The sequence below is a fragment of the Diceros bicornis genome (assembly GCF_020826845.1).
Source record: "Diceros bicornis minor isolate mBicDic1 chromosome 30 unlocalized genomic scaffold, mDicBic1.mat.cur SUPER_30_unloc_5, whole genome shotgun sequence".
Classification (NCBI taxonomy): Eukaryota; Metazoa; Chordata; class Mammalia; order Perissodactyla; family Rhinocerotidae; genus Diceros; species Diceros bicornis.
This window is the reverse complement of record NW_026690903.1, coordinates 602,547-674,635: the sequence shown is the minus strand read 5'-3', so window position 1 is coordinate 674,635 and position 72,089 is coordinate 602,547. Positions and strand designations below refer to the sequence as shown.

Below are 72,089 nucleotides of genomic sequence, written 5' to 3'. Positions count from 1 at the left end.
AACCCTGAGATCCAAATACTCATCTGCGCACTCACCACATCAGTGATAACTCGATGACTCAGCTCACAGTTAGCAGGTCCCAATTGAACCAACCAGTTTTCCAAATAATCACCCATATCTCAGGGTCCCCTAATCTCACTTGTTTGTATTGATATCCTGTCTTCACCTGAGTGTCATTCTGGACACCCTGCCACCCCACACTCATATATCAGTTAACCATCCATCTACCCTCCTGAATCCACCTAAAGATTCTCCACTTTTGAATAATTGTTGAGCACCATTCAGATTTCCTACAAAATACCATTTCCACAGAGTGACCTTTCCTTATCCCGCCATCAAAATTAATGTCATTTTCTCTGTTAAATTTAAAGCTCTTAATTGTGTGTATTATCATCTATTTCTCTCATAGTGTTTTTCTCACTAAATTCGATACTCCAAGAAGTGAAGACTGATGTGGACTTAATATTTTACACTGCCGTATTCACTCACTGCTTTGCCCTTAGAAGGTGCACAACATATTTATTGAAAGAAATTATTCAAACTCCAAAAAGTACTTTCTAAAGCTTTCAAACAAATTCACTCAACTACAGTTATACAAGGATAGAATCTCTTTGGTGGTATACGGCAATAAATTATCACTAAGATTGCAAATCCTTTCTGTCTGTAATTCATTTTAAGACTCTAGCCACAATAATCTATTTAAAATGTAAACTTAATCAGTGCACCTTTCCTTTACAATCTCTCATTTCTGTTTTCAGATCCTTTTTAAAAGTGAAGTCATACATCTGACTTCATCCCTGTTGTCCTGCCATAATCATTTATACCATCCCTTTCACTCTCCAACATGTCCCAGTTTGGAGGGAAAATTGTTTGATCCTCCCATTTATAGAGCACCTATTATAAGCCAAGTTATGTACTAAAACCCATGATCCAGAATTTAACTTAAAAATTCATTTCCCCTGTTTATTTTAAGATTTGTGAGAGGAATGAGTTAATAAAGAGATGGATGAATGTCTAATATAGTGTTAGGTATAATTAGATCCTGTAATAAACAGTAAGGGCTACACAGAGATAGAGAGACAGAGGGAGGGATGGAGGAAGAAGAGTAAGGAGGGATAAAGGGGAAAGAAATTACCTACAATTATTTCATTTATTTATTTATCTTGGGAGGAAGATTAGCCCTGAGCTAACATCCATGCCAATCCTCCTCTTTTTTGTTTTGCTGAGGAAGACTTGCCCTGTGTTATCATCTGTGCCCATCTTCCTCAACTTCATATGAGAAGCCGACACAGCATGGGCTGACAAGTGGTGCGTTGATGCTTTCCCAGGACCTGAACCTGGGCCACGGGCAGCAGAGCGTGAGCACTTAACTGCTACGCCAGGGGGGCCGGCCCACCTATAATTAGATGATGCAGAGATTAGGGAAGGACTAACTGATGAGGTGATATTTGAGCACAGAACTGAATTTTTTTTAAAAAGACCAATCACATTGTGGGTAAAAGATTTTCCAGAGATGAGAACAATGTCAACAGTGTAGAGATGAATACTACGTCCACTTCCTAGTGATGTTTTTGGTTAAAAACAAAACTAAACAAATGTCTGGCTTATTATCCCAAGGAAGCTCCCTATACAGAAAAGTACAACACCTTGATCATTACTTAACAAATATTAACACATAAGAAAAAACTTTGAATAAGGCATCTTCTTGTTTTAAGAGCTACTGCCTGTTCACTTAAAGAAGTTTCACAGAAGGACAAAGTGTACAAATGGACACTCTTGCTGTCCATATGGATTCCACGCTCACCAGAATAGGCTGGCTTGGAAAACAGGCCCATGCAGGTTCCTCCATGGCTTCAGAGTTGTCCTGCTCACACAACTCCTGATGTGCAGACAGCCCGTGGAATGCTGGAAAATGCAAGGACTTCTGCCTCTGATTCCCCTTTTATTGAGGAAGGGAGTGGATAATCCAATCTGTGGATAATCCAGGGGAGACATCTGTCTCTTATCAATGGGATTTGAGAGATTCCTAAAGATTTATACCTAAAAAAAAAAAGTTGGGTTATTGATACTGTCAGATACTGTTGGTATGAAAACATTTGATACAATTGTGTGGGGAGGTGGTATTTACAGTTTCTATCAACATTTTAATGTTTCCTTTTTCTTCCACTAATGATACCTTCTCTAAAAATAAGAATGGAAGTTTATATGTACAAAAATGTCCATACCACTTATGTTTTCATAGGAAAAAATAGAGACTGTGTAAACGTTTATCAATGAAAGAATGTCCAAAATATTTATTAACAATACTCTAGAATATATCACACAGCCGTTAACAAGAAATTAGTATTTTGTGCATTTACATCTCATGTAATTACCAGTAAACTTGTAATTATTTCAACCGTCTTACTCTTTTCCTTCCCTTTGACCTGAATAATTAATATTCCTTTACTTTCTTTACTTCACTGAGGTTGATTTAACTCTTTTGTTATTCTATTTCCTCTATAAACTTATTACTTGGAATCATATAGAAATCTTTAATTGCACTAATGGTTAAATTCTGAATCCTTAATACAGTCTAATATGAATAATTACTTTTACCATCTCCCCCAAATACTAATACCTTCAACACTTTCAATTATATTTTTAAACTTCCTGACATTTGTATTACTGTTTTCATGCATTTCATTCTACATATATTTTAATCTGCATGAGAGATTTCTAGAATTATATCCCGAAATAAAATTCATTTATATTTATTTATAAATTATCCTTTCCTTTCCTCTTCAGTCCTTCCTGCATTCCTGGTTTTCAAGCTGGGTTAATTTTCCTTTGAATGTGATAACTCACTGCAGTATTTTGTCTAATTCCAGGCTGCTAACAATGAAAAGTTTCACTTTAACTTTTTCTAGGACATCTTTATTTGGGACACTATTGTTGCTGGGTGTAGAATTCTGGTTTGACATGAGATTTCTTTTAGCATTTTAAAAATGCTGCTCTGTGGATGTCTATCTTATTTTCTTTATGGTTAGAAATCACCAATTGGCCTTTTTCTTACTTATTTGGCCTCTCTTGTCCCTAAAATCCTTTACATTAACTTTGGTTTTTAGACCATAGTTTAGTTCATTAATATTTCCTGTGTAGTCACTCTGCTTAGGGAATGTTGAATTAATTGAATCTGTGGATTGATGTCTCTCATCAACTTGGAACGTGCTTGTGTATTTTCACTTCTGATATCAATTTCTCCCCACATTCTCTCTACTCTCCTTTTAATCACACCCCATGTGTCTTTTAATTCTACCCTGAAATTTCCAATGCCATTGGCCCTATGATTTTCTTGGGAGATTTGCTCTTGAACTGTCTTCCATTTTAGTAAACCAGCCTTTGCTGGAATCAATTCCTTCTTAATAACTTAAATTCTTAATTTCACTTCTAACATAAACACAATATATCGTTTTAATTTATAAAAAAAAGAGATAGCAGAGCACTTTGACAATGAGAAAATGATTTCCTTTTGATCCAATAAAGCTCAAATAGATGGGAGAAAATTATACATTGGATTATATTAAGATATATGAGGAGCCAGTATTCATTAAAATTCACCAGCAAGACAGAGGGGGCAGAAAACTTGAGTATCTTCTTCTTTGTACTGATGTGGACTGCATTTTGAAATGATAATATTTATATTTCTTGAGTTAAAGAAAATGTTATAAAATCCGTTTTCATCTGTTTGTATTTACTTACTTTAACATGTGTTCTGGAAAATTTAAATGACATAGGTCACGTTGTGATATCTCTGTTAATCTTGTTTGGATAGAGCCATGATGTGATGGTTAATTTTAGCTGTCAACTTGACTAGACACACGGGTGCCCAGATAGACTGTGAAGCATTATTGCTGGATGTGTCTGTGAGAATGTTTCTGGAAGATATTGTCATTTGATTCCATGGTCTACATAAACAAACCCACCCACAGTGGTGTGGATGGGCATCATCTAATCTGTTGAGGGCTCAATAGAACAAAAAACAAAGAAAGGCTGAATCCATTGTCTCTTCCTGAGCTGGGATGTCGACCTTTTCCTCCACTTGGACCTCAGAGGTCTTGGTTCTCAGGCCTTCAGAACTTGACTGAATTATATCACTGGTTTTTCTGGTTCTCCAGCTTGCAGATGGCATATTGTGGGACTTCTCAACCTCCATAACCTTGTGAGCCAATTCTTAAAATAAATTTCCACTTCTATATGTTTATATATATTCTATGGTTGTATTTCTCTAGAGAATCCTGACTAATACACATGGAAAACAAAGTGCGTACTAAGTGCACATGGAGGAACATTCCCGAGGCATAGGAGGCTCCCCCAATCCCAAGGAGGAAGCAACTCATCCCATCCAGGAAGCAGGCATGAGCACGTGCAAACACACACACACACACACACACACACACAAAAGTAATTTGAAAATGCGCTCAAGCTCAAACTCTCACTCTCTGCCTTATTGTTCATCACAGCAGTGATTTCTACATGGCATGTTATACGTCCTTTGCCATTTATGATCTTTTTCCTCCCACTAAGACTAAATCAAACAGGGGCAGTAAGTCTGTTTAGTTATTTTGTAGATCACAGGTTTTACACCAGAGCTTTGCATGTAGTAAGTGCTCTAAAAATAGAATGACCAAATAGTTTTCCCTCCAAACTGGAACATATCAGGGAATGAAAAGGGTAATATTAATAATTATGATAAGACAACAGGAGAAATATGTGCTGAAGACAGAAATGGAGGATTTAAAAGTTAAGATGGACTGATCACTTTTGCATTTTAAACAGATCATTGTGACTAGAATCTCATGATTGCATTACCAGGAGAAAGGATTTAGAATCTTAAGCTACTCCTGCTAATTTATTGCAGTGTACCACCTAAAGGTGGTATATTTGCACAAGAGTAGTTAAGTGGAGTGGCCGGTCCCGTGGCTTAGTGGTTAAGTGTGTGTGCTCCGCTGCTGGCGACTGTCGTTCGGAACCCCAGGTGGGCTTCTCCAGCCATGCTGAGGCCGAGTCCCACATAGAAGAACTAGAAGGATGTGCAACTATGACATACAACTATCTGCTGGGGCTTTGGGGAAAAAAAGGAGGAGGTCTGGCAATAGATGTTAGCTCAGAGCCAGTCTTCCTCAGCAAAAACAGGAGAATTAGCATGGATGTTAGCTCAGGGATGATCTCCCTCGGGGAAAAAAAAGAGAATAGTTAAGTGGATGGATTTAAAATATTTCATGAAGCAATGATTTAGTGTTTGAATTTTATATGTATATGAATATAAATTGTATATTGTACACATAATATATGTGAGCTCTCTTTGTGTGCAAAGCCATATGTGAACACTATTGTGGGAAAATTTGGAAAATCCACATTAGTCTTGTCTTCATGGGATATCTAATTTAGTGAGAAAGAACTAAATCTTGAAAGAAATAGATAATAATGCACATATAACTAAAATAAAAAAAAATCAACAAAGAGGAAAAATGGAGTTTTGTAATTTAGGTTACTGGAGCAGGAGTGTTCACTGTGTGGAAGTGATATTTTGTATGAGGTCTGAAAGGTGATTAGAAATAAATCAGAAGTGGATAATCTGTAGGTAGATTCAGAAGGGTGGATGGATGGTTCATTAATATGTGAGTGTGGGGTGGCAAGGTGTCCAGAGTGACACCCAGGGGTAGACAGTTTATTACCAAAAATAAGTGAGTTTGGGGACACTGAGAGATAAGCCAATTATTTGGGTAAGTGACTTGTTCGACTTGGGACATGATCATTGTGAGTTATCACTTATGTGGTGAATGTGCAGGTAGATAAATGGGTCTGGGTTTCAGAATTAGGTCTCTGCTGATTCTTTGGACATATTTGGCTCATTAGTGGTATTTGAAACCAGGGAAATGGATGGGGTTGTCCCAGAAGGAGGGTGCAGATTGGGAAAGAGGTGTCAGAGCATGGCTGACTTCTGGAAGCATCAGTCATTGTGGGGTGGTAAAAAGAGAAGCCTGGAACTTACTCAGGAAGTTTAGACAGGCAAGAGCAGGACAGTGTAGGGTAGTGGATCCCAAGGACAAATGGTCTCTTAAAATGACATTGGAGTCCGCAATGTCACGTGCTACTGCAGAGCATGTCAGAAAAATCATGAAAAGTCCCCAGTGGATTAGTGAGAGACATGGCTTGTGAGGTTAGCAAGAGAAGCATCCACAGAATGGGGATGGGATTGGGTGGGCACCCTGGAAACAGAGGCATTGGGATATATGTGAACTTTTCACAATGGATCCCTGGCAGGAGGAGGAGAGGAGGGGCGTGGAGGGTGAGGACTATTAGGAACGCTGGCTGAGAGATTAGTTTGTAGATGGTAGAGATTTGTGCATATTTGAAACTTGAGGGATGATTCCAGTAGGGAAGTTATGGAAAGCACAACAAATATTGAGGGCATAATGTCACTAAAATGGAAGAATAAGATAAAAATCAGACTGGTTTCAGCCAAAAAATCAATTTCTTTGGATATAACAACAGAAAAGGTGTGATAAATGTATTCCTTATGAGAAATATATGTAGATCTGATGACTAGAGAGTGAAATAGTTCTTGTCTCGTGGTTAACAATTTATCTGTGAAATATGGAGGAGGTCGGAATATAGAGATTTATGGAACTCAAGAAATGGAAAAAATGAGCAGAGCATTCAGGAAGCATTAGAGAAATGCATATAGGTCCATTGGTTGCTGTTGATTCTCTGATCCACAGGCTCCTGGTGCATTCTCTGTTCATGGCAAGTGTCAACATGACATGGCAGATATTTGAAATCATCTGAAGTGTGCAGGGTGGATATGATGGCAATAAAGTATCTGGGAGTATGGTCAGTGGATGATTGAAATGATGGACTGTGAATCTGAGATTACTAGAAAAGATTAGGAGAAGAAAAGAAAGAAGTTTGTGAAGATATTCCTACTGGAGTAATCTAGTTTATTGAAGAACGGTTATTTCGAGTGGATTTCTTTGTGTAAAAACTGGAAATGTGGAAATTTGTGGTGGGAATATGGTGTTTGTGAATTACTGACTGGGGAGCAGGAGAACTTTGGGTGAAGATAGGATCGGTGTGTGGAAGTGAATGACTAAGGATGAAGTAGTGAATAATGTCATTAGAGATGAGGCAGTGAAAGGAGCTCTGGAGTGCTTGGAACTCTGTGTCCCAATAACAGTGGGCTGTGGGGCACCAGCATGTGTGTACTTGACCATGACAGAGAGAGGCGGAGAGGAACATCCTGAAGCAAGATGGCGGAGGGAAGTTGGTCTGGATTTGACACTGGATAAGGACCTTGAGCTTTCTGTCCTTGTCTCACATCAGCTTGATGATGTCACTGAATCCTGTTCTCCATGTGTGGTCCCTGTACCAGCAGCTCAACATCACCTCTTAGAAATGAAAATTCTCTATTCCTTCCCCAGACCTACTTGGGTTGAGTTCCAGCAATCTGAGTTTTAAAAACCCTCCAATGATTGTGATGTACAGTGTGATTTGAGACACATGTGTCCAGGGAGAGAAGGAGGGTGGAATATCCATGTGAACAGAGAAAGTTCTCCATGGATGGTAGTCTTCATCCTCCATTTTGTTGAAATTTCACATTTTATTTTGTTTTGAAAGAGAAAGCTCCAAAAATATTCCCCGACTTTATAGTGGAAACAGTAAGATCATGAAACTAAACCCATTCAGAAAACTGAAGATCTATGCACCCTGAAGCCTAAGCAGCTGCATATTCCAGAGGCCAGTTGCTGGAATAACTTCCCATCCTGGTGGTGAGGTCAGGTGCAGTCAGTGGGAGCAGACCCTGGAGAAGCCGCAGCAAGTCTGTGGATACAGTAGACTGCAGGGACTCCAGGCCTGCAGCAGTAAAGGAGAACTCTTAAGTTCATTCGAGTCGCAAATACCTTCGAAATAGTCACACAGGCTGGTCCATGTGAATCCCTGGAGCATGCAGGGGCCGATGGATCTGCACACCAGCCCTGAGCCCACCCTGGCTCACTGTCCATATTGGGCAGAGATGAGTCCAGGAATGGGTCTGGGTCGCTCACAGACCCTCTGCAGGCAACAGGTATCATCTAGAGATATCAGGAGACAGACACAGAAAGTGAAGAAAAGCATGGGAGAGACTGACTGTGGTCTCGAGGACAGACGAGATTGCCGGGGAGGCAGAGAGAGCAAGGAGCCAAGAAAGGCATCCTGAAAGCACAGTGAGGAAAGCAACATCAGTGCTGAAGAAAAGCTGAGTGGTGCCGTTGAGAAATTCCCCATGAGACAGGCTTGACTCTCACAGCATCTCTTTGTAACGTCCATCATGATCTTGACCTTTCATGGTAAACCTCAATTTTTCTTTACCATGAGTTTTCTCCTTTTTATATTAAAATTGATAGGATAATTGAAGCTGAGGAATTAGTGTTTTGAACTTACACTTGGTTTTTCTAGAACTTACACTCAATGAAGTGATGATACCTACTAGAATGAGATTTGTCTTTGAATGTATATTAAATCCGATTCCATAAATTTTTATTATGATTTTGCATCTAATTTTTTTTTTTTTTGCAGAGAAAGATTCACCCTGAGCTAACATTTGTTGCCAATCTTCCTCTACTTTTTGTGTGGGTCACCATCATGGCATGGCTGCTAATGAGTATTGTAGGTCCATGCCTAGTAACTGAACCTGGGCCAGCAAAGCAGAACATGCCAAAATTAACCATTCAGCCAGGGGCCAGCACGATGATTTTGCATCTAATTATAACATAAAATCCATCAGTCTTTCTCTTCATGGTCACATGGTAATTCAGACATATGTGATTTCTATATCATGAATTAAGTATCTCTTATCTGTTACGTGGCAAATTTGTGTAGCTTTGATTTTGGAATCTCCAGGATGAGCATACACCCTGTGGGCATTATTTTCCACTTACAGAACCTTGGCAACAGGCTCATTGCCTTCCTTCCCACACTAGATCCAGAGTCGTGGAAATGTGTTTGCCTTGCACACAGCACAGAGCACATAGGAATTACTCAACAAACATGTGATAAGTGAATAATTGGTGGCATCATCAGGTCATTCACAGAGGCCAGACTGAGAGAGAGCTTCCTTAGGTCAGGAAGGAGAAGCATTCCTTTATATTTGTGATGTTTTAGTTTGTAACATTGTAATGTGAACACCAAGTATACTGTTTTTATCAAAATTGTGTTCTGAAGTGTTTCAAAAATCTCTAAAACTCAGAGTAGAGAAAAATCAATCTTTGTGAACCTGTTACTTGCTTCAAAGATTGTCAACTCGTATACCATCTGGCTTTCATTATCTTCACACCAAGACCCCAAGAATTAACCAGAGGAGATGGCTGAGAGCACATCATTTCAGCTGTAAATATTTCAGTTTCTCTTACAGATGAGGAATTTTTGGAACACAAACAGAATAACGTTATCACACACAAAAATAAAAATGTCATTCTTATAATCAACTATCTAGTCAATATCCAAAGTCTCCCAGTTTTGTCAAGGTTATTTCTTGGTTTTACATTTTATTTGAGTCAGGATCTTAATGAAACCCTTCTTTTGCAATTGGTTGATCTGTTTCTGAAGTCACTTTTAATCTCTTAGTAGTTCATGCATCTTGGGATTTGGGTGGGATATGAGTGTGTGTGTTTGTGTTGTCTACACGGATGTGTGAATTCTTTCTTTCCTGGATAGCAGTGCCCTGAAAGGAAGGACCTGGATTGTGGGAACCAGGATTTCTACTCTGCTTCTGGCTGAACTGAAAAGGCCTCCCTGGGTGACACTTGCAGCCTTCAGAAAGGAGGAGGAAGAAGTACTAAGGAATTCAAGACAATGGCCCTTGTCTTACAGGGTGTTTCCAGGGCATGATGTTCAAAATGCCGGGTGGTAACCCTTTAGCTCCAGGTCGTCGGGTGGGTTCTCGGCATGAGCTCTGAGCAGTGTCTGTTAACCACCCACTTGGGAAGCATTTCAGAATTTTAATTGGTAAGGTTGTGTCTAAGATTGGTGGCATTCCCCTGCTGGACCAACTTCTATACCTGCCCCTCTCCTGCCTCATCTTTCAAAACTCCCAACAGGAAAGTTTCACAGCCCTGTAACACAAATCCACATAACCAGAGCACAGACTGGGGAAAAGAACACAGCCATCCCAGGGGCTATGTGCTCTATGCCCTCAGGCCCAGCAGCCCCTTTGGGACAAGTCAGTAACAACACGAGTGAATGTGTAAACTAGTGATTGTCTGAGACCAGGGACCTCAGAACCACATGCGCCCAGATGTCACCCAGGGCAGCAAGGGATAGTGTGGGTCATTCAGTGGACAGGATTAAGGTCTACTGTACTGGCAAACCAGAGCTTACCCCTGATCCATCAGGCCCAGCCGGGGAGGAACGGCCATGATGTTTCTGACAGAGAGGCTGGGGGCCATCTAGGGAATTTCTGCCCAAAAAGACTCATACAAGGAAGTGCAGGGATGTTGGAAATCCTAGTTCACTGGGAGCAGTTAGGTTTATGGAACAAAGTCCTGTTGTAGATTTAAAAGGTGCATCATGAATCTTTCCCTCTGGATATGAAACAAGTGGGAAAAGGACTTCCAAGAGCATGGGCCAGGATCCCAGGAGGATTCCAATCTAGGCGAAGGGTGAATAGGGAGCCCTAGAGACGGCCTGATGGGGATGTCCTGTGGGGCCTTAGTCCATCTGCACATGGTCTTCCTCTGTCCTTGTCCGTTACACATGCAAACTTTTATCTTTTTACATTTTTTTTCTCATTTAGTGTTGACGCAAATCCAGAGACTGGTAAGAAAATGGCAAGTTCCAATATCTGATCAAAGAAACCTCAACAAGAGAAGCAAAAAACATTCCTTCTTCCTGGAAAGCTGTAGAAAGACAGCCACTGTCCTGGGGAAGGACATGGTCCTGGTAGGTGCTATTTGAAAGACACCCACATTTCAGTGGTTATTGCTCTGCTTGGGAAAGTCCCTCCAACCTCTAAATCCAGGGAGATCTGAGGGGCTGTCTCTGCTCCTGGCCCAGGTGACCCACACAGAAATGCACCTGTCCTCTGAGGAAGGGAGACTTGAGGGTTTCATTCAGTAGCCAGGGAGGAGGTTGGCCCTCATCCCTTCTGCCACATACAATAAGCTGTGACCAAACACAAGTTCTTAATTCAAGGAGGAAAGTGAGATTCTGTGTCTCATTTACATGAGCATAAGAAGTGAAAGAACCACACCACAACACCCAGGCTGTGACAGAAACAGGATATAATGTAAGAGTCAAATCTACCATTTACTAGTAAAGAAATAATATCACTCCTCCCCAATGGGTTAACAGTCGCTGGGGTGCAGATTTCAGGGAGTTGGAGGGGGTGGTGCCCTCCCTCTGGGGCTTTAGGGGAAACCAGGGAAAGTCTTAGGATGTCCTCGTTCACTCAGGGTGGGAAGAGCTGACCCAGTACACCCCGAGGGCGCCAGTGTCCCTGCTGGTCAGGAGGAGCTGCATTTGAGGTCTCCAGAGTGTGACGGCTCATCGCCAAATGCATGGCGGCTGAAGAGAAGAAACAGACTATTTTGGGGTACCTCCCCGAGATTCATGGCACACCTCCCTGCCCCCCTGCACTCTGATCCAAACCCTGTGCCGTGTGCTGAGGCCATCAACAGCATCCCGTTTGTCCCTGATGCAGGAGGCATCATTTAGCATCACCCATTTCAGAGGATGCAACTGAATCCCAGAGAGGAGAGGGGAGCGGCCCGTCCCAGGCCTGGTCAGCAGTGGAGCTGGGATCCAGGCCCATGCTTAGCCTGAAGCTGTACTGAGCCCCTGGATTCAGTCGCTGCTGGTCCCAACACTCACTCGGCCCTAAGCTGGATGATGTCCGGTTCCTCTTTCTCTTGAAGAGCCGCATTTTACTCGCCTTCTGGTGTGCAGGCTCCAGCTGGCAGGAGACCCAGTAGCTACAGGACAGAGTGGACCTGTGAGCTACCAGGAGCCACACCTCAGGTGCCCCTCCCAGAGCCTGCCAGCAGCTGAGTCCCAGTGCCCCATGGGTCACCACGCTACGAGTTCTGAGGCTGATTAGCGAGCCAGGCCACAGGCTCTGGAGCTGGCCATCAGAGAGAGTCTACCCTGCCCTCACCCACCTCCTGTCCCCCCCACCTCTCATGGACACTGATGGGCTCCATGGCCTGGAACCAGGCCCCAAATCGCTCTTCTCGCTGCAGGTCATACGCATTTGCAGCCTGCTGGAGCAGCTGGATCCTCCTGATGACTTTGAATTTCTGGGAGGAAGGACAGGATTCAGACAGGGCTTGGGTGGGGAACCCTGCCAGGGACTTGTGGGGAGTGAGGATCTGGTCTGGGGTCTGTGCTCACTCGGGAACCCTCTTTCCTTCCCACTCCATTCAGGACTTGCCTGTTCTCACAGTTGGCTTGAATTAGTTCCTCATCCAGGAAGATGTCCTTGATGCCAGCCCCCCCTACACTCACCAACGTGATGGGATTCCCAGCTTTGTGGATCTGACCCAAGGGATGAGGCCAGAGAATGTCTTGCTAGGGGAGCTCTGTGATATCCACTTCCCCACCCTCCCCACCCCTGCTCACCTCACATCCTTTCTGGAAGTTGGCCTGATTTCCCTGGAAGGGAGACAGCCAATGTCCATCAGAAACAGCCCCCTAAGCCCATAACTAACCCCCATCCCACCCCTTCTCAGGCTGCATGAACGTCAGGGCCCAGCAGAGGGCAGACCTTCCACAAAGAGAACTTGACACTGGGCCAGGCTCTGGGCTCCAGAGCAGGAGGGACAGGGGAGCTGAGGCCAGAGACCTTATGTAGCACACCCTCTCTGATGACAGATGGGGAGACTGGGGCCTCAGGGAGGAAGGGACAGCTGGACCACAGAAGTTCTTCCTCACTTGCAGGGGCTGATGACACTCCCCCAGGGGCAGGGCCTGAGGGGGAGGCTGAGTACAGCTCAGACACAGCCTCCTGCAGCTCTGCAGACAGGCAGCTCTGAGCTTCACCAGCCCAGGGAGCCTGGTGGGGGGCTTACGTGGGCCGTCTATTCATGCATTGCTAAGATGGGCCTGACTCTCCAGCTCCCAGGGGTGGCCATGGGGCTCTCATGAGAGAAGGTTTGTCAGGTACTGAGAGCTCAGGGCCCAGTGCAGGGCTATCGCCTCCCAAACCTCAGGATACTTCTCCCTGGCCCCACCTCCAGGCTCACTCACTTCCAGATCATCCTCCATCCCAATGTCCAGCAGCTTCAGGTGATAGAGGAACGTGCCCAGGAAGGGGACGACACCCTGTGAAATCAGGGTGGGAGTGGTGAGATGAGTCCCACATCTCAGGTGTCCCCATTGACCCTCCCCCAAATCCCTTCACCCCAGCCTCCTGCCCACCACAGACTCCCACAGAGAGCAGCCTAGGACCCTCAGCGGCCTCCCCTCAGTTGCCCCCTCCAGGACCACCCAACTTCCCCAGTCACCTCCTAGGGGCGGCTTTTGTCAAATCCCAGAGTATGTGCTCCCTGCCCCTCCCCTCTCTATTTCATCCTGGGCCCAGCCCTCCCAGGCCTCCTCCTGGTCACTTCCAGGGCAGGCATAGCAGGCTCTGGGGCTCCAGGAGCTGGGCTGGAGGAGGAGGGACCCCTCTCTTAGGGAGGCCTCAAGCCGTGAGGAGAGAGACCTCCTCCTCTGACACCCTCCCCCTCAGGCCCCCTCACCTGCTGCTGCTGTCTCTCCTGGGCTCCCTGGGGATCCATCTCTAAGGTGGCCCACACAGAGGTCACGTCCTCCAGGGTCAAGGACAGGCTCAGGGAGGCCATGCTCCCTTCCCCGTGTCTCCCAGGCCCCTGATCCTGGACCTCGGACATCTGGTGTCTATGGCTGCTCCCATTCCAGAGTGCTCTGATTCTAGATCACTCGCATTTCCAACACTCCCTCCTCTGCTCCCTCAGGCCTGCCCAGGCCCCTAAGCCTCTCTCCTTATCAGGAAAGTGTGAGGAGGACTCCCAGGCCTCCCAGGGTCCCCTGAGGACTCAGTGTCATCTGACTGTCACCAGTACTCTCCCCTCCCCCCTCAAGGAGGAGGAGCGCAAATCTCCTGCACATTCCTCTCCCCCTTGTACCTCATCACCCTTGTGAGGCCTGCACCACAGATCATCTCCCTCCATTTCCCAGATGAGGAGACCGAGGCCCACAGAGGGGCAGTGACTTGCTCAGGGGCCCACAGAGGAGACCGTCCCCACCTCCCAGCCAAAGGGCCTGGCCCCTGGCCTTCACTCCTCCTCCAGACACACCTCTGACCAAGGTCCTGTTCTCCTGACTCTCGGGGTGTGTTGAGGCCCTCAGTCAGCCTGAGCCATGGATCGGGTGGCACAAGGTGTCTCGGAGTCTTATCCAAGTGGATTCTGTGTTTTCCAGCCCCCTGAGATTCTCTGACACCAGGCTGGACCTGAGGCCATGCCAAAGGCCTCAGCTCCCTAGAATCCCCTCAGGATGAACCCTGCACAGAACTCCTCCAAGGGGGAAGGGGACCCCTTTGTGCCACATCTGAGTGACAGTGGAGGGGGTGACCATGGCGCTGTGTAATGGTGACATTTGCATCCTTTTTCACTTGGAAACTTCTAATGTCCTGTCAGGAAGGTCCATTAAGGATCTGTAGGTTCCCCGATAATTCTCATTGCCATCTGGGGTGTATCTTTGTCAACAAGCCACCGGGCGAGACTCACTGGTTTGTCAGCAGAGACCACTATAGGGCTAGATCACACAGTCCCAGAGAGCACACAGTTCTGTCCCAGATCCACCATTTGGCCCAAGGCTGGGCAGCCCCTGTGTCCACAAGACCTGTGTGACCTCACAGTGCCCATCCCTGGGGCAGGCAGAGTGCCCTCCCCTGCGACGTGCAGTGAAGACAGAAGGAGCAGCAGGGGCCTGGCTTCCTGAGGACAGGCTGGGCTGCTTTAGGAAGAAAGGAACCCCCACCCACTCCATCCACCCACCAGCCTGGAGGAAGAGGGCCAGCTGATGGGTCCGCATGGAAGCCAGAGACCTGCTCATTCTGCCAGCTCCTCACCTCCTGGAACAGTCCAGGCGACACCTCTGTATCCCGTGACCAAGGCGTCCTGCCCCAAACAGTCCCCACCAGCCCCTGCAGATCATACCCCCTGCTTCCTGTCAAGCTGGACAAGACAGACCGTTATTTCTCATGGAACCTTAAATGAAAAACTTCCCAAAGCACATCCTGCCTGGTCTCTCCCTCCCTCACCTCCCCTCCTTCCAGATCTCCAGCCTCCACTCACCTCCTTGAGCAGCTTCCTGCTCTCCCGCTGGCTAGTTTTCATCAACTTTTTAAGTTTTGTCCAGTTCTTCCTGAGGAGGGAAAAAAGGAAAGAAACACTATGGAGTGGTTTGAGGGTAAATTCCTTTTGTTTGAAAACCCAGAAGATCCAGACAGCCTGGATGAGCGTTTTCACTGTGTCCTCTGAGCCCTGAGGTGTCTGGGACTGGGGAGGGGGCTCTCCTATTGTCACCTGGGGCCTCCATTCTCTTATCTTCTCAGCAGATGTGTTTTAAACAGTCTTAATTTCATGTGGACAGAGAGTTCTGTTGTTGAAAATACTTGAAAACCTTCAATTTGGCTCAAGCCAGGATCTGTCACTTAGGGAAACTGATTCCTGAAGCAGAACCACTGGCCTAAGTTTTCAGAAAGACTCCAAGCCTTCCAACCATGTCAGACTCTATCGCCAGGGTTTGCTGTCTCCCAGGAGGTCCCAACTGACTGAAGGGCAATGCCAGCCCTGTGCGGGGTCTGGTCCACCCAGGTGGTACAAGCATGGAGAGAGGCCTACCCACCTGGACACCCATCTCCATGTCTCTTTTAAATGCTGAATGGAGGGGCCCTGCAGAGCCCAGAGGATCACATGGAGTGAGAAAAAGTTCCTCAGGCCTTGGCATTCCTGGGGAAGGGAAGAGAATGAGCTGTGAGAGGGAGCTGGAGCCCTGCTTCCTCTGGCTTCTGTCGCCTCATTGACGTCTCTTGTCCTGGAGGAAACAGCGGCTCAGGGAACCCAGGAAAGGCACAGCTGGAACCTGATGAGGAATACTTCCAGGAGGAGGATTTTAGCTCAAGCCAAGGAAGGAGCCCAGGAAGGGGTGAGCTTCCCACCACTGGGACCAGGAGTCAGGTCATCGAGGCACTGGCAGGAGGGGCCTAAGGATTGTGCAAGTGCTCAGAACACAGACTTCAAACACGAGAGCTGAGAAAGGAGAAGGGGCAGTTCCCCCGACTCCAGAGAGGGGCTCTCAGGGCCTCCCACATCTTACCTTGGTTACCTGGATTCAGAGTTCCACCACCCTGGCCCTGTCCTGGACCATCATGCTCGGGTCCCCAATGCAGGTGGTGACGACACATTCGACCATTCTGTTAAAGTGGGTCGTGTTGGCATGGATGGTGGGTGCCAGGTGTTCATTGCCCCTGTTGTCACACTGGGACCAGATGGAGTCCAGGAAGTCGTGGGGCATCACTTTCTTGAAGAGCTCCTGGGGAGGACAGGGCATGTCACCCAGCCCTGGCACAGCCCAGCTCAGCGTCCGCAGCCCCCAGTCTCAGGCTGAGTCAGAGGTGAGAGCCTGAGTTCAGGAAGCTGATAATGCGGCCTGAGGCTTGTGTGAGTCCCTGGGTGTTGCCTGTGTCCCCTGAGGACACCCAGAACAGGATGACCTAGGACATGATACTGTGGCACAGGGAAGTGGCATTTGCTCGCTGCACAGTCTCACTTCCTCCAAGCACCAGAACTCGGCTCCTGCTTGACCGTCTCTAGGGGCATCTCCCACCCATTCTGACCATCCTAGGGTCTGTTGCCTCTTTCAGTGGCACATTTCCACAAGGCAGCAACAACCACGGGCTTTGTTTTTCTGCCTTGTAGTCATGTACACATGAGGTGCTTAATTAGTGCTGAGGCTGTTGAGGCTTCCTGGGCAAATGAGTGAACTACCCAGGACAAGACAGCACTTCAGTGTGCTCCGCTCCACCAAAGCGCAGACTCTGCCCAACGTCCTCTCTGCTCCACCTCGTCCATCTGCACAGCCAGTCTGCATGGCAGCTGCTCTCAGTGTCCATCTCTACTGTCCACATGAGGACAGCAAAAGCTTGGGAATTAAGAAGTCTGCTCAGGTCACATGAGGGTAAGCAGGGAAGCTGGACCGAGATCATGGGATTCTGGATCAGGAAATGGCAGGTGTGGGGCAGCTCAAGGCACAGCAAAGGCCGACCCCACCTGCCCTGAGAGCCCCGCTGCTCACCACATCCATCAGTGTCCACTGCTCTGCCACAAGCCGGGGAGGGAACTCCAAGAAGTCAGGCTTCTCCTCCCTCAGCAGGTTCTTGCTGGTCACATCCCAGGGGCAGGCGGGCTCTGGGGCTGGATCTGGCTCTGCTGTTATCTCTCCAGGTGGAGTGAGGATTCTCCCTGGAGCCAATGGTCCAGCTGGCTCCAGCTCAGGAGCTGGCACTGGGGCTGGAGCTGATGTTGGTGGTGGCTCTGGCCCTGGAGGGACTGATGGAGGTGACACTGGCTCCAGCTCTAGCACAGGTGGTGAAACTAGTGCTGGAGCTGGATCTAGCCGTGGAGCTGGCCCTTGCTCTGGCTCTGGAGCTGGAGGGAGCTCTGGAGATGGTACTGCAGCAGGAGAAAGAAACAGTGTCACTCAAGTAGCTGACTTCCACGGTCCCTGTCAAAGTCAGGAAAGACCCCACTGCCTTTAAGGGAAACTAGACTTTGAAGATCCTTCAAATCATCTTCCCAGACTGCAGTCTTCTCACCTTCCATATCTGCCTCAATGTGCCTTGGATACTCCAGCTGGAGCTGGAGAAAGTAGGCGTGGCTCCCCAGCTCCGAGCCAGGCAAGCTGAGATGCAGAGATGTCAGCTTCATCCTGAAGCAGGGAAAGTGCAGGGGTTCCCAGAAATCCTGCCCTGGGTCCAGGCAGGTTCCCACCAGAGAAGAGATGGCACTGGGGGAGGCAATTTGGCAACAGAGTCAGAGGCCTGTCCTTTCCCTGCACACTTCTCATGCAAGGCACCAATGCCTGCCCGTTCCCATCCTGGGGATGAGCCCCTGCTCATCCAGCAAGTTGAACACAGAGCCTGTCATGACTCTCTTCCTGCTGACTCTCTTCTCCTGAAGGGCCGGGACACAGCCCAGCCCAACCCTCCATGTACTTGTGCAACTGGATTGAGCACAGGCCGGTTTTTGAGCGGGTTGCTCACAGACCTCCTGTCTTGGGCCTGGAGGTGGTGGTCAGAAGAGGTGGATATGGAGAAGAGACAGATTAACATGGGTCTGTGATGGAATGTGTCTCTTGGAGACAACTCAGCCTAGCCACCCCTCTGCTTCCCAGGGGTCCTGGCACCCATCCATAGCTCTTTGACTCCTGTCTTCCTGGAGTGGAAGCCACCAGACCTCAGCCTTCCCTTGGGAATCAAAAGATGTGTGAGACGCAAGGTTCTGACAGGCCCGCCCCAGCCACAGCCCCCATCTCTCCCTCCACACCTTGTTCTGTAGGGACAGGGAGCCCTTATTCTGGACCCAAAGACCACTCAATTTTTTAGATGGTCCTGTGCTCTGCCCTCCTGGCTGGAAAAAGGGAAGATGGCTCCAGCTATAAAGGAGGCTATCAGGGCATCACTTGGGATGTACCATGGAAGACAGGACCTGCGAAAGATGTCTAATGTCACTGTCTGACTCTCAGACGACAATTGAGGCACAGCGATTGTCTCCTTCATTCACTGACTTTACTAAGTGTCTCCAAAAGTCCTGCATGTAGTAGGTGCTTAATCTACACACTTGAATGGATGAGGATCAACCAGACCATCCCAGACACTTGAGTGGGCCTAGGGCCTCTCTGCTGCCCCAGAGATCCTTAATTGGCTAGCCCAAGGAAAAGGATCAGGACCAGCTGCATGGAATCTCAACTCCTTGACAGGGTGCTTTCCATGTGTTTTTCCACACTCAGAAAGGCCACATCCTAGAGATCAGTGAGGCAGACTACTTTTCACGGCGAAGAGAAAAATAAACACCATGGACTACCACAGCACGTCCACAGCCCTCTCTGCAGATCCAGGCACCAGGTAAGCACCTGTCATTGCTGATCCCATTAGTCCCTACAAGATCACCATGAAATTTATCCCCCTCCACTACTTTTCAGAAGAGCAAACTGAGGCTCAGAGAGATGTGGGGATTTGCCCAAGGTACACAGCTGGCAGTGGGCAGAGTCACCACTGTGCTGAGGAGGGTGTGGCTACTCAGCTAGTAAACAGCTGGTCCAGGACCCGTTGGGATGTGTCTAAGGCCGAGTAGTTGACCATGAAGGTGGTGAAGCTGGACGTGTTCCTACTCAGGAAAGCCGGTGACATGGACTTTGTCAGCTTCTCCATCATGCCTGCCTGGAGGGCACGCATCCTGCAGGCCTCATTTAAATTCACAGTGAACTCATCCTCACACTGGGGGAGAGGAGGAGGGACATACAGTAAGTGATATCACAGTGAACCACCAGGAGGACTGAGGTGACTTTCTATCCTCCTGTGTAGCTGGTGTGGAAGATTGGAGGTCCAGATTCTTTTGAGAGTTGGACTGTGGGGTACTCTAGTGAAAAAATTCTGGTGGCGGGGAGTCCAGGGGGTTGTCAGATTTGAGTCTTCATTCTAGTACTGCCTTGGTCATCTCAGAGTCCTGTGTGTGAAGACACCTCTGCACCCACACTCACCTCAGGGAAGCCCTGGTCATTAATGGACTGGTGCACTTGTGTTCCTTCCAGGGAGAGGGTGAACTGGAACCATCCACCAGCTCCTCGACCATCTCTTGGGTGCAGCTCTGCAGTGACAGTGCCCAGCAGTCAGGCCAGGAGGGATCAGGGGCCTGCCTGGACTTTGCCACAGGGGGAAACACCCCCACAGATCAGGCACAGAGGGGAATCTGCATAGACTCCACCAGGGAAGGAATGCCAGGACACTTTGAGGGCCCAGGATTCACATGCAGATACAGGAGGTTGGTCCCCAGCACTCACCGTCATCTCCTGCAGCCAAGATCTTGAGTATGAACATGACACACTGCTCGACTCCCACCATCTAGCTTCCTGCTCCTGCCCAGGCTGGGTTCTCCTCATCCCCAGCTTCCCTAACTCCATCTCCCACACACACACACACAATGAGTGTCAAGTGGTGTGGGGCTGTCCTTTTGGGATCACAGTTCTGACCTGACCTAGAGTGGCCTGCCCTGGTCCACACTGTTACCTGATGGTTCCTCCTGCCAAAAGGCCACGGACATTCGAGGTGAGGGCTGAGCCAATGCCTAAAACGACTTAACATGCTCTCATTCTGGGCTTTCCGGGGGCCAGAGGCTCGGAAAGTCACGGGACAACATGAGAACATCCTGCTGTGTCGAGTGTCTCCACTCAAATGAACTGGACATGAGGCTGTGATTACAGTGTGGGTGCCTGGTAACCAGAGTTCTAAGTTCTGTTGGGGGCTGTCACCAAGGAAGTGAGGTCACTTGTTCAAGGTTCTAATACTTGGCCCCTTTATTCAATCAGACACACCCAAAGCCCCCTCTAGGCTGTTGGCTGCTCTCCCTCTTTGCTCGTGTCATCTCCATCACTGTGCACAAATACCCATCACCACCCTCCCCACTGCTCCTTGGGAGTGGATCCAGGGGCCCAGCTTTGAGGAGACAGAGCTGAAGTCAGACCTCTTTTTTCCTACCAGTTCTGTGTCCTGGAAAAGCTGCTGTGCCTCTCAAGATCTCCCCAGTCTCCCAAGCTGCACAATGAGGATTGGGCTAAAAACAGCTTCCTAGGGACCTTGTCAGGGTACATGTGATAATACGTACAACACCTGTGGGCTGGTGTCACATGTGTCTAATGTACACACTTAGAGATGGAGGAAGTACAAGAAGGAGTAGGACATCACATAGACTACCAGTCAGATCTTCTCTGGGTTCCAGATGTGTGATCTTGGGAAACTGACTGCCCCTCTGGGCCTCATTTTCAGGTCTGCATCCTTAAGGAGTTGAAATTAGAGGAAATTCAGACATTGTGATCCACTGGCATTAACCCTTCCACGGCCCCCTGTTTTACTCAGAATCAGTCCCAAGTGCCTCACATTGGCCTATGTGGTGGGCAGCCTCCACAATGGCCCCAATGTTCCCTGCCTCCTGAAGTGCACATCCTTGTGTCACCACTAAGTGGTCAGTATCTGGCTTCTGAACAACAGAACACAGCCAAGGTGATGGGATGTCACTTCCAAGTTTTAATTACAAAATGTCTTTCACTTCCTGCTTTCTGGCTTACTTGGGTTCCCTACTTACCTCCCTCCTTCTGTTTCCATCTCTCTCTCTCTCTCGCTCGTTCGCTCTCTCTCTCTATCAAATCACCAGAACTGGGAATGCAAGTGCTGATGTTTTCAGTTGCACTATGTAGAGGCTCCATAGGAGAGAACTGAGGGAGTGTCCAGACAACAGACAGACAGGAGCTCAGACTCTCAGTCAGAATGGATCCTGCCAAAACCCATGTGCGTGATCTTGGGTGGGAATCCTCCCCCATTTGAGCCCTGTTCAGACCACAAACCTGCTTCACAGAGACTTTGAGACAGAGGCACCCAGTTAAGCCATGCCAGATGCTTGGCTCACAGAAATTATGAGATGTTATATATTTGTACTGTATAGGTGATAGGTTTTGGAGTAATTTTGTCACAGAGGAACAGAAAGTAACAGTCTACCATGTCCCAGGATCCAGCCTGATCACCCTCTTATCTCCCCTCAATCTCTTTTGTCAGGTTTCCTCCAGCCACACTGGCCACATTTCTGATCTTCCCTAGTCAAACTCGCTTCTTCATGTGAGTCTCTGCACAAGGGAGCCTTCTCCTTGACACACTAACTCTTCCCAGACATACGCAGGGGTGCTTACACTTGTCATTCTGGTCACAGCAAAGGTCTGAAATGCCTCAGAGAGGCCTTTCAGATCCTCCTAGCACAGTCACTACCATCACAAATCTTACATCCAGAAGAGCATTACATGATTTCCTCCTCCTTCCTCCCATTGAGATCAAATAAGTGCACGGGGAAGGGCTGTCTGCTTTGGCTGATGCAGAGGCAACTCCTTCTGGTTATACCAGGAACACGACTGTCTCTTCCAGGCCGAATTTTTCCCACCACGAGTCTATTGTTTAAGGAAACCGTCATTCCCTCTCTTTCATGGGTCTGGTTTCCCCAAGAACACAGTGAACCATCCCCTCTCCCTGTGCTGCATCACCATAAACACGCAGCCAGAAAATAAGCACCAGGTTAAAACACCACCAGACCCTGAATTCAGTCACTGCTGAGACACTCCCATCAATGTTGTCATTCAATCGTGACTCCTGAGGACAACTTTCCCCTGAGATCCAGTCACAGCCTGTCCTCAGCTTCTTACAGTAACACTGGGATTTCCTCAGAGTCCTCCCAACCCGCTCAAGAAACACTCTGAAATGTTCTCTGTATTAATTTTCAGGGACTGGGGACATTGGTAGATGTAATTTGAGTGTGTATGTGCAGTAGTTTCTACGCAGGTATTCTATTTTTCAGACACAGATAAAATAGTGTGGCTACTCAATGCACCAAGAAAATTAATAACTTATCAAATTTTTTCATGATGTGCAGTCTTTAGAGAGTAGATGTCGTGGTTAAGAGCACAGAGTATGGAGCTAACTCCTCATGTCCAAATTCCAGCTCAATCCCTTACTAGATATTTGTATTGACTGAGTTATTTACTTGATTGGTGCCTCAGTTTCTTCATCACTCAGTTGGCAAAAATGATCAGCATACCTACTTTGTAGGTTTATGGAGAGTATTAAAGGAGTTAATATTTGAAAAATGCTTGGAACGCCTAGTGTATTGCCAGTGCTGTACCTATATATTAGAAATAAAATTTAGAAATTCTTCTGACACTGCCTGTGAGCCCCAGAGTGTGAGACTGTTGCCTGGATGTATGTAGAATGCACTCCACGACATACGATGAATAAATGAGTGAACAACATTGGCGAATGCATTACCAATGTCACCTATGTCACCCTACAGGCATTCCCAAGCCAAACCACAGGCAGACATTCCTGCTCTGTCCTGCATCACATTCCCTGGAGGAATCACTGGGGCTTCTTGGACCCTGGTAACCGTGCCCACTAAAGGTTCTTTTCTGTCAGCAAACCCCAGTCTTTGTCCAATTGCTGCAGCTCACAGAGTCTGCGCTCTGATCCTTGTCTTCACTCGAGGGAGAAGTGCCATCCCCAGAGCTGGACACACGCAGAGCCTGAGCCTTGGAGAAAATGATTCCCTGGCCCTGGGGCAGGTAGAAGAGTACAGGGACAGAGTGGGATTTGGGGAAAATCCTCCAGGTGTTGTCAGAAGAGATTGAGGCAGGGGATGTGTCAGCAAGGACTAGTCTGGTTGGTGGGCCTTGGTGGTTAAATAGTAGAGGGGCTGGGAAGTTTCCTATGTTCTAGCATAATACAACCAATATGACGATCATGAAATCAGAATCAGCCTAATTAAGGCCAAATCAAAACAATGTCAGCTGTTCCCTGACTCTCTAATCCAGTAGTGACTTATAATAAGGGTATTCGTGTTCTATCATCTCCTTTTCATTGATTGGCTAGAGTAATTATTCTTTACATAGCCTGTCTATTTTTACATAGTAAAGAAAAAGTGAGTTTTAAAACAATCCTCCTTGGCAAAGTCTCCCTAACATATTGAATTAATAACAGAAGCCAGGACAGGAAATTCACCACATATCTTGAGCTTTAGTCTCTGGTTTTAGATCTTCCTAACTGGTAAATTACCTTGACTTCTGCCTTCTTTCTTGAGATTAGTCCAATTAGGACTAAGTAGGAGTGCAACCTCTTGCCATGTGAAAAGTGGTGGGACTCTAAGAAGAGGTTTGTTTCATTCTGTCAGTTTGTGTGTGTGTGTGTGTGTGTGTGTGTGTGTGTGTGTGTGTATGACTGTTTTTGCTGCATCTTGCAGTGTGGGCCATTTTAGACGCCTTTCCTAGGGAAAAAATTTCCCTAACCACTTTCTCTGGAATTTATTTTCACCGATGGCTTCATCGGCACTGTCCTATAGTAACATTGAGCACTCTATATTATAGAATTTAATTTTTTTCTTAGTAGCCACATTTTAAAAAATGAAAGCAAACAAGTGAAACTAATTTTAATAGTATATTTTAACCCACTATAACCAAGATATCATCAATGTGGGTGCAGTCTATACAAAACTTAATAATGAGAGAGTTTACATTGTTTTCCTGGGTTTCATAAGCCCAGTGTGTACTTCCCACTTACAGCACAATCTCCATTTGTAAGTTGAGTTTTTCCAGACATACATTCTCTTTACTGAGATTTAATGTTCACAGTTGTCAAATAAGAGTCACTAGGAGTGGGGTGGATGATAATTTCACTACTGACTTAAGCTCGAATGGAGCTATGAACACCAACTGGTCAATGGGCCAATCAAATGAATAGTCATATAGTACAGAAGAATGGTATGATTTGGGATTTAGAAAAAGACTGGGAACAGTGTGTCCTGACAGGGAGCACCAGGGATTTTGTTGTTGAGAGAGACAAGGACAAAATGAGAATAAAGTCATACTCATAAGTGTCTAACAACATGGGGGAGAAGAAATGACCTGCCGTAGTCCTGAATTTTGACCTAGAGCTTTCTGTTCTTGACCCAAATCTCTTTGATGACGTCCCAGGACACAGGTCAGATTAATCCCCACAGGGAGAGAGGGAGGGTAGAAGTACAAGGCATCTGACATAATTGTCCTGGGAAGTCAGGCTTCATTTATCACTCTGATCCACATTCCCAATTTATAGGGTAAGAGGAAAAGAAGTATGATGGTCAAATCATCACAGAAGAAGCGACATGATTGTGGACACCAATCCAACCCAAAGCCTGGTTTGAGCATCTCCATCCCTTTGAGGATGTCCAGTTGCATATTCAAGAGGCCAGTTACTAGAATCACATCCCATCCTGGCAATGAGGTCAGATGCCATCAATGGGAGGAAACCTTGGAGCAGCCCCAAGAACTCTGCTGGCAGAAGAGACTGCAAGGTCTCCAGGCCTGCAGAGTGCAGGAGAACCGTTAAGTCCTTTGGACCTTGCCAAAGCCCTGCTGAATCTTGCACCTAGTTGCACAGGTGCATCCCTGCCAGGTGTGCTCACAGGTGGTCCGAACCCCAGTCCCATGCCCACCCCTGCCTGGTCTTCAGATTCAGCAGAGACGATCCCAGGAATTGGTCTGTACATCCCACAGCTCCTTTGCAAACAACTTCTGGTGACTCAGGAAGATATCAGGAAACAGGAAGAGAAAGTGAAGACGGCAAGAGAGAGACTGGCGGTAGCACTGATGCAGACAGACTGGCTAACGAGGCAGGGAGAGTGAGGGGCCAAGAAGGACGTCCTGACAAACACGATGATAGAGACAAGACGGGGCAGATGACATGGAGCTCACACTAAATCAATGCCTCTGCAGGAGTCATTAGGTTTTCTTGGTTTGAGCTCTTAAAACTTTAATATATACCAATACTTTTCTTTTCATTGATTCCTTTGCATGACAGAGAAGATACGGACAGTGATCCTTCTGAGGTGGGAGATTGAGTTTCAGGTGAGGAGAGAAAGGAGATCTTTCCTTCCTTTACTTTCCTGAGTGTTATGTATTTGTATTTTAAGATCAACAGAGAGTTATCACAGTCAGGGGATTCTTTAGAGTTTTGCCCTCACAGTCACAAAGAAAACATACCTCATCCAAATGGATTGTCCTTTTTGTGTAATGTTGCAATAGATTCCAACATAACATTTCACTAAAGAGCTGTTATATCTGTCTTCTCAAAAAAGACACCTACTTCTGGGTCTCTATTTTTCTGGTATTTGTTGTATGTTGAATCACTAGTTGCATACAATGAAATACTGGTTTTTCATTTTTTTAGATTTATATACGTTGGAAATTTGATTCATGAAAATTGATATGCCATTGCGGTATCATGCTGTCGGGAGAAGGACTGTTTTCAGCATCACAAGTCTCAAAATAAGCCAGTGTGTTGGGATTTGTCTATTTGTCTGATCGAGTATGTTGCACTCTTCAAATCCTCTTTATCATTACTTACTTTTGTCCCACAGATTTATCAGTTTCTGAGAGCAATGTGTTAAACAATAATAGAGTATCTTAGTATTTATATCTTCCCTAAAAAATGAGTTATTTTTTACCTAAATCTTCTCTCCTGTATTCTTCCATGTGGTAATCATCTGAAATTTTAATTCAAATGTGTTTTTAATGTCTTGTTTTAAAACTAATACTAAATTAGACAGACGGTTTTTTCCTTTCCTAGTGACTTCTGTTATGTTTTCCTGGGTTCACATTTCTTCTTCCTGATGTACATTCTTTACCAGTTCTTTAGCTGCAGGACTGTGGGAGGTCAACATTGAGTCTGTTTGTAAGTCAGAAAACGTCTTTCTTTCTTTGAAACATAGTGTGAATATGTGGTTAATTTAGCTTTGTAGTAATTCTTTTCCTTCTGTGTCAACTTATTTAATATTTCTGAGCCTCCACATCTTTACCTCAAAATGGGAATAAAACCCTAAATATTGTGACTGTAACTGAGATAATACACGCAGAGCTTGCCAGTCATGTTGCTTAGGAGAAATTAAATAGTCAATAATGATAACGATTATTAACCATTATAATGATATTATAATAATGTAATATATAATAATATATTAATGCATAATAATTATACATTAATTTATAATTATAATGTACAGTGTATAATGTATGCAATGAATAATAATATATTAATATTATTAATCATTATAATCTTCAGAGTGTGCATTCTCAGAGAAGCACTGCTTAAGATTGAGAATGTGAAGCTCACACACAAAAAGTCTGAAAGAGTGCCATGACTGTGACTTTAATTCTCAGCCCTTGGATATCTTCAGCTGTGGTCGTCGGCACAGTGTGTACAGATAATGTAATCTGTTCCCACAGACCCACGGCAGAACAGCGCAGCCTGCCTCATGCCTGGGATGCTCTGGGCTGCTTGTTGGGGAGCCTCTGCTGTGAGGCTAGTTGGACTCTGTACAGAGAAAGATGAAAAAAGACTCTTTCTTTTCCCTCAGATTTCTCCCGCCCAGTATTATTCACTTTTACATCCAGAGCAGATACTCTCTTCCCAGAGCCTTGGTGTTTCTCTGGGATTCAAGCTTCCCAGACATCTAGTCATTTCAGCTCCCAAGGCCCAAGGTGACTGCAGAGTCATGTCTCACCCACTTCTCTCATCTTGGCCTGTTTCCGATCATGTATGACCCATGATTGGGGAAAGGAGCCATCGAGGGAGATTGATCTGGAAGTCCTGGTGAATCTGTGCTTCAGAGAATGAAACAGAAAAGGGGAACCTGAGACTGCCAGAGCTTCAGTTGGGGAGGAATATGGAGGAACCGAGAGGGGTGTGATGGCTGCACAGAGTGAAGGGGAGGGAGGTTCCAAAGTTTCCTAAGAAGAGAAACCTTGCACTGAAGTGGGGATATGATTTTACATGATGGCAATGTCTGTGTTGGTTTCACCAATTCTGGTGTGCCTGAGGGATGAACTAGTGTGACACCACAGGACAGAATTTGCAGTCACTTTCAGGACTTAAGGAAGGTGAAACCTTTCAGCTTAGTCCCCTGTGAGCCAGTCAGGGGCCAAGTCTAGAAAGGCTCGGAGTCTGTGTCCGTCCGATATGGTTTCGTTCTGTTACAGCCAAGCTCCTCTGGACCCCAGCTGGGAAAAAGGGACCTCAGATCTAGTCATTGCAGCTTCCGTAGCTTGCCATGAGGCAGGTAATAGCCCAGGCATCGTCACTGGAGATCATAGTCACCCTCCTTCTTCCGCCGGCAGACAGTGACTTGTGAGGTGAGGAGAGCGCATCAGAATGGTCCAGTCAGCTCCCCAGTATGGGAGACTCCAGGGGAAGGTGATACCAAAGCCACAGAGACCCGATGCATCCTGTGTCCCCCTCTTCCTTTTGTCCACTTAATTTTCACCCTCGGTCCTTCATTTCCTTTCCTTTTCCCTCTTTCCTCTCTCTCTCCCTCTCTTTCCCCTACATGTTCTAGGTTAATTGAGGTATTAACGACATATAGTAAACTGCATATTTTTAAAGTGAACAATTTGATACATTTTGATTATAACTTATTGAACCATCACCTCAATCAAGAAAAGGAACGCCCATCCTCCCCAAATTTCCTCATGGTCATTTTAATTTCTCTTTCCCTGCCGTTTGCAAACACATTCTCATTCCCAGGCAACCAGTGATCCGGTATATGTCCCTATATATTTTCCAAGGATTTTTATAAATGGGATCATACACTATGTACTCATTTTTTACTGGCTTCTTTCACTCAGCATAATTATTTTGAGATTTATGCTTGTCATTGCATGTGCTATGAATTCATTCCTATCCCCAACGCTTCCCTGGCAGCACTGTGCACACACCTGAGTGCTTCCCAGGTTGGAGTGAGACCAAATAGTACTGCTGCATCCCCAAAAGTAGGAATGCATCTTCGTGCAACTCTGGGGGGGGTTGGTGGGAGCCCTGGAACCTCAAATGAATGTTTTCCTTGATGATTGGAAAGCCCAGCATGCCACTGCAGTCCCAATGATTGGCCAATGCTGAGAACCCATGAAGAAGTCCCACCCACCAAGCACAGAGGCTGGCATGAGCATAAGAAAAGGCAGCAGCAGATATATGCACACAAGCAAATGCTTTGCCAGATGGCACAAATACCCAGAGTAGTGCTGCGGTGTTACAACTGGATACGTGCCTCCTTGTGGTGGCAGCTCTGAGCCTAGTGTGAATGCTTTCCCAGCGGATGGTGTCGGGGGAAGAGGGAGAATCTCCCTCTGCCCTTTCCCTTAAGGTTCTTCTGGCTGGCCAAATAATCAACAAGACAGGTTAGCAGGAGAAAATAATACCAAGTTTAATAACATGTATACATGGGAGAAAGCAGGGACACTGCGTTTCTCCGCACAATAGCAGAAATTCTCGTCTTAAATATCATTTTCAGCCAATGACAAAGGAGGATTTTGGGGGTGGGGGAGTCAGTTACAGGAGATTACCACTAAAGCACAGTAAACAAGAGTAAGGTTATTATGCAGATTTAAGACCTCACCTTCCACATTGATAAGTTTCTAGAAATGAGGTCATCCCCCCTCTTCCCAAGACAGAGAGGGAGATACCTTTACAAATGGAGATTTCCCTTATAAATGTAAATGTCTGTCTGGCAACTCCTTGCAGGGCCATCCAAAGAATGTGGCCAGAGACAGAATTTCTGATAAGATGGGCTTGTTGGTGCCTTTCCTATTGTAACATCTATTTTACATTATATTACAGCCATCAGATGGAAGATCTGTCCCAGGAAGGAGCCACCATGTCAAATTCTTTAGGCAGTTAGTGGGGGAGGTCAAATGTCCTTCAGAGAAAACAATCAAGGTAAAGAGATATATTTCAGGGTGGCCAAATTTTGATCTCCCACAGTCCCGCCTTTGAAACTAAAAGTTTCACAGTCCTTTTGAAACTTAAAGAAGTTTCATAGTCCAGAAGCTGAGTTGGTAGATTGTTTCATCTCACTGAACACATTTCTTAGTCCTGATAATAGATCAGTTCAATTAAGTTCCTTTTGGAAGGTAGGTGGTGATGCAGGTGGGCTCTCAAGGTCACGCCTATATTGTGGAAGCAAGCAATCAAATATTTAATAGAAGCATTTCTATAAAAGAAAAACAAGGTTAATGATTGGAGCAAGTTGTAAAGCAGTTTTTGAGTTCAGAGGACAGCCAGTGAAGAAGAATTTTAGATGTCAGCGTCAAAGTATCTTTTGCAGTTTAAAATGTCTCAGATGGTGTCGTCAGGTCATCTCAAGTTTATATCAAGTCCATCAGCTTCAGTTTGTAAGGCTTTAGGAAAAAGGGCAGGTTCAGTTTTCAGTGATTTCAAATGAAAATGATGGAAAAAAATCAAAAACGTTAGTTTGGACATCTGTAGCCAGATATTTCAGGAGACTAGAAGAAATCAGGATCCAGTCCAGTCAACAGATATAAAACAAAAACCTCAAAAGACAACAAAACTAGGATCTAATATCCGCAAACTTATACTTAAATAGTTTTTACTGAAATATAATTTTTCTCTCTAATATCACCCTCATTTTTATTAAGATAGCCAAATTAAAACTAACTAGTTTGCAAAATAAGTCTAGATCCAATAGAGTTGGCCCAATTATTTACATAAGTACAGCAAGAATAGCAATTAATCATATAAGCTCTTTTAAATCTGCTTTGCTGAAACTTTTTATAAGGAATCTCAGATTGAACTTTAAAGGTCTCTCGAGGCCAGGAAAGCCAAGCCAAGGATTTTATCGTCAGACATTGCCTGCAATACCTACAGATTTGGGTGAATTCCTCTCTTCCGAGGTTCCCCAAAATATTTCAAGGTTCCTTGTACCTGCCAGATAAGTGACATTCTTTACTTATCCTGGTAAGTGCTGCTTGGAACATAAGGTACCAGGCCAATAGTTCCACGTGGCTTTATTCCATAAAGTCCAATCTTCATTCCTCAAAAGCTGTATGGTTATATCGCAAATATGATGTTCCAGTCACAACCTTGGTAATAGACCCAGTGTTTCCAATTGTGTCCTGTTATAAGGAGAACAGATTCTTATTGAACTTATGCAAATAACTATATTGCCATGAAAACAACAATATTCACTCACTAAGAGTTTCCAAATCCTGGAGGGATCAGGTAGAGAGAAAAAGATAAATATTTCAATTTTACTTACAAAAAAAATATCATTTACTAAATTGCTGTAAGTCATAGCTATCTCGGGAGAAAAGAGAAAAAGTTTTCCTTAAATCTGAAAAAACAAAACATTAAAAATTCAGCAATACTTCAAATGAAAAATCATAAAAATTATAAGCATCCTTATCAGTTTATTCAGTCCTGTGTAATCTATTCTTGATACCACTCTTTTTGTTAGTGGCTTTATGAAGTCATCAGTTTCTCCATCGGATTTCTGTAATATTTTACCAAGTTCAGTTTTATGATCAGAAAGTTTGTCAGAAACCTGTACAGTTCCAGTGTAAATGTCAGAGTCCTTTCTATGAATTTTTCTGAAGTCGAAACATTTTGCAAAAGCATTAGAGCAAAGAAATGTCTGTAAACAACAAGACCTCAAAATGGCAATTGACAAGGAAATTTGGTTAATTTTGTGACATACAACACTTTAAAATAATAATAACCAGAATTATGACTGATAACCAGGACAGATCAGAATTTCAGTAATGTTATACACTTTTAAAACACCTATATCAATAACATTTGCCCACATAATAGCACCTAAGCAGGCTTATCATCACTTGTCTGACAATGCTTTCCATGTAATTGAACATATTGAATAAGCCTAATAAGTTTAGTATCTTTCCCCTTATAGGAAGAGAGCAAATTTCTTTGAGAAGTTCCAGGGCCCTTTGAAAATTCTCAAAGAAATAAAAGTTAAAAAAAAGACTTTAAGATATGAATTTTGGGGGAGCTTGTCAAAAATATAAACAATCAAAGCAAACAGAGCATTAACAGTCCAAAAGTCTTAATAGAGAGACCTCAGTCTTTTGAACGTAGGAAATTATTTTAACAGTTTTTTTTTTTCTGTCTTTTAGGTAGACTTACTCAAAGGGAAAGAAAAATCTTTTATAACCTCTTTATCAAGTTTAAGCAAATTATCCTTTTATGAGAAATTTCAATTTTGCACCAGCTTACTTCTGCTATTAAAACTCATTTACTTAATTAAATTCATTTCAATCTTAGCCAACTTGACCATGCAAAAACTCCTTTTCCAGAATTCCTCTTCCACAAACCTTCTATAACTTTCTTTTTACATTCAGAATTTGTCCCATGTCTTTCTTTTCCCTTCTAGTACTTGAGGACAAATTTATCTTTCTTAACCAAACAAAATATTTCCATTCTTTGTACCTTTATACATCTTACTTTCCTTGTACACAGACATATTTTTCTTAATTTTTTAGTAGCTTCAATCACATATGTTAATTAGAAATTTTAACCCTTAGAAACCTTAATTTGTGTAAAAACTAAGTAAACCATTATAAACTTTCTTTTACATTAGTATCTTGTGGCTTGGAAAATTTATAAACACTTCATAACTTCTAGAAACATGTTACTTTATAGTATAATCTTTTAATAAAACACATGTTTATCAATAGACCCAAAACATCTTTTAGTTTTCCTGTAATGAAAAGCCAAAAGTAGACAAATGTACATTTAGCAATCAATGTCTAATAACTTATCTTATTTGGAAATGATGATACTCAGAGAATTTTTATCATAAAACTTAGCAAAACTCTCAAGTTTTAAGTCACCAAAAAGAGTTTGGAAGCTGTAACCAACATAACACATGATTATTGTTTAAAGTTCATCTAACATTTATCTTTTTCACAACTATTTACTTGTTCCCAATAATTATTTAGATTGCCTACAAGACTTCATAAGACTTTGGATAAAATTAGCCATCATTTAAATTACTATTTTTGTTAACCAGTTCTGTAATAGAAATAACATCAGTTTTTTTCCTACAAAATTTCATGCAATTTTCATCACTTCTTATACCTTTAAACATAGTTATCATTAAGATTTTTATCAATAGGTCTTGGTCTTTTAACTTTGGACAAGAGAAGCATTCCCAGTCAGACATTTTAAAACATACTCAGGCAAAGTTGATGTAACCTCTTTGTATAAAATTAGCTCAAACATTCCAACCTTTATAATCTTATCAACACTTACACTTTTACATGTTTTCAATTTAATTGTAACCTGAGTCAAGGTCTTAAGACTAGTCAAATTTTTTCCTTCCTTTTTCTGGCCTTAATTCTTAGGTACCAATTAAGCAATTATGTGAGAGCTCTCAAAACATTTTTTTTTTCCCCCAATTTAGAAGTTTTTCCAATTCAAAGGATCCGTCGTCTGGCCATTGACGAGTAGGATCTTTATTTGTATATTTATTCCAATAGTGACTCGAACCAATAAGCCTTTTTAAGGAAAGACCCGGAGGTAACTTTCCACGCTTAGAATAAATTTACCATGGACGCAAAGAGGCATCCCTGGTGAGGGCACAGATGATGTAGCCCCCATGATCCACAGAATTCACTCCCAAAGATATTCAGAGACAGTAAAGACCTTCGTTGCACAGGCGGTAAGGATAAAAGGGTGTCTCTGGTCTCCCACAATAGTGTGGGACGCCTCCGTCACAGACCCGCTAATCTGTGACACCGGGCGGGCGATACTGGAATGGGATTTTTCCAGCACTAACAAGCAACGAAGGTTAAGACGACAAAAGCCCTTATGGACTGGGCCCTTTTATGACAAACTCCCCTGAGAACTTGGCACAGCCGGACAAAGAGACAGTTTGGAACCCCAGTCTACTCGACTGGCCACCAAGGTGCACCCCGGTAAATGCACCTTCCGTATGGTGGAGACCAAGGAGAATATTCTCACTGGTCACAAAGCCAAGTTCTCAGGACACAGAACAAGACAGAGACTACTCTGGGAGGAAAAGGGATCAAGATCAAAACCAAGAGTACTCTACCAAATTTAAACCAAGAGTCACTAAAAGCCCAAGAAACTAGTTTCCCAAATATTTTCTCCTGCCAATCTAAATTTAGAAAGAGAAAAAAATTCTCACCACTTCCTTCCGCCGGACTCCGCAGATAGAGATTCCGGGAGGCTGACGTGGTAAGAAGTCTTACCTTTTTGCCGGCTTTCGTCAGGCGTTCCCGTATCTCATCATCTGCAGTAGTCCAGGGAGAAGGCAGGTCTTCTAGCCAGAGAAGGCAACTTACCAGCCGGTGCTTCTCCTGGCTGGCTCGCCAAAACTGTCGGGGGAAGAGGGAGAATCTCCCTCTGCCCTTTCCCTTAAGGTTCTTCTGGCTGGCCAAATAATCAACAAGACAGGTTAGCAGGAGAAAATAATACCAAGTTTAATAACATGTATACATGGGAGAAAGCAGGGACACTGCGTTTCTCCGCACAATAGCAGAAATTCTCGTCTTAAATATCATTTTCAGCCAATGACAAAGGAGGATTTTGGGGGTGGGGGAGTCAGTTACAGGAGATTACCACTAAAGCACAGTAAACAAGAGTAAGGTTATTATGCAGATTTAAGACCTCACCTTCCACATTGATAAGTTTCTAGAAATGAGGTCATCCCCCCTCTTCCCAAGACAGAGAGGGAGATACCTTTACAAATGGAGATTTCCCTTATAAATGTAAATGTCTGTCTGGCAACTCCTTGCAGGGCCATCCAAAGAATGTGGCCAGAGACAGAATTTCTGATAAGATGGGCTTGTTGGTGCCTTTCCTATTGTAACATCTATTTTACATTATATTACAGCCATCAGATGGAAGATCTGTCCCAGGAAGGAGCCACCATGTCAAATTCTTTAGGCAGTTAGTGGGGGAGGTCAAATGTCCTTCAGAGAAAACAATCAAGGTAAAGAGATATATTTCAGGGTGGCCAAATTTTGATCTCCCACAATGGGAACACCCATTGTATACACGCAATTTCCAGCATATGGAGTGGGATCAGAAACACAGCTCATGCTTTCCCCACAGCGGTAGCAGGTGGCATCTGCAACCTGATACTACCACAAATACGCAGGCAAAAGATTAGTTCATCAAACACCATAAGAAACTACAGTAACAATTCAGAGCAGAAGGAAATGACAAATCTTCAGAAAGGAACCTTGAAGTCACAGAAATTTACAATCTAAATGACAGAGAATTCAAAATAACTGTCATTAAAGAAACTCACCAAGTTACAAGAATGTTCAGACAGTTCGATGAACTCAGGAATAAAATTAATGAGGAAAAGGAATACTTCATCAAAGAGACTGAAACTAATTAAATAAAAAGACAAGTAGAAATTCTGGATATGAAGAACATAATTAATGAGATAAAAAAGAATCTAGAATCCTTAAAAAACAGAGCTGATATTATGGATGAAAGAATTAGTGATTTAGAGGATAGAAATATAGAAATGTTTCCAGTGGATGAGGAGAGAGGACTCAAATTTTTAAAATGAAGGAATTCTTGGAGAAATATATGAGTCAATTATAAAAGCAACCTAAGAATTATATGTATCCCAGAGGGAGAAAAGAAGGAGAAAGGAGCAGAGAGCTTGTTCAAAGAAATAATAGATGAGAACTTCCTAAACCTGGGGAAGAACTGGACTTACAAATACATGAAGCCAACAGACCGCCTAATTACATCAATGCTAAAAGACCTTCTCCAAAGCATATAATAGTAAAATTGGCAAAAGCCAATGACAAAGAAAAAATATTAAGGGAAGCAAGACAGAAGAAAATGACCTACAAAGGAACCCCTATCAGGCTTTCAGCATATTTCTTGGCAGAAACTTTACAGGCAAGGAAAGAATGGAATGATATATTAAAAATACTGAAAGACAAAAACTTTCAGCCAAGAATACTCTATCCAGTGAAATGATCCTTATGATACAATGGAGAAATGAAAGTTTTCCCAGATAAACAAAGGCTGAGGGAGTTCATCGCCACTAGATCTCTCATACAAACAATGATCAAGAACACCCTCATACCTGAAACAAAAAGAAGGCAAATGTCTACAAAGCTTTGAGCAAAGAGATAAATAGAAAGACAAAATCAGAAAGCTACAGCTCTGTTTCACAACAGGGTAGCAAATACTTAATTATAACTTAAAAGAGGAAGGGAAGGAAAGCATCAAAAGTAACTATAAACACTTCAGCTTAGTCACAAACGCACAACACAAAATTGAATAACTTGTGACAACAATAACTCAGAAGGAGAAGAGGAAAGGGATGGAACCTGCTTAGGCTAATGGAGATAAGAGGCTCTCAGAAGATGGACTATGTCATCTATGAGATCTTCATACAAACCTCACAGTAACCAGCAAACAAAGAATCAGAGCAGAGCCATAGATCATAAAAAAAGAGAACACCTCCACAGAAAACCCCCAAAATGAAATGGTAGTCAGAAACACAAAGGAAGAGAAACAATGGAAATATAGATTAGGTGGGATTAAGCCCTCATGTATCTATAATCACTCTAAATGTAAATTGATTGAATTCTCCAATCAACAGACACAGAGTGCTGGGGTGGATTAGAAAACAAGACCCAACAATACGCTGCCTCCAGGAAACACATCTCAGCACTAAAAACAAACAGGCTCAGGATGAATGGATTGGACACAATACTGCAAGCAAATGGCAAATAAAAGAAAGTAGGTGTTTCCATACTTATATCAGACAAAGCAGACTTCAAGATAAAAAAGACTATGAGAGACAAAGAGGGGCAGTATATAATGATAATGGGGACTTTCCTCCAAGAGGACATAACACTTATAAAGATATATGCACCTAACACAGCAGCACAAAAGAATATATAGCAACTATCAATAGACCTAAAGGGAGAAATTAACAGCAACACAATAATAGCAGGGGACCTGAACACCCCACTTACATCATGGATAGATCATGCATAGAAAGGCAACCAGTAAATAGTGGAATTAAATGAAACATATGACCAGATGAACTTAATTGATATATATAGAGCATACCCTCCCAAAAAAGCGGAATACACATTCTTCTTAAGTGCACATGGAACCTTCTAAAAGATATACCATATGTTGTGAAACAAGGCAAGCCTGAATAAATTTAAGATTGAAATCATATCAAGCTTCTTTTCTCACCACAATGATATGACACTAGAAATCAACTACAAGACAAAAGATGGGGAAGTTACAAATATGTGGAAACTAAAGAACACAAGACTGAAGAACCATTGGATCAATGAACCAATCAAAGGAGAAATCAAAAAATACCTGAAGACAAATGAAAATGAAAAGACAACAAAACATCTCTTATGGGATGCAGCAAAAGCAGTTCTAAGAAGGAAATTCATAGCAATACAAGTGCACCTCAACAAACAAGAAAAATACCAAATAAGTAACCTTAAACCACACCTAAAAGAACCAGAAAATGAAGAACAAATGAAACCCAAAGTCAACAGAATGAGGGAAATAATAAAAATTAGAGCAGAAATAAATGAAATAGCTAAAAAAACAGTAGAAAGGATCAATGAAACAAAGAGCTGGTTCTTTGTGAAGATTGAAACAAAACTGACAGACTCTTAGCCAGACTCACTAAGAAAAAAAGAGAGAAGGCTCAAAGACATAAAATTAGAAATGAAAGAGGAGAAATTACAACAGATACCACAGAAATCCAAAGGACAATAAAAGAATATACTGAACAACTTACATGCCACCAAATTGGATAATCTAAAAGAAATAGATGAATTATTAGATTCATACAACCTCCCAAAACTGATTCAAGAAGAAATAGAGAAAATGAATAGACCAATCACAAGTAAAGAGATCGAAATGGTCATCAAAACCTTCCCAAAAAACAAAAGTCCAGGACCAGATGTCTTCTCTGGAGAATTCTACCAAATACTCAAACAAGATTTAATACCTATGCTTCTCAAACTATTCCAAACAGTTGAAGAAGATGGAACACTTCCTAATTCATTCTATGAGGCCAACATCACCCTGAGACCAAAAGCAGGCAAGGATAGCACAAAGAAGGAATATTACAGGCCGATATCGCTGATGAACACAGATGCAAAAATCCTCAACTAAATATCAACAAATGGAACACAGCAATATATTAAAAGGATCATATACCATGATCAAGTGGAATTTATGCCAGGGATGCAGAGATGGTTCAACATCTGCAAATCAATGTGATACACCACATTAATAAAATGAGGAATAAAAATCACATGATCCTCTCCACAGATGCAGAGAAAGGATTTGACAAGATCCAAAATCCATTTATGATAAAAACTCTCAATAAAATAGATATAGAAGGAAAGTACCCCAACACAATAAAGGCCATATATCAGAAACCCACAGCCAACATCATAATTAATGGTGAAAAACTTAAAGCCATTCCTCTAAGAACAGGAAGAAGACAAATGTGCCCACTCTCGCCACTCCCATTCAACATAGTACTGGAGGTTTTGGCCAGAGCAATTAGGCTGTAAAAAGAAATAAAAGGAATAAAAATTGGAAAGGAAGACATGAAACACTTGCTGTTTGCAGATGACATGATTGTAAATATAGAAAACCCTAAACAATCCATCAGAAAACTATTAGAAGTAATCAACAACTACAGCAAAGGTATAGCATACAAAATCAACTTACAAAAATCAGTTGCATTTCTATACTCTAATAATGAACTAACAGAAAGAGAACTCAAAAATACAATCCCATTTACAATTGCAACATAAAAAAAAAAGTGTCTAGGGATAAATTTAACCAAAGAGGTTAAAGAACTATACAATGAAAACTATAAGAATTTATTGAAAGAAATCAATGATGACCTGAAGTAATGGGAAGATATTCCATGCACATGGATTGGAAGAATAAACATAGTTAAAATGTCCACATTACCTAAAGTAATCTACAGATTCAAAGCAATCCCAATCAGAATTCCAATGACATTCTTCATAGAAAGAGAACACAGAATCCTAAAATATATACGGAATAACAAAAGACCTCGAACAGCCAAAGAAATCCTGAGAGGAAAGAACAAAGCTGGAGGCATCACAATCCTAACTTGAAAATATATTACACAGCTATAGTAATCAAAATGGCATGGTACTGGCACAAAAACAGACTCATAGATCAATGGAGCAGAACTGAAAGCCCAGGAAAAAAACCACACATCTGTGGCCAGTTAATCTCTGACAAAGGAGCCAAGATCATACAATGGAGGAAAAAAAAGTCTTTTCAATAAATGCTGTTGGGAAAACTAGACACCCACATGCAAATGAATGAAAGTAGATCATTATCTTCCACCATACACAAAAATTAACTCGAAATGGATAAAAGACTTGAATCTAACAATTGAAACCATAAAACTCCTAGAAGAAAATATACGCTGTACAGTCTTTGACATTGGTCTTAGCTGCACCCTTCCCAATACTATGTCTACTCAGGCAAGGGTAAGAAAAGGAAAAATATACAAATGGGACTACATGAGACTAAAAGGCTTCTGCAAGGCAAAGGAAACGATGAACAAAACAAAAAGACAGGGCCAGCCCCGTGGCTTAGTGGTTAAGTGCACGAGCTCCGCTACTGGCGGCCCAGGTTCGGATCCCAGACGCGCACAGACGCACCGCTTGTCCGGCCAAACTCAGGCAGTGTCCCACATACAGCAACTAGAAGGATGTGCAAGTATGACGTACAACTATCAACTGGGACTTTGGGGAAAAAAAAAAAAGGAGGCGGATTAGCAATAGATGTTAGCTCAGAGCCGGTCTTCCTCAGAAAAAAAGAGGAGGATTAGCACGGATGTTAGATCAGGGCTGATCTTCCTCAAAAAAAAAAAAAGAAAAACAACCACGAACTGGGAGAAAATATTTGCAAATCATATATCTGACAAGTGGTTAATCTCCAAAATATATAAACAACTCACACACCCAACAACAGTAAAAAAGATAATCCAATCTAAAAATGGGCAGAGGATATGTACAGACATTTTTCCAAAGATATAGAGAGGCCCAACAGGCACATGAAAAGATGTATAACATCATTAATTATTAGGGATATTCAAATCAAAACTACAATGAGAGATCACCTTACACCTGTCAGAATGGCTATAACTCCCAAGACAAAAAATAACAAATGTTGGAGAGGATAAGGAGAAAAGAGAACCCTCACACACTGCTGGTGGGAATGTAAACTGGTGCAGCCACCAGGGAAAACAGTATGGAGATTTCTCAAAAAATTAAAAATAGAAATACCATACCTTCCAGCTATCCCACTACTGGGTATTTATTCAAATAAATTGAAATCAACAATTCAAAGAGATTTACTCACCCCTGTGTTCATTGCGGCATTATTCACAATAGCCAAGACATGAAAGCACACCAAGGGCCCTGCTACACGTGAATGGATAAAGAAGATGTGGTATGTATTATATACAATGGAACACTACTCAGCCAGAAAAAAAAGACGAGATCATCCTGTTTGCAACAACTTGGATGGACCTTGAGGGTATGATGTTATATGAAATAAGCCAGACAAAGAAATATGCATGATTTCACTCATATGTAGAAGATAAACATACACAGGGATAAAGAGAACAGATAAGTGCTTACCAGAGGGGAAGGGGGTTGGGTGTTGAGTGAAAGAGTTAAAGGGGCACATATGCATGGTGATGGAAAAAAGTTAGACTACCGCTGGTAAGCACGATGCAGTCTATACAGAAATTCACAAATAATAATGAACACCCAAAATTACACAATGTTAAAACCCTTTATAATTTCAATAGAGTAATTAAAAAAAATAATTCATTCCTTTTTATGATTGAATAGTATTCCACTGTGGAGATATACCACACTTTGTGTATCAGTTCACCAGTAGATGGACATTAGGGGTCTTTTCCGCTTTTGTCTACTATAAATAGGTTGTTATCAACATGTGTGTACAAGTCTGTGTATAGACATTAGTGTTTATTTCCCTTAGATTGATTCCTAGGAGAGGAATGGCTGGGTAGACGTATGTAATTATTAACGACGCATCCAAGCTATTTTTCACCAGCACTCGATGAGAGTTTCAGTGACTTGACATCTTCAACAACACTTGCTATAGTCAGTTTTTTTAACTTTAGCCATTCTCAAGTGTGGTGGAATCTCGTGATGACTGTCACTTACATTTCCCCAATGACTCATGTTGTGAAGGAGAAGGCAAGTCACGCACAGATTGGGAGAACACATCTGCAAAACATATCCCTAGAAAAGGATGTGTATTTATATTATATAAAGAGCTCTTACAACGCAATAAGAAGACAAGCAACACGTCATGGATTACCAGGAGACAGCAGATCAGGCCTGTGATGAGCACCAGGAGTCCCGCCAAGCAGATGAGGATGAGGGCCCAGAAGGGGAGGTCTGAGGAGACAAGTGGTGAGGTAAGCCACATCCTGTCATCGCCCAAGGGCTTCTGGTGACCCCACTGTGCCTCAACCCTCCTTGACAAGGGTTGGCCAACATTCTTCATCATCCAAGACACTGTGCGCACGGTTCTCTTCGATGAGACACAGCATGAACATACTCATCCCCTACCATGGGCTGAGGCTTCCTGCAGGTTTACCAGGCTTCTCAGTCAAGGTATCATCTCTATTGGGAGAATATTCTGGAAGTGAATGAAATGGAGAATGCATGTGAGTGTGTTTCACTCTTTTTAATAAAACTTTTTAGACACAGAAAAATAAAGGGAACAGTCTCATAAACATCCATCATCTAGATTTAACAATGTATATTCCATCCAATTAAAACAATATTTCATCAATGTATAAATTATTAACACTTGCCACCCTTGATTCATCCCATGTTTTCAATGAAATATTAAAGTCAAGTAGACATCATGATGTTTCACCCAATTTTAGTTTCCATTTCTAAAAAGTGAGCACACTGTGCTACAAAATCCAAGACTATTATCACAGAACAAAAGTGTAATTAATTAAACGAAATTCATACCTCTGGGCGCAGAGGACTGAATTTGGACTGGACTTTCTTAGGACGGTCGGGGGGAGAATGGGTCATCACAGTTGGCAAGCCTATGGAATCTCTCTAAATTTGTAAAATCCCACTCAAAAGTGTTCTTCCATGCCTGGAAACACATCATCCCCTTCTACTTTATCTGTTTGCTTAATATTCATTTTCTAGGATTAACCTACAATGTAATCTCCTGCAGGAAGTCTTCTCTGAATACCGCCTCCAAGTATGAGTTTGTTCACATCAAATAATTGATGTTTCAATTCTCTATTCTTGTTATTGCCAGCTACAACATAAACTCCAGGAGGGGAGGACACACAGCACTCAGTGGGCACGGGGGGAGGGGTGCAGGCCCCCCTACTTGTACCTCTATCCAGAAAAACTCTTAGAGGTGTGCTGTCTGATATGGAGCAGCAACAAGTCTTTTTTTGAATTAAAATTAATTTTAGTTAAATTAAATAAAAAATCTAGTACCTCAGTAACATTAAAAATCAGTAACAATAAAGACCAGTCACAATACCATCCTTCGAGTACTCAACAGCCACATGCGGCTATGCACTGGAGAGCACAGATATAGAACATTCCACCACTGCAGAAAGTTCTAGTGCATTGGTGATCATCTAGAGTGGGACTTGGCAAACTATAACCTGTAAATCAGAAACCACATGACCCCAAACCTGTAAGTCTGCTTCACACAGAGCTGGAGGCCCTCACTGACCATCTGGCCCAGTGGCTTTCAGTGGAGAGATAAGGAAACAAAAGTCCAGAGAGGGGAGGTGACTAGCTTCAGGTCATAGAGCTGTCTAGGAGAAGGTGACGGCCTCCAATATTACACTGGTGTCCTTGTCTCTCTATGGTGGGTAAAGACTGGGGGACTATGCCACCTCCTGCCAGCCTGAGAAAGTTCAATGCTCTCTCAGCCCCAGGCATCCAGAGTCCCGAGAAAGGTCTCACTTCATTTCCCAATGACCAGGGAGCCTTAACATCCCCAAGGACACTCTTCCTTACCAGGGTCAAGTTCTGCATCTGGGTCCATTCTGGGTCAGCCACAGGAATTCCTCATAGATGGCAACTCTGTCCAATCTCTGTGCCAAGGCGGCAAGGTACACAGGGAGTCCACGCCAGTGTGGTTACTGTGGGGGACAGACCTGGAAGGGCACAAGGGATGAACAAGTGTGTCTAGAATTCTACCTTGATACTAGATTCCCTGCTTCTGTGTCCTGTCCAAAATAACTTTCTGCAATAATGTAAACATTTGTCTGCACTACCAAATACACTCATTATCATCCCCATGGTGTTATCAAGCACTTAAAATGTGGTTAGTGTGTGTGAGTGAGGAACTGAATTTCTCATGTAATTTCAAGTAATTAATTCATAAATAAATAACCACAGGGAGAACATTTTTGAAACATTTGAGAAAGATTTTCTGCAAATGCATAAAAACAATGAAAACACTGGTAAAAATTGTCAAAATCAACTTTTCAGAAGTCTAGAAATTAATCAACAGCTTGTAAGAATCTGAGGAGGGTTTAGTGAAGAAACATGGTGGAATCTTGATAACGGGAGCAAACTTTGTGGCACTATAACTTGCACTATCCCATCCTGCTCTCACAATATCCTCCATAACTTTGAAAATCATCAGTCTCAGAACCATGGTAGCTGAGACAACCAGCAGCCAAGCAGCCATAATGGGTTTGGAGCTCTGAAAAGAACCATCCCCATTGAACTGTCACTAGCTGACCTTCCTGGCAGCTTCCCGATAAAGCCCCATGTTCAGGGCTTGACGTTACTTGAGTCAGAGCTTGCCCAGGGAGGAAAGTCTGTCCCCAGGGCACTTGCTAAAAACAATCAGAGCTAATTGTTTTCTATTGTAGTTGCCTGAGGGAGTGATACCAGCTGAGGCAGGCAAGAGGTGAGCCAAAAACTTAGAAGAAAACTTGGGGGAATGTGATGTCCACAGGGGCCTTTGAAAAGCTGCAGTGTATTTGCGGGCATCTAGAAGGACACAAGGGCTCAGGGCTATGGCACGCCCAGGCAAGACTTGAGAACATCTTAATCTCTAACCTCTAGTTGAAGGGTTGGGTTAATATCTGAAAACTTGACTATGTATTACACAATATTAATAGAATAAGGGCCAATACCAGGCAATCTGGACCACATACACAGAAAAGAATTTCGCAAAATACAACGCCCTTCGTGTCTAAAAAAGAAAACACTCAACAATTTAGGAATAGAAAAAGCTTTCTCAACCTATAAACAGCATCGATGAAAAACCCACGGCTAACACCATATTCAATGGTGAAAGACTGAAAATTCCCCCCTAAGACCAGGGACAAGACAATGATGTCTTCCCATATCTCGTATGTTAATCACAGGTACTAAAGGTTCTAATGAGGGCAATCAGGCAAGAAAAAGGAATAAAAGAAATCCAGATTGGAAGGGAAGAGGTAAAACTATTTGTTTTGCAGATGAGAAGATATTGTATATAGAAAAACCTAAAAAATACACTCCTCTCCACACACAATATGTGAATCGTATCCTAATAGGTGTATAAAAAATTTAAATTGCCCCATGTGGTTAGCGGCTACAGTATTAGAGAGCACAGTTAGACTGCTGATATTTGTTGAAAGTCTCCAGAAGAGGAGGAGGAGCAGGATGCTGGAGGTTGGTGGCACCAAATGTTAATGCTTTCCTCATCCCCCAAAAGCCTATGGAAGGAGATGTTAGGATTAGCTGACAGGGATGTGGGGCAGAATGGGCACGATGTAAGTGACTTCCAGATCAATTATGTGTCACGGGAGCTCAGAGTCATCAGCCACCAGCTCAGCCAATGCTTCCAATCTCCTCAACCTACATTAAGTTGGTGACCAGGCAGGAGTGGAATGGAATATGTCTCAAAGTTGGGTGCCGCTGTAGAGCTTGGTGACCTAGAACAAACACGAGGGAGAGTGGGTGAGATGAAGGTCTCCTGGGGATGCACGGCGCCACTGGAGCCAGTGAAAGATCACAGACCTTGGGACAAGGGAGACCTGAGTTCTGATCCTGGCTCTGCCCCTAACTCACTGTGTGACCTTAGGCACAATACTCCCCTTTCTGAGCTTCAGTTTACCCAGGTGAGAAATGGGAAAGGCAGCTAGGACATCACCCCTGGACACTGAGAGAACCCAGACATGCAGGGAAAGTGAAGGGTTGAAACAATCACATAACAGATATAAGTCAGATGGAGGAATGACGGTGCCCTCAGGGCAAGGAGAGACGGGAGTGGGAGACCCCACCTGGTCCTGGGTGTCTCTCAGCAGGGCGGAGTACTCCGAGGATGTGGGCTCCGAGATGCTGAGGTTCCAGCTGATGATGCGGAAAAGTAGCTGGTGCTCTCTCTTAATGGATAAACTCTGGGCTGCGGAGCCAGGAGCCACCGAGAGGAAGAGCAGACAGGTGGCAACACTCAGCTCCCAGCACAGAGGCATGGTGGCCCACGGGATCAGGGTGGCGGGTGCAGACAGCGTCCACACAGGTGGCTGCCCCATCCTTCTCAGGCCTGGGGAGAGAGGGATGTGGGGAGTCTAGAGAGAGGTCCTGAAACCTCCGGGGGTGGGGGCCAGAACAGGAACGAGGAAATGGGAGGACAGTGGAGAGACAGAGAGGGGTGGTCACAAAAGTGGTCATTAGGGGCAAATGCTGAGGGGATGGTCTCACCTGAGGGAGACCAGTCTGCAACTTGAGTAGAAGGGGCCCAGGCTGCTCTTCTTGAACAATGATCCAGCTGGGGAGGAAGGAGGAGGAAGAGGAGCAGGAGGGACAGGGGTTGGAGGAAGGGCTGGGTGGGATTTAACCCACCAGGAGCTGCTGGAACCAGGGTTTCACCAGGCTCTGCAGGACCTTCTCAGTGAAGTTGAACATGGCATAGCCATTGCTCATGTCTGATGAATACCGGAGGGTGGAGATGGTGACGTTGACTGTGAGGGTCTTCAGGTTGTGCCCCAAAGCTGCAAGACGAGAGGGAGAGCGATGGCCATCTCTGAAAGCTGGCCTGAGACCAGACCAGAGTCCTGCACTCATTATAATCTGTCATCTTCTGTCCCAGTGGCACCACCACCCACCCGTGTGGTCACCCAAGTCAGAACCAGCACATCTACTCAGCTCCTCCTCCCTCCCAGTAACACCCATTCACCTTGCACACTGGTCCTCACATACACTCCCTCTCTCCATCCCTGTCCTAGCTCAGGTCTTAACTTCCTTCACCCGGACCAACACCCCAGCAGGCTCACTGGATGCTCTGTCTACAGGATGTTCTACATGGACTACTAGAAGAATCTTTCTGAAATGAATACCTCACTAGGGCCACCACTGCTCTAGTACCACCCATGGCTCCCTATGGCCTTCAGTGTTTAGTTCAACCTTCTTGACCTGGCACTCAAGTCTCTACTCAATCTGGCTCCTGCTGACTTTTCAGTCTCATTTTATCCATCTATTGCGGGTTAAACATTATGCTTCATGCAACCCAAATTCGTTTCAATTCTCCCCATACGGCATCTTGTTTCTGGCTGGAGCCTTTGCTCATGGAATCCTCTCTGCCAGGAAATCCCTTCATCCTCTATTTACCAGGTTCCCTCCTACACATTCTTAAAGACTTCATTCTGTTGAAACTTTCTCTAGCAAGCTCTTTCCCTCCAAATTATGCCAGGTGCCTCTCCCCAAAATATCCCACATTGTATTATAATGATGTGTTAATTCCACAAGACTAGGGGCTCTCTGAGAGCTGGCCTTAGACTGAATCGTTGGTATAATCTTTGTGATCAGCATGATTGTCCTAAAACCAGAATTTCATACCCTGGCTTCCCACCTCCTGGATCAAACCTGGCTCATGGGGAGTGGGGCCAGAGAGCTTCTCTTGGGAAGGAAAAGGGGCCCCCAGATACCTGTGGTGGCTTCTGGTGGCTCAGGTGATGATCAAGTATGCAGGGACGTGGTGGCCGGCTCGGGAGCTGTGGATAAGGCTGTCATCAGGGAGGGACAGAGTGGGAGGAGACCCGAGGCTCACACGGGCTCCAGCACTGGCTGTCTCAGGACCACCATTCACAGGTAAAGCATAAATGAGAGTGAGGGGACCGGTGACTGTGTGAGTAGAAGGAATGAGCAAGCCTGTGGAGGAGAGGAGCCCAAGAGAGAGAGATAGGTGAACAAGAGTGACTGAACTCAGAGGAGAGATAGATAGGCAGAAAAATGGGCAGATGGATGGGATACCTGGAAAAGGAGGACCAAGGGCAGGGCTTTAGGAGAATTAAAGTGAAAACCATGTGGGGTCAGAATGTGGTGGAGAACATGTCTGTGTCTAAGGCTTTCTCACACTGGCTGGGACTCTCCACCAGAACCCGGGAGGGAGAGAAGGGATGAATTAGGGTCCTTCCAGGTCCTTCCTTCACCAAGGACAGCAGATGAAGGAGAACAAGTGCTCCCAAACTACAAATGCAGACGGGACACAGGAGACCAGGGCCAGGAATACTCACTGGTGGTAGTTGGGGCCACGGCTCCATAGGTGTAACCTGTGGAGAGAAGGTGAGAGGAGCTGAGCAAGTGTTGGGGTGAACATAAAGAATTAAGGGAGAGAAAGGATGTAGGGACCTTTGTGGGAAAAGCAGAGGGGAAAGCAGAGGGGACGAGTGGAGGGGTGTTCAGGAGGAAGGCAATAAGTTGGAAGGTGGCTGGACCCAGTGATCACACAGTGATGAGAAGACTGAACCCATACCAGGAGGATAGAGAGATGGATCATAGCTCACTTTAGAGCAATGGAGGGAACACAGAACAGACAGCGTGGCTGTAGCACAGCCCCTCACCACTGAAGCAGAGGCTGTCCCAGTCCAGGGTGAAGGAGCCCAGGTAGGTGATGCGCTGAGTCTCATGGCTCAGCTCCCAGTAGAGTCACTCTCTGTCCAGCCTGGGACCTGCGGGGGTCAGAATGGAAGGTGCAGATGATGTCCACGCCAGTGGCTACCCCACCCTTCTCAAGCCTGGGGGAGGAAGATCATGGGGATGTGTAATACTGAGCAGGGGTCATTCTGGGTGTGTAAAGCGAGAGAGGGGAAGGGAGGAAGGTGATGGAGATGCTGAAGGGGCTGCTCTGATGCCTGCAGGGGCTCTCCTAGGTGTCTACCTTGTGAGACAACCCCCTGACAAGTAAGACCTGACTTCTTTTAGGATGTGGATGGGGGGGCCTGTGAGTGGCAAAGAGGGGTGAACACACAGACCTGGGTGAGGGGGCACCTGCAGGTCTGCACAGACAGCAGCGAGAACAGTCAGTGGCCTGTGCCATCTGACACATGCAGGCAAGAAAGCACCGTTATGTTCTCTTGGTTCTACACTCCATGGTCTTTTCTTTCTACTTCTTTCCTACTCCACAGCCATCACTCAGGCCTAGGGAACAATCATCTTATTCCTAATCTTATTCCCAATCTTATTCCCAGCACCTCCTATCTTGCCTATTAAGTCTTTATTCTTAACCATGAAGTCCATTTTAACCCACATGCTTAGACCAAACGCTAATCACATCATCCTTCTACTCGCATCTCTCCAGAGTGTTCCCATTGTTCTAAGAACAGAGTCCCAAGTCACCCCTGATCTGATCCTGCCTGTCCCCCCTCGCCAGTGTGGCTCACACCCCTCCCCGTGTGTTGACTCGGCTCAGCCATCATTCTTCTCAGTTCATGGACACACCAGGCTCTCTGCTTCAGGGGTGTCCTCATGCGTGTCCCTCTGCCTGAAACGCTTTCTTGAACACACTCCCACACCCTCACTCCAGTCTAACCCTCCTGCCAGCTAAATCCAGTCCCAACTCTAGCTCTCAAGCTAAATATCAGTCCTTCTCAAGAGGGCTTCTCTGCCCCCTCATGTTGATTCCCCTTGTGCCAAACTCCCACATCACTCTCATCATTAACTTTTCAAAATCCAAATTCCCAAATACAATGTAAATTCCATGGAGGTGGGACAAGGTCTCTCTGGTTCTCCAGGTCCCCATGCATGTGTCCCAGGGCCTGGCTCATGAGATGAGGAACCATCCCGGTTTGTCTAGGACTGCCCTGGTTTGAACACTAAACGTCCTGTGTCCTGGAAAACCCCACTGTCCTGAATAAACGAGGATGGTTGTTCACCATTAATTATACACTCAGAGACTATCTATTGCATGACCAGCACACATTCCCCTCAAGAACATCTCAGGAAAGCTAGAATGAAAAAGGCACACACACATACACACACAATTAGTAGAGGCCAACAACTAAATACAAAAGTACTTAACAAGATTCTCTGCAACGTGAATCACCAGACCGTTATTTCAGAAAAGTTTCAAGAAACAAAGTTAATTCCCTTTAGAAAGCAAGGTGGAGAGGACAGTCTTTTTGGAGACTAGCGCCCTTCCCTTCAATCTACAGTGTTGCTTAGTACTCCTCCAAATGATTTGAAATGTCATAAAGAAAAAAAATGCTCAAAATAAATCTGGCTACTGGCAAATTGAATTTTAAATTTGTTATTAATACAAAGAAGTTCAAATCATCTTTTTCCCTGAATGCTCCTTTATTTCAAATTTATGTGGAGGATTTATAGGACTTTAGAAATCAAATTGAAAGGGTCTAAGGAATGTTGCTGAGTATCCCTGCTAATATTTCATGGGATGTCCTCTAATACTACATACACACGCAAAACATTTCTGTATTTATATTATATATAAATCCTGACTTTTGAATATTATGCAATGCAAGTAAATCTATATTTTCTACTATAATACACATTTGCAGTTATTTAGGTTTGTTTCATGTGTTTTTATTTGCATATAACTCTACTTACTGAAATATTTACCACATAGAACCACACACAGCTTACCATCTTTCCATCCATCAACTATCAATAATTTTTCTCAAGATACCTTCACTCTCAGTGACTCCAGGTGGTGACAACCGGAGCCCAGGAAAGCTCACTGGCAGGTCTTCTGCACAGCGGATGCTGCCGGAACCTGTTGGTACCAGGTCCACAGGGTACTCACCTGGTCACACAGAAATCCATGGATCAGCGAGGACAGGTGGACCCTGAGCCTGGTTTCACATCAAACTTGAGCTCCACGGATGCTTTTCGTGTCTGAGGGGGGATAAAAAGCACAAACAAGCTTTTGAGGCCTTTTATAGGGTGTTGGATGGAAAGGCCAACCCCATTCACTGTTCTATTTTTGTATTTACTGATTTAACTGTAACTGTTGGTTGTGGCTGGATTTTCCCGATTCCTATCCAGCCACCTGTTGCTCCCCGAGATGGGAGAAAGCAGCTTCGTGCTGTGTGCACTTGAGTCGCTCAACTCACTTGGCTGGACAGAGACTTTTTGGTGACTCTGGACCCTTTAAACAAGCTTGTCATTTAGGGACCCTGTAAGTGACTCGCTGACTTCTCAACAAGTTCCACACTTCATTCAGGGCTCGGGAGATTTTCAGGTCCTGGAGCAGGTTTCCCAACCTCGGCACAACTGACATTTGGGGCCGGATAATTCTCTGTGGGGCTGTGCTGGGCCCTGGAGGACGCTGAGCAGCATCCTTGCCTCCCCCCCAGATGCCAGGAGCGCCCCATTTGTAACGACCCAAACATCGCCTCCAGAAGCGGCTAAAGCCCCCTGGGGACAAAATCACACGGAGGACGGTGACGGGGACTCAGAGGAGGGGACGGCGGCGCCCCGAGCCAGGAGGAACAGCAGCCTCGGGGGCCCTGAGCGAACAGCCCGGGGGAAACGGGGCTGCGAGGGGACGGAGAGACGCCGACCCCTGACGGGGCTGCCCACGGCCCAGGCCCCTCCCTGGACCGCGACTGGAGCCGGGACCGCCCGCCGCTCACCGAGCTCCGCCTCTGAGGGCGAACGTCCAGGGGAATTCGGTCCGCAACGAGAAGACGGAACACACCGCTAAGAACGCCCGCTCCATCCACGGCGCCGCCCGCGCTTCCGGTTCCGGTCTCGGGCGGGCGTTCGGTGAGGACGAACGTTTGGGGGCTGTGGATTGAGGCGGCGGGCGGGGCGAGGCCGTGCACCCCAGCCTCGGGGGAGATGTCTAGTTTCTAGAGTGAGTGAGAAGCTGGAAAGCAGGCTGGGTCAGCATCAGGGACAGGGACAAAATCTAGGGGCGGGCTGTGGGCGGGGCCAAGGCTGTGAGTGACAGCAGGCCGGGGAGGCAGTTCTATGGGCGGGAACAAGGGTGCAGGCAGGGCAATGAGCCGGGACCAGGCTGTAGGCGGAGGCAGGCCCGAACGTTGTGGGCTGAGACCAGTTCCAGGGGCGGGAAGAGGTGGGGTGTGGCTGGAATAATTCAGGCAGACTTTACAGGGGGAGGAAATCAGCTCCAAGGGCGTGGCTGGAGGGGAGGCTTTCCGTGGACCCCTAGACTGTACAGGTAGCTGGATGTTGAACAGCTGTTCTTCATTCCTTTCCCCACCTTAACATAGCCTCATAGAACGATGTGCCCATATTTAGAATTCTAAATTTTTTGTGCGTTTCCTGTTCTTAATTTCGTTAAAAAATTGGATCATATATTCACATTTCTCTACAACTTGCTGTTCCAAGCCAGTAGATAAGGATATAACGCTATTTTAATTTTAAAAATCTGGGGGGAGGGAGGCCTACGTCATAGGTGCACGTATAAGAAAACTTCAAATATTCTCACTCTACCACTGTCTCCCGGTACTTTTGCACAGAGATAAACATCCTTTCCTCCTCTATCCTTCCAGACATACTGTGTATATGTGGGACTGTGTATATGTTCAAGCCCAAGAGGGGTGTCCCCAAGCAAAACCTGAAGCCCATGAATTGTCTCATGCATCAGAAGTTAATGAGAAGAGATTTAATTTTCTGGTGGAAGGAGAGGAACCAGTGATGAATCCATAGGAAGACAACAAAGAAACAAGAGAATTTTACCATTTAAACGGTCAAAGGAAAAAGTGAGAAAGAAAATGTATTCATACTAGCTGACGTAGCACATTTCTGGATAAGATTCGTATGCTATAAAATGGTAAACACTGATGTCATAAAACAGTAGACATTGAATTTTGATTTATCTTAATTCATTAAATAGTTATATTGGGCAAGGGGAATTATGTTTTTAACATATGTAAGAACTCTTTGTGCTGATTTTTTCAGAGAATAAATAAACTATAAATAGTCAAAATCTGAAAAATGAAAAAGCTGTATGAGTAGCTAATTTAGAAATATAGATTTTAAACCAGAAAATTAAAGAAGTTGTTTTTGGAAGCAGAGTCAAGAGTGGGGAAAGTAGCTTTTCATTATAAGCCTTGGAGTATTATTTGAGAGATGTGCGTATACATACACACACACGCACACACACAGAAGCCTGAATTTGTATTCCAAAGGGATCATCTAACTCTACAAAGAATTTGTAAAAAGGATTCACTTTACAAGAGTAGAACGTATTTTGAAAACTACAGACTTCAAGCATTAAAAAAGCTGTCATCATCCCGGTGGAAAAATGAATGGGGCATCACTTTCCAACCCACATGTTGATAAGCCTTTTACATACATTACTCTTGAGTATTCTCACAGAAACCCGTAAGGAAGATAGTATTATCTATCTCCATTTTGCAGATGAGGAAATTGGTGACAGCATATTGCTAAAATTTTCATATAAGTTCTCAATAGATATTGTTTTATGTTAAAATTGTTTATTGAATTTTCTTTTCATTAATAAAATGATATGTGTCACTCTTACAAATAAGCAAATGATGTGTAAAAGCAATTTAGCAAAACTACAGTTTTCTTTTGATATAATTAAATATAACAATCACTTTATCATTTTTCTGCTGTCTGCCTCACATCTACGAAGATGCTTCGTATCCCAAAGGCTTACTAGAAAAATCTACTAAAAATCAAGAATCAGGGAATACCCATATTATGCCAGGTTCCTGAATACATGCAAAAAAAGCCATTATAACAATTTTTTGTACAGAAATCTTAGATCATTCATGAAATGATAACGACACAAATCATGATTAGGCAAGGTATTTCTGTAGAATGACAAATATTTAAACTTTAGACATTTAGAAAGGTAATTCATTACAGTAACTAATGTGTATAAGAATTTTTTCAAACTCACTAAGTGCCAGGAAGTCATTTGACAAAATGCACTGCAATATTATTCACAATAACCAAGAGATAGAAACTGCCTAATTGTGCACCCGTGGGTGAAAGGATGAAGAAAATCTGGGGCATCTATACAATGGAATATTATTCAGCCTTAAAAAGGAAGGAAATCCTGTATTTAGAATTGCTTGCCTGGATCATTTCAGTAGCCATGTGCTTTCTTCCTTAGTCCCTTCTGATCCATTCACCAACCAGGAACCAAGGTGATCCTTTTACAATGTAAGCGCCACAACCTCTAATGGATGCCTAAAAGAGATTTTGGAGGTGGACTGCCTGGGTACCAGCTGTGTGACCTTGGTCAATTATATAACCTCTAATGTTCCTCATCCATACAATAGAGGTTAATAGTATTGTCTCCATGGCATTGTTGTGAGGATTAAATGAGTGAATACATGTCAGATGCCTAGAAAGTGCCTTGCACATGATAAGGCATCATGAAAAATTTAACTGTAATTATAATCAAATTAAATATTGTGATGGCCTATTAATTAAGTTGAACCATATGAAATTTCTAATATTCAACCATTTTGACCCATTATTATTGTTGAATAAATGATAAAAGTCTAGGCAGGTTTGTTAGAGTCAAAAAGGATTGGATAAATGAAAATATTATTAGAAAAAATGATCTGAAATAGATTGCTTTGCAATTTACAAAGCAGTTTCTCATACTTTGTTTCATTTAATCTCTATAGAATGCTTTTCAGAGTCTTATTACCACTGTCTCTGAAGGAGTAACCGACTTTCCCCAAATCACACCACATTAAATAACACAATTAGAGTGGAAACATCATTTCAAGTATAAATCCCATATGATATTTTTTTCCCCTTCATAATAACATTGGTCCTCTCAAGCAAGTGATGAAATAATGTTGATTCCTAGGAACTTAGTCTTAAAGAGACATACTCTCAGATGATAAACACTATGTATTTGAAACAAGGGTGTTGTGAGAAGAAACTTGGAACCCATGCTTTCTTGGTTTTCAAGTCCATGATTAGACTTCTGGTAAACAGTCAAAGAAGGGAAAGGGTGAATAATAGTCCAGAATGAAAAAGTTTGATGTATATGTAACTTTATTGATCACCTCAAGATTCTCTTTTTGTTTATGTTCTGTGTCACCCTACTAGAATATAAATGCTCTTAGGGTAGATCACTGCTATCGTGCAGCAAGTGGAAGGCACTGAGTAAATATTTATTAAAGGAATGAAAGTGGCCTTGAATACATCTGCTCTTTACTCACCAGAGAACAGCCCCATAGCAGGCAAATGGCATCATTAACAAAATTTTAAAAATCATATCCTTATTAGCTAGTAACCATGGATACAAGGCTCCCATTTATTTCATACTTTCTAAGTACTTAAGCATTCTGGTGTATTAGGGAGTGTTTCCACAGCCTTGCTGTAACATAAAGCAAGACTTTTTGGCCCATTGATTGCTGTTCCCTGCAAGGCCCATCTCTATACTTACCTCTAAACAATTAACTATAGATTTGTTATCCCAATGAACAGCGATTTGGTATGGAACCTGTTTTATCAGTGTCATGCGAAAGTAGACATTTGATATGTCTTTAAGGGGTGATATGGATAATAATGTTGATGCAGAAGAAGACAACTAAAAATTCTCTCTGGTCTTTGTCAAGTGCATCTGGGTGAAGGGTATCTTGTTGTCACTGGATTTCAGAACTCAAGAAGACTCTTCCAACTCTTCATGTTACAGGTGAAGAAACTGAAGTCTAAAGAGGTTGAGAGATTTGACCAAGACTAATTCCTGGGACTAGAGAAAGATCCTCTGATTCTCAGCTGGCCACATTGTCATAAGATCTCCAGCTCCAAACAGCCAAGAAAAGCAAGTCTGTTGATTTCCAGGCAGAAATGATTCCCCTTCACGTTTTTACTTTTTCTCCCTTACATGCCTGTTCTGCCCTGACAAGGAATTTATCTGATGTTTACGCTAAACTTCAGAAGAGGAAAATGCTCCTGGCAAGCACTTGTGATTCAGTGTGGCAATGGAGAGCACAGTCATGAAAAAATGAGAATCAAAAGAATAAGAGGTAAATAATATTAGAGAAGAAGAGAAAATCGATTATATTAGTGGGACATAACTTATAAAATTTAGAACTGGTAAATAAGTGCAGTAATGTATAAGGAAGCTAGATTCCTATATGAAACATCAAAAATACTGTTACATGAGCAAGAATTAGTTTAAACATGTAAATAATTATTCCATTCCTAAGAGCAATGAATTATTTAAGATGAGTAGTTAAAATAATTGGAACTACACATTAGTTATATGAAGAAGATTATAAAGAGATACAAAGCGTGTAAAAGCTCTGATTAAATGGAGAGATATACTATACTTGTGATTGAAAACAGCGTTTCAAAAATATCAATTTTCCAAACATTATTCAGATTCCATGTGCTTCAAATCAACTTTTAAAATGTTGTAGTGTTTGTTTTATAGACTAAAAGATATCCATTTGTAAAATAAAATGCTGGACCATCAACTAACATTATTCACAAGTAAATCATTCCAAATGGATTATAGAGCTAAAATTAAAAGTAAAAATCCCCTGCGTATAACAGTGGTGGATGACAATATATAAGAATATACATAATCTTAAAATTAGTGAAGATATTCTTAATATATATATATGCTTAAAGATGTCTGGTTGAAAAGAGGAAGGAGAAAAAGTAAAATGGAACATGATATGGTCTCTGATTTTCTTTCAGTGACTTAATCTATAGAAAAATATTCCAGTCTACGATATTGGATAAAGAAATAGAAATCTGTGATAATTACACAAATAATGAGGGGACATATATAAATGGTAGCATAATGTATCAGTTAGTTTCTGCTGTATAACAAACCAACCTAAAATTTGGTGACATCAAATAAGAATAGTTTATTTTTTCTCAAGATTCTGTGGGCTAACTGGGCAGTTATTTTGATCTGGACCTATTGGTGGCTGAGCTGGGATTGGCTGGTCTAGGACAGCCTTACTCACATATCTGATTGTTGACTTGAAGTCACCTGGAGTAATGGAGATGTGCAGTCTATCTAGACTCATTCACATATTGATGGCCTCAGGCTTCCCAAGGGCAGCCAGAGAAGGACAAGTAGCAACAATGAGCAAGTGGTTTTCATGCCTTTGCTTATGTCATTTGTTAGTGTCCCATTGGCCAAAGCAAGTTACAAGGCCAAGTCTACCCAGAGTCAACGTGGGATGCTACAACCAAACAGACAGTGGGAGAAGACTAATGTGTGGCCATTTTCGCAATCTTTCACACATAATTTTAGAGGAGAATTAGTATGAATGTTTTTGTATTTGTTCATTTGAATGCCTGAGGAAAATTGTACAAAGCCAAAACAAACGTAAAGCAAAAAATTAAGTGGAGATGTAAGGTAAGTTTAGTTGGTACTTAAAGTGGATATCCAAAAATGTGGTAGTTTATTTTTCAAGTGTATGCAAGTTCTTGTGACCTATGAAAATAACTTACATTTCGATTATTTTCTCGCTGAATGTGTTTTATTCGTTAACACATTTGATGTGGTTCTCTCTGGCCTTAGGAAAATAACGTAGCACTTGGGAGCAAAGATGCAGCCTAATAGCCCCACACTGGAGGCCAAGATGGAGCAGACATCCACGGCCACCAGGACCTTGCCCTTGGTGCTGTGGTAGACGGGGAGGAAGGTGACCCAGACACTGCAGAACACCAGCATGCTGAACGTCAGGATCTTGGCTTCATTAAAGGTGTCAGGCAGGTACCGGGCCAGGATTGCCACAGTGAAGCTGCCCAAAGCCAAGGAGCCCAGGTATCCCAGGACACAGTAGAAAGCAGTGACCGAGCCCTTGTTGCACACGACGAAGATGTGGCAGTGCTCAGAGTATGCATCTCTGTCAATGAAGAGAGGAGAGGTTCCCAGCCAGATTCCACAGAGACTCAGCTGGATAAAGGAGCAGATGGGAATGATGAAGTTAGGTTCCTCTGACACCAAACACTGCCTCATCCTTCTCTCTGGTGCAGTGACCTTGAAGGCCACAGCCACACTCATAGTTTTGGCCAAGACAGTGGAAACAGCCACAGTAAATACAACTCCAAATTTGATTTGATGAAGACTGCAGGTGGCTGTCTTGGGACGACCAATGAAGAGTAAGGAGCGGAGGAAGCAGAGGGTGAGGGAGATGAACAGGATGTAACTGAGAGTCCGATTATTGGCCTTGACTATGCGAGTGTCTTGGTGCTTCAGAAAGACCCCCAGGACCACAGCTGTGAGGACAGAAAAGCACAGAGCTGTGCAGGCCAGGGCCTTCCCCAAGGGGTCCTCATAAGCCAGAAAGGTCACAGCATTTTGAGGCAGCAATCTCACGCTCTGTTGGCATACTGATGATCTGGACACTTCACACACTGAGCCATGTCTGGGGAGAGACGCAAAGTGTCCTCAGCCAAGGTTCAGTCATTCTCTCTTATTCACATGCCCCCAAAGCAGGCATTGGGTAAGTTTAGTCAATTGTCTTCCTTTGTTGCTCCAGGCACCAAATAACAGAATGCTCTGCAGAGAACCATTCCAAGTTAATACTGCCCATCTTATTTATGGTTAAGTAAACAAAGCTATTATTCTTCTCAGTATTTATCTTGCATATTCATGAAAGCACTTTTTTCTCAGCAGAAAACCAAATGTCCTGCCTGTCTCTCTGAGCTATACCCCTGTAAGCTATGGCCTAGATTTACTTATTCAGTGAGCAAGCAGTTATTGGAAAACCTCCATGAGCCAGATAATATGCTACATTCTCGGGAAACAGAGATGACCAAGTCATAGAACTCACTCCTGGGGAGTTTCAAAATGAGACCATTTCTACCATCTAAAATGATCTCCAAAACATTTCATCTTGGTTTCACTTCCACCAGTTCTGTTAAGATTTTAGTCACTTCTCTCCTATGTTACCATAAGATCTTTTTACTCTTGTTCCCTGCCATTGATCTGCATCACAAGTGATACTTCTACATGTAAGTGGGATCATGTTTAGCCTCCATTAAAAAATCCGACAAACTCTTAGGAAGACCAAAAAGACTGTATATCCTTGGTCTTGCCTACCTCTACTACCTCTGCTCTGATTTTTAAGATTCCCAAATCTTCATGTGGTTCTGAAACGGTTCCGTGCCCACTTATCCCTGCAGGTATCAATACACGCTTTTTCCTTCTACAGGGGCATTGCTCCTTCCTCTTTATGTCCCTTTAAATTCTCTCACTTTTCACGTTTAGAACTACAATCTGCCTGATAAGGTTTTCTGTGGATAGTGTGAGTTAGGGTTGGCGAGTCATTGTCTTATTCATGAAGACAGCCAATTTACCCAACATGGTTTATTGAAAAGTCTTTCATTTTCCCACTCCTCCTCAGTGTTTCCTTGTAAATCAGACGTCTATACGTGAGTCCCTATACGAGCAGCTTGTATCTGAACTTACCACTTGGTTCCGTTGATTTTCTTGTTTATCCTCTTGATGAACCTCCTCTATTGTGATGCTCTAATACTTGATGTCAGGTAGAGTAAATCCTCCCACTCTATTCATTGTCTTCAAGATTTTCTTAGCTAAGTTTTTCCTTTATCATTTCCATAAGAATTTTATCAATTGTAATTTCATCAGAACGGGTCATTATGTTAGCTGCAATTTTGTGGAAGCTGTAGATTAATTTAGACAGTTTTGATATCTGTAGAATTTTGAGTCTGTTCAGTCACGAATTTGATTTATCCCTTCACTTCTTTCAGTCTTCCTCCATTTTTCTAAATGCTGTTCTATAAATTTATGGACAGAAATCTTTTGAAAGTCTCATTAAAGTTATTTCTAGGTACTTCATACTTTAAGATGTTGTAAATGTCATTTTTTAAAATTTAAATTTTGAATGCTTATGATGGGTAGATGGAAGCAAAACTTTCTATATTAACCTTGTATTCAGCCACCAATAAACTCAGTTAATACCTTAATTTATATGGATTTTACATTTATACCACAATATCATCTGAAGATAACATCAATTTTACTTCTTTCTTTGAAGTAAATTATTCCTTTTATTTCTTTTCCTGCCAATATTGTATCAGGCAAGACCTCCAGCCTAATGGCTTATAGAGGCAGTGATGTTGAACATTCTTCTCTTATCCTTGCTTTCAACAATGCACCATAAACTTCCATTCTGTGAATACTGTGTATGGGAGTAAGAGAGTTTCCTTCTGTTTCTGATTTGGTAAGTGCTGTTTCTGTTGTTGTTGTTTGTTTCAAAATATGAATAGGTGTTTAATTTTACTAGTTTTTCTTGCAGTTATTGCGATTATTATTTCTCTTTTTTCAGAGATTAGTGTACTGAATTACATTGCATGAACCTAATTTGGTCATGATATGTCCTTCTTATAAAATATGGCTAGATTTGGAACCTTGATTTGATTTGATTTTCTTTTTAATATAAATGAATTTAATCCAAGAAAGAGAGTGGCCTGTAATTTCCTTTCCTGCAATGATTTTGTTAGATTTTAGTACCAATGTTAATCTCGTCTCTCAAAGTGAGTCAAAAAGTTTTCAGTTTTTCCTATTCTCTGGAAGAGTTTGAGTAGATGTATATAATTTTTTTCTTGAATATTTGGGCAGATTAATCAACTTTGTACCAAATAAATAGCTTACAATAAAATTTTGTAGAAATGTATAAAGGATGGCCTCAATTTCTGTAATAGGTGTGGCAATATTCAGATTTTTCATTTTTTCTTGAGGCAGTTTGGTAACTTTTATTTGCCTAGAAATTTGTGAATTTCCTCTAAATTTTCATTGTATCAACATGATATTTATGTTTTCAAAATGTTAAAAATTTTCCATATGATCTGCACAGATTACTCCCTTTTCAGCCTTGGTATTATTTTGTTGCAATTTTTCTCTTTTTTTGAACACTAGTACTAGGATTTTATTGAGCATATTTGTCATTTATTAGAATCTAATTTAGTTTTATTTATCCTTTGATGTCTGTCTTTTGTTTTGTTAACACTTCCTCTAACATTTATCATTTTGTGTTTTCTCTTTTCCTTGTGTTTACTTTTCTGCTCTTTTTCGAGTTTGTGATGAATGCTTAGAACTTAGAAATTCAACCTTTCTTTATTTAAATATACACAATAATATATAAATATATATAATCTAGGATTATACATTTCTCTTTAAGGATAGATTTAATTCCACCCCATAAGATTTGATGAATAGTATTTTTAATTAGAAATACATGCTAATTTCCATCACAGTTTACTCATTAATCATCGATAGTTTACAAGTGTATTTATTAATCTCCAAGCATGTAGGAATTGAAGTTAGTGGACGTAGTGTTCTTTAGATGTGCATATGGAACATATACCCAAACTTACCACATACCAAATGTGCACGTGGAAGCTTTATCCAAATTGACGATATGCCAGACTATATCATCAATCTCAGTACATTTCAAAAAAATCGAAATTATACAAAAGATGTTGTGAAATTAAGCCTCATATCAATCACAAAAATAAAATTAGATAACGCCACCATTGGGGGGATTCCAGCATTGCACCGTTTAATATCATAAATCTGAGTAATTCCAAGATGTTAATTATTGTATGAAAAATCTTCAGTATTGGTTTTCTGTCCCTCTTCTACTTCATGACCCAACTGCCAAACCCACATTGTCTGTGTTCTAGTCATGTTGAACCTTTTCTCAGCTCCCTAGAATATTAAATGCAGGGCTAATTTGCCAATTTCTGCCATTTCTAAGAATTCCACCAAGAATTTAATCCGCCTTCATTAGTCTGATATAATACTAATGCTACTGCCTCTATGAAGAAGTCCATGACACTTCCCTCCCCACAAACATATATACTATCACTTATTTCATCCCATGGGTCTCTGCGTACCTATATTGCAGCCCTATGTCACCACCTTGAATTCACATCACTGCATGTTGTCTCCCCTACTCACCTGTGACCTCGAGGAGATCAGAAACCAAGCTGTACCATAAGCTCATTGTACACCATGGAAATACTTACTTCTTAAATCAAACACAACCTTTCTGAGCTCCTGCTCTGTGCCAAGAACAGCATCAGACACTGGAAAAATAAGGATTTGTTCAATGTGATCTAAATGTAGCTTTAAAGAAGATGAAAAGTAAGGACTTACAATACCATGTGTTAGATTCCATGAGAGAGATTTAAGTTAGCTGCTGTGGAGTGGTCGTAAAGTGTTTCCTTGAGATCATAATGCCTGCAATGATGCTAAAATGAGACAAGCAAACTAGTTGAAGGTAGAGAGAGAGAGTATCATTTTGGGAGGAAATATTATTGGCTATAAAAGTTAAATTACTAAATGGAGGAAGGCAACATTTTGACCCTGCAGTTCTCATCAGAGCTTTTCCGTTTCTTTGGGAGAAGGGTGCATACAAAAGAGATGTGGAGAGCCAGCCCTGATAGCCTAGTGGTGAAAGTTCAGTGCTCACCACTTCGGTGGCCCATGTTGGTTTCCTGGTCATGGAACCACACCATCTCTCTGTGAATTGCCATGCTGTGGTGGTGGCTCACATAGAAGAAATAGAATGATTTACAACTAGGATATACAACTATGTACTACAGTTTTGAGGACAAGAATAAAAGAGCAAGATTGGCAAAAGATGTTAGTTAGCTCAGGACAAATATTTCCCTTCAAAAAAAAAAATAGAAGTGGAGAATGTCGCTGCAAGGCATATACTCACCTATCTCATTGGAAATCACATTCTCTGGGCTGGGAATGCAAGCAAAACAACAGGCAACATTGTTCTCTTGAGGGCTCTTCCTGAATCCCGGACTGCAACTCTCACTGTATGCAGAGTGTGGAGTTTGGAGAAAATCAGATACCACTTGGTAACAGCTGTGACTTTTACCTAATTTTCAAGTAACTAGAGTGTTTTAGAGTATTGGGCCTTAACAAACTTAATCTTGAAATACCTAAATCCAATTCATTGCTTGAACGCCATGCTTATTGTATGATATAAAACACTGGTACACCTCAGAAATATTGTGGGTTTGTTTCCAGAGCACAGCAATAAATCAAATATTGCAATAAAGTGATTCACCTCAATTTTTTGATTTCCTAGTGCATAAGGAAGTTATGTTTACACTATACTGTAGTGTACTAAGTGTGCAATAACATTATCTCTAGAAAACATGTACAAAACAATTAAAAAAAAAATTATTCCTGAAAACTACTAACCACTTTCTGAACCTTCAGTAAATTGCAATCTTTTGCTTATGAAGGTCTAGCTTCCATCTTGGATTGTTGGTAAATGAAAAAATTACTTCAGTTGGAAGTGAATTGTTAAATTCCCATATATGGCCCTTTATGAAGCTATGAGGGGACACAAAACTCCAACAAGATTTTGGTTATTCATGTGTGGTGTAAGTAATTGTGATTAGGTTCAACCCACCTCAGTAATTCCCGTGTCCCATTCAATCACCTCCTCAGATAAAGACAATTCTTGACCACGTGGAGCATGTTGAGAATATTCTCCTACTTTCACCTTAAGTCCAAGACCTTCTGGAAAATTTCAAAAGTTGAGAATGGTTTACTCTGAATCTGATTTTCCTTCATCAGCCAAATTCACTGAGTCACCAGCAGGATTGTTAAATTCTATGTTCCTCAGAAAGGGGTGCAGCTAAAAGAGACACATCATCCTGTGGTGAAGTGGGCCCGGGTGTTAAAGAGAAAAACCCTGAATTGGGGACAGCCTTTCATTGTCTGTAATCCTTGCTTCATAATGTACATTTATTACAAGTATCCAATGAAGTAAAGCAAATGAAATCATATGGAGAACTACAATATCATAATGTTTCTAAAATATCAGTTAGTTTCAAGAGAAAATGTCTAAAGACAAGAATATCAAGATGATAAGTGGTGATAGGATTCAGACAAATCTCGAGTACAAAGTCCAATCTAGCCACCCTCATGCACTCTCTGATATTTCCCAGACCATCAATCTGCAAAATGATGTTAGAAATACCTAAAGTTGTTGCAGAATTAAATGAGATCATTTATGTAAAGTATTCACTATGATGTTCAGCACCAGATAGGCACATAAAGGACAAGTTCTTTTCTTCTTGTCATTGAGGAGCTTCATGGGAGAAGACAGGATATTCCCTATTGAAACGTTAGGCAGGCAGGATATTGGGATCCTTTGTAACACAAAGCATTGATATTGACTCATAGCTCACTTCCTCGTTATCACTAGAACCTTCTTGTAGATGACTTACTACCCAGGACTAGATATACCTCCTAGAGAGTGAAACAAGTATAGAAACTCTTGTGCTTTTCTTGGAGAAAGAATCCTAACTGCTTGGTTTGAGCACCTGTGGAACCATAAGAAAGTCACTTTTAAGAGTGTACATTCTGTTAAGTCGAAGAGAGTTTACCTGCCAGGGACAAAACAACAGACCTTCCCCACTTCGCATTGGCTGCATTTCTGCATGTTGAAGAAGCATCTTGTGAAGGTTCCAGGCCACAACATACACAGCATTTTACATACTGTAACTCCATTCAGTCATGCTTGTGTCAAAAATCTGCCAAGGCAGCCATCCTAAGGAGGCATTAGGTGGACAATTCTCCAGTGTTTTACAGTAAGACTCAGAAATCGTGCAAGGAATAAAGGGAAACCACAACATAGTGAGGTAAATGTCTTCTGGATATTTGGAAGGGTTAACTGTCTGGATAAAATTTTCAAAGCCAGGGACCTCACTACGGTGGTGTGAAAAAATGATAGTCCCATACAATGAGTCAAGGATGAAATCTCTCTCACTGTGGATAAAATCCCACTGTGATGTCGTGACCCAGACTTTCCATATCACTAAATACTCCCAAGTAGAAAAGCTCAAGCTTATGAGAGAGTTGGCATCACCATAAATGATAATCACATTCCCTTCTGTTTCCTATACTTGCAAATCCTATGGCCATGTCCTTGAGCAATATGACATTTCAGTCACAGAAATCATTTCCACAAAGGCTGCACAGATTCCATTCCGGTCCATCTCTCCTCTCAAGTCTGACAGAAACTCAACACCTTTCTTGTCTTCCGAGATGACCAGCCCCACCCAGATCCAACTGAAATGAAGCAGCAAAGAGTCCATGCCAGTGGCTAGAGCTGTGTCCCTGGGGGCCATCTAATAGAGAGATGGAAACTGCTCATCATCATTCAGGGTAAGATCAAAAGGACCATAGGTAAGCTAAAAGGAAAAGACAATTGGAAGCAATATGAGGAAGGGGATTGGCAAAAATCACACTCTCAGTCCTGAAGGCTGTTCAGCAACACCTGGAGTGGTAGAAGGGGACAATTACTCATTTCATTTTCTAATCATTTTGCACTCCCTGAAAGCTTTCTATAAAATAAGATCAGTCAGAGTTCCAGGAAACTGCTTTGTCTCCTTCCCCTTCAACCTTCTCTCTACTCCAAATAAAGGAAATGTCATACTCCATCGAGGTCCTGTAGACGGACACTTTGAGATCATATCCTTTGAGAGATGCACAAACCCAGTCTCCTCCTCTCTTCCTTTTTAAGCCCCTGAGAATGGCACCAAAGGAGATGTTGTTTCATCTCTCCCCATCCCACCCAGTCTTACCTGTGGAAATTTGTACAGTTCCAGCAGTGTTCCAATCTGGGCAGAAATTGCCCAAGTGGTTCCTGTAAGGACCGCTAGAGACTTATACTCTCTCCTGCAGTCGTAATTAGGGATGTCCTTGCCCAACCCTGAGAATCAAATCAGGGAACTCTCCAATGTCCTCCTTTCACTGGGCAGGGCATTATAGAGATCAAATCCCAGAGACATGTTGGGCAAGATATGAGGGTTCCTGTTGATTTCCTCAATGGCAAAAACCAAGGACAGAACATACTGGTAGTTCTTGTACTGAAATCTGCATGGAGGGATAAGGATCCTTAGGGAAAATACTCAAAATGATTTCCCTCAAATGCAATACAATGACTTTATTAAGATAAATTTCCTATTGACTCGAATGTCTGTGGCAACAGGTGGCACTCCTGAAGGCTTAGAATTTATAACTAAAGAAAATAACATGACTCCAGCTGTGGAACGTCCTTACTGAATTCCACACTCATGAAAGAAACTGGTTAAATACACAGAAGAAAGTACAATGAATGGAAAAACAGATCACATTCAGAGTAGACTTGTAAATGGCTCTTTGGTTCAGGATCCAAAATGCTTGTTTATATGAGCACACCATTAAATGCTTCCTAGAAGAGCAACAATATTAGCATGAGATTGGAGAAAGCCCTGGGGAGGAAGAATAATTGCAACTGAAAGATACATGACAAGCATAGACGCATGACATGTGCACGATGAGAATGGTGTAACAGAAGGCTGTCAATCAAATTACCTAACCTCTGTCCCTTCAAACCTGTGCGTCTGCCACCATCAAAACCAGGAAATTAAGGTGAACTTCAGAGATCCAATGAAGGAGGAATCATCAACAGGCAGGAACAATTGAAAGAATCAAGAAGGACTGAAAGGACTAGCAACACTTAAGAATCTAAGAGGGAGAGCGTTGTAAAGTTTAAAAAGCTTCTCATCCATTTCTTATTTTAAAAATATAAAATTAAAATTAATCATTAACATCTTTAACGGTACCTATTCCTGATAGCCCATATTGTCTTCATCTTTTCTACAGAATTTCTAAACACAAGTAACACCTAAGCCAAAGAAATTTCTCTGCATTTCTATTTCCTGGGATTTGTAATAGCATCAAGAATAAAATAGAGCAGTCACTTGTACTTATTTCAATTGTTCTATTATTTGAGGATTGATTAGTACCCTAGTTCATGCTCACTGTTTGTTAATGCTCCCCGTGTCCCTGTGAAGAATAGGTGTTCTTCACTTGTTGGGTATAGGGTTCGATGTGTATCCATTAAATCCAACTTGCTAATTTGTTTTTCCAAACACTCTATTATTAGATATATGTTATTCTTTGTCTCCGAGGAAAGTTTAAATTCTTCACTATGATGTTATATTATGTCTACTTCTCATCTTTCTCTGTCTCCTTCTCCTGTACTTCCTCCTCCTCCTCCGACTTTTTCTTCTTATCCTCTCTTTCTTCTCCTCTTCCTTCTCCTCCTTCTTTTCCTAGTTGAGGCTATATTATCTTCACATGACATCGTGTGTAGTATAACGACTATATCTTCATGCTAAGTTGAACTTATATACCATTGGGGATTAACCACTTAATTCCTAATGATGTTTTTTTCCTCATCTGTTTTATCTCATATTATTATAGCTTCCCTGGGTTGATTTTTGATTGATATTTTCCTAGCATATCTTTATGTCTTCTATTCTGTTTTGAATTTCTAGTTTTCCATGTATTTTAGTTTTCACAAGTCTTGTAAACAAGATACAGCTAAATTTATCATTGTCGCATCCAATTTAACAATCTGTATTTAACTCGAGAATTTATTCCATTTACATTTGTTGTGATTATTTATGTCCTTCTTTTGCTCCCACTATCTATATGTTTTCCTTCTATTTTTTCCACAAGTTTTATGTTATTTCCCTTTAAAATTTATTGATTTATACTTGTTTTCCATATTCTATTGTATCTCCTCTATTTGTGTGAGAGTTATATTCTCAACTTCTATTTTACCACCAGCCCACATTGCCTGAAGTGGATATAGTTTCTCATCTCCTGAGAAATTTATAGACCCTTTAACTTTCAGTTTTACCCTCATGACTCACTTGTTTTTGTTGTACAGTACTTTATTTCTCCTTTTACTTTAATCTCTCTCATCATCTCCATATCTAAATTATCTTTCATGTTTTTTAGTTCCTTGTCTTTCTATGCTGCATTCTATTTCCTTCAGAATTCAAATTTGGTTTTCTATTCTTTCTTCTGTTTTAGAACCCATCTATGAAGTTTTAAGACTCAACAGTTATGTATTTTTAATCTCTTAAAGTTCTATAAGGTCCTCTGCCAAATATGTCATATCATTTCCAAAGTCTCCTCTTTGATTTTGTTGTTCCATTTTTTGTTGTTCCATTTTTTATATACAGTTATTTTATATCTTGAAGTTGGTAAGTCTAATAGTGAATGTTTTAGTGTTTAAATCTATGGTTTTATTTTTAATTTTCTTATGTCTTATGACTCTTATCGACAATGGCATGTATTCCTTATTTGTTTGGAGAACTTTGATTATGAGCTCATATTTGTCTGATTTTAATGTGTACAGAGTGTAAGGCTTTAGTTTAGATTCTTTCTTCCAGAGATGAATGCCACTGGTTTCTGCTCACAGTCATGTGAGATGACACCAAGCTAAATGCCTTTTTTTGTGACTCACAACTAATCTGTGAGTCCCAGATTCATTCCCTCAAGTCACTGGTGACTCAAAGACAAATCCTTTCATTAGAGGATCATACTGGCCTTTGACCACTGTGAGAATCCAAATTTGTCTAGTACTTACAATTTCCTTCTTCTGTCCTTTGAGACTTGGCTTACACCATGTGAACTCAAGAATGCAATAACATTATATTTTATGGAAGATAGTGTTATGAGGAGGGAAACCCCTTTGTGGTATCTAGTCCTCTATACTCCTAGTATTTCATTTTTTTGGATACTTCTTTGCATTTCTTTCTTTTAATAAAAATTCTTTCTTTAACTTGAAAAGAAAATAAATTTTAAAATCAAACATGTGAGCTTGCGAATATAGAAATAATTTACACACTATTCAACAAAATAAGTTTGAGATATAGAAAATTTTACAGTAATGTATGTATGGATTAGGTACATTTAACTGAAACTAAGAACCTCTATTTAGAACATATTTAATCAAATTTTAGGAGAAGAATCATTGAGATGCACACTCCAGGAACATTCTGTTTCTGTGAGGTGCACACATAGTACACATATATCTGATCGTCATGTGACAAGCCATGATATGGCGGACTTTAGTTCAACTTACTTCAGTTGTGATATGATCAGTTAAACTCGAAGAAGGGAGAGTGTCCAGAATGTCCAGAAGCCCCAGGTGTTTCCAATGTTAGAGCATTAAATACTGAGAACAAGGAAGAATGGTGCAGGTGTTGTATAAGTAAATTGCAGGTGTTGTATAAGTAAATTGCAATGTCTAAAGAGCAGAGAACATCATCCACATTAAACTTATTGCAGATTGTGTCACATTTCTGAAAATAAAGCACTCCTTTCAGAAGAAAAATGAAGAATGTTTTTGTGTCAGTTGGGGCCTCCAAATGCTGAGGTGGAGTTAGGAGTACAAGAAGATTATTGTGGCATAACACCTGTGAAAAATCAAAGGATTGGGTAGGGACAGCCTGCACACTCAGATACAGATTTTACTGCCTCTGAAATGAAAAAAATAAGGAATGTTAGGCAGAGGAGCTTTGAATCACAATGTGGAGATGCTAGTCTGCACCCGAGACCTCCTGAATCAGAATTTTTGGGATGTGGTCCAGCAAACCTTCTGTGTTTTAACAAGCCTTCCAGATAATTCAGATCCATAAACAGGTTTGAGGTTGACGGGTTTCAAAAAAAAGCACCGTACCAAAGAAGTGAACACTGAAAAATTAAAACAATTTTCTCAGTACTTTGTGTTAATGCGATTTTTAAAAAATGCAAACCACAAACTACTTTAAAGAATGTGCATAAAATTTAAAACCATCTTGAACCAAGAGCTTAATCTATACTGGATTAGGAGAAAAGAGAGACTGGATTTGGAGAAAAAGAAAAGAAGTAAAATACTAATTAATTTTTCATCTAACATTGAGGAGGCAGTGAGGCAAGACTTCAGATTCTGGGTTCTTCTTATTTCTCAAATTAAAAATATTGTAAAATAGGGGCAACCCTGGTGGCGTAGTGGTTAAGTTTGCACACTCTGCTTTGGTGGTCTAAGGTTCATGGCTTCGGATCCCAGGTGCAGACCTCTGCACCGCTCATCAAGCCATGCTGTGGTGGTGTCCCATATAAAGTAGAGGAAGATGGTCATGGATGTTAGCCCAGGGCCAATTTTCCTCAACAGAAAAAAAAATTCTAAAATAGAATGTGAAAAATATGTATATATCCAACATCGTGGAGAAAAGTTTACTAAGGAAAATTACTTTAAATGGAATAAAAAAAGGAAAAAAGAAAAAAAGCAAAGTACAAAATTTAAAAATAGAACCACAGAGATAATGCTACATATAGCAGTTATACTATACTGAAGTTACTTAAATCACATTTTCAATATTGAATGTTACTCTACATTCCACAAAGACATAGGAAACTAACACTGAACATAGATGCTGAAAGAAAAGTGATTGTCAGTGATATTCCATACACGTGGTCACAAAAGTAAAGCTACAACTAATAGGAAACTTTTATATATGAATGTGTATAATTGTACACATATCTGAAGGCAAAATATTTAGGGACTAAAAGGTGGTTAGCAGGCAAAATGTATATGTTCAATTATAGTATCATATATTTAAAAAAGGATTTTAAAAATATGAAGTAAAGTGAACCTAACTACAACCAAAGTAAGAGTATTCAATTAACTTCTCAGTATTTGTCCAAAAAAAGTCAATATAGGAATCATATATATTGTTAATCTTGATTTATCATTAAATATGTTTGGAGCATACACACACACGTGCCTGCATATAAATATCAAACTTCCTACTCCAAAGCAAAGAAAGCATATTATTATAAAATTAGGTCCTATCCTTGTCCAGCAAGCAATTTCTACATAGCAATCAATTCCTGAAGCCGCCAGAAGTGAGATAGATGGCCAACCACAGAAATTCTGACTCAGTAGCTCATCAGAGGAACGGGCAGATTTGAAATCCAGTTCCTTAACCAACTTGAACGCAAAAATGTTCATTAACTGCCAACATATCTTAAACAAATCAGACAATTTTTAACCCAGTAAAGACTCTCATGAATAACTGTTTGGTCAAGCAGGAAATCAAGCCAATGATTAGAAAGGAGTGGTGAGGGTTTGTAATTGGTATTTGAGTGGTGAACACGATGTAATCTATGCAGAAATAGAAGCATAATGATATACACCAAAAATTTATACAATGTTGTTAACCAATGTTACTGCAATAAACAAAAATTAAAAATAAATAAATAAATAAATGAAGGATTAGCAAGGAGCCCTGGAGAGTGAGGAGAGAGAAAGGAAGAAGATAAGAAAAAGGTCTGCTCTGTGAGAAAATATCTGAGCAAGGGAGGGGGGGAAGGAGGGGGAGGAAAGGGGGAGAGAGAATCCCCCTCCGCCCTTTCCCTGCAGGTTCTTAGGGCTGGCCAAATCCTTAACAAGACAGGTTGGCTGGAGAAAATCAGACACATCTGAAGAACATGTGCCCATGGGAGTAACCCGGGAAACTGAGTCAATCCACACAATAGCAGAGATTCTCGTCTTGCATCCTCTCCTGAGCTAATGACAAAGGTGCATGTCATGGGTGGGCCTGAGGGATGGGAGAGAGGATGAAGATGATTATTATGCAGAGACACAGATAAAGGTTTGTCCAACCCGTTTCCCCTGCAATGGGGTCAGGTCCAGAAGGGAAGGCATGGAGGTGACCAGGAACCGACATCTCTGTGGTGGGGCTGGCCCGAGGACGGGCGTGGGGCTGATGGCTGGAAGTAGGATGGCTTGTGAGTTGGCACCAGCCAGCGGTGGAGCCAGAGACTCAGAGGTCAGGGATCTCTCTCTCTCTCCCTCTCTCTCTCTCTTTCCCACCCTCGGGGACCTGAGGAGAGTTAGGAGGCGCCACCTGCCCACCTCGTCTACCTCTCCCATGGGCCCTTCTTTCTCTGGTCGCTCCGGGAGCCCTGTGGGCTTGGGTTCAACCCCCCACACCCCCGCACAATCCAAGTGCACATGCGCGACCGCTGGGGCCTAGGGCTGTCCTCCAGGGTCCTCAGTGAAGGCCCCGCCCTCCTCCAGGCTCTGACCAGCTGGCGCCACCCTGCTGCAGCTGTTCCATTGCCACCCTTCTTGACTTGGTTTCAGCTGTTGTCTCCCTCCCCTCCCCCACTCCCACTCAGCTTGAAGGCCGCTTCTCTGCCTTGGAAGCATTGCTCTGGCCCTGATGGCCATAGGCGTACTGGGCTTCAAGCTCAAGGCTCTGCCTGGGACAACTGCTACGTGCAGGGGCTCATTTCTTCCTGGAAAGACAAAGCCATGGCCTCACCCCGCGCCTGCACTTTGTGACTGCTGCCAGCCCAGGTGTAGGAAAGGCTCTGTGGAGTCAGAAGTGCCGAGACAGGCAGATGGCACCGCAGAGCTTGGGGGCCAGGACCTAATTGGGCAAGCCTTTCCGGCCACAGGTCCCAGCTTCCTCCCTGGAGTCAGGAAGGCCTGGTCTTCCTAGTGCCCAGGCCACGGCTCTGGGGAGAAATCCACCATTGAGGACACACAGGAGGCCCTCTGCCTGAGGTTGCAGGTGTCTCGCCAGGGCCCCTGCAAGCCTGGCTCGGTTTGCCTGCTTTCTCCAAAGGAGGCTGGTCAACCAGCCGAACCTGGCACCTGGGCCAGGCCCCTTCCCAGGGGACGAGTTCTGGAGGATATAGACCTGGGGACGGCTGCCAAGTCTCCTGGGGCGTGTGCTGGGCCCCCGTCAAAGAAGGAAGCAGCCTGGCAAGTGGTGTGCCAGACCTGAGATCTGGAGGCCTCCCACAACCCGGTCCCTGTCCTGCCCAGGCCTCCCCAAGGAGGACAATGGTCGTGGCAGTAGCTAGCGGGGTGGGGTTGGTGCCGAGTCTGCCTTTGGATGCCCTGGGAGAGGGCGCCGTGAGATGGGCTGCCTCTGGCCAGTTCTGAGGGACCAACCCAGCTTGGGGCTGTCAGGGGCAGAGAGAGAATCGCTCTCCACCCTTTCCTTTCAGTTTCTTATGGCTGGCCAAATCCTTCCCAAGACAGCTTGTCTGGAGAAAATCAGACCCAGCTGAAGAACATGTGTCCATGGGGGAAACCCGGGAAACTGAGTCTCCCCACACAATAGCACAGACTCTCATCTTGCATCCTCTCCCGAGCTAATGACTAAGGTGGATGTCGTGGGTGGGCCTGTGGAATGGGAGAGGGGAGGAAGTCTATAGTCATGCAGAGGGACATGTAAACGCTTCTCTGAAC

At 42.8% G+C, this 72,089-nt stretch overlaps 1 protein-coding gene and 1 long non-coding RNA gene across 3 annotated transcripts; both read right to left on the bottom strand.

The window, feature by feature from the left end:
* Positions 1-13,032: 13,032 nt before the first annotated feature.
* On the bottom strand, positions 13,033-16,036 carry LOC131402173 (ral guanine nucleotide dissociation stimulator-like). The gene is made up of 4 exons (XM_058537061.1): positions 15,889-16,036; positions 15,336-15,405; positions 13,758-13,826; positions 13,033-13,338 (listed from the first exon to the last, which is right to left on the bottom strand). Exons 2-4 carry the CDS (start codon positions 15,375-15,377, stop codon positions 13,156-13,158), a joined length of 294 nt encoding a protein of 97 aa, XP_058393044.1. The 5' UTR covers positions 15,378-15,405; positions 15,889-16,036; the 3' UTR covers positions 13,033-13,155.
* A 29,204-nt stretch (positions 16,037-45,240) lies between these two features.
* On the bottom strand, positions 45,241-50,781 carry LOC131402174 (uncharacterized). 2 transcript variants are annotated; one of them, XR_009218335.1, is made up of 6 exons: positions 50,637-50,781; positions 49,805-49,896; positions 47,196-47,315; positions 46,692-46,757; positions 45,469-45,535; positions 45,241-45,310 (listed from the first exon to the last, which is right to left on the bottom strand). It is a non-coding gene; the product is annotated as an uncharacterized LOC131402174 (long non-coding RNA). The 2 variants fall into 2 exon arrangements; XR_009218336.1 differs by lacking the exon at positions 45,469-45,535 and adding an exon at positions 45,610-45,758 and having other exon boundaries at positions 45,248-45,310.
* Between the last annotated feature and the right edge of the window lie 21,308 nt (positions 50,782-72,089).

Coding starts and splice junctions, on each gene's coding strand:
- LOC131402173 (XM_058537061.1), bottom strand. CDS start 15,377: ATGAAAACTAGCCAGCGGGAGAGCAGGAAGCTGCTCAAGGAG. Junction 13,827..15,335: donor GCAGGAAGCTGCTCAAGGAG/GTGAGTGGAGGC, acceptor TTGACCCTGGAG/GACGTGACCTCTGTGTGGGC. Junction 13,339..13,757: donor AGGAGAGACAGCAGCAGCAG/GTGAGGGGGCCT, acceptor CTGATTTCACAG/GGTGTCGTCCCCTTCCTGGG.